The sequence below is a fragment of the Staurois parvus genome, unplaced genomic scaffold (assembly GCF_062004578.1).
Source record: "Staurois parvus isolate SC_StPar_1 unplaced genomic scaffold, SC_StPar_1.0 ptg001114l, whole genome shotgun sequence".
NCBI classification, from domain to species: domain Eukaryota; kingdom Metazoa; phylum Chordata; class Amphibia; order Anura; family Ranidae; genus Staurois; species Staurois parvus.
This window is the reverse complement of record NW_028318910.1, coordinates 1-72089: the sequence shown is the minus strand read 5'-3', so window position 1 is coordinate 72089 and position 72089 is coordinate 1. Positions and strand designations below refer to the sequence as shown.

Sequence of the window (72089 nt, the reverse complement as noted above, 5' to 3'; positions counted from 1 at the left end):
GGCAGCGTTGGCTGTAAATGGCCCCTCCGGTCTGCTTAGCTGGCATTGTCCGGGGCCAACACATTGCGAGCCATTGTCCGCCGCTCCCATTTTGTCTGCTCAGTAGACTGCAGTGTGATGAACGCAGCGAGGAGGAATCCGCCGGCCGGAGGAAAGGAGATCGCATCTTGGAGCAAGAAAGGAACTCATCCAAGAGTCTGGGCAGAGGAGGAGGAATGTGCATGGAAAGGTCTACCAAACCCCCCAGAGAGGCCGCATCCAACGAAGTGGGACAAATCGAACGTTTGCAGGCAGGGCCGGGACAAGGGGTGGGCAGGAGGGGCGGACGCCCTGGGCACTGTGGTATCGTGTAAGGTGGGGGCATCACAAGGAAATTGGGGGGGATTTTCGATGAGAAGGGGAATCTGGGGAGTCAGCAGGAGGTAAGAGTTGTACTAGGAGGTGTACCAGGAGGGGTGATTTGGGGGGGGTGAGGGAAGATTATTTGTACCAGGAGGGGTGATTTGGGGGGGTGAGGGAAGATTATTTGTACCAGGAGGGGTGATTTGGGGGGGTGAGGGAAGATTATTTGTACCAGGAGGGGTGATTTGGCCGGGTAAGGGAAGTTTATTTGTGCCAGGAGGGGTGATTTTGGGGGGGGGGGTGAGGGAAGATTATTTTTACTAGGAGGAGTGATTTGGGGGGGCATGAGGAGTGATTATTTGTACCAGGACGGGTGATTTTTTTTGGGAGGAAGATTATTTGTACCAAGAGGGGTGATTTGGGGGGGGTGAGGGAAGATTATTTGTACCAGGATGGGTGATTTTGGGGGGGGGAGATTAATTGTGCCAGGAGGGGTGATTTGGGGGGGAGATGAGGGAAGATTATTTGTGCCAGGAGGGGTGATTTTGGGGGGGTGAGGGAAGATTGTTTGTACCAGGAGGGGTGATTTGAGGGGGGGGGGGGGGTGAGGGAATATTATTTGTCCTAGGAGGGGTGATTTTGGGGGGGTGATTTTGGGGGGACGAGGGAAGATTGTTTGTACCAGGAGGGGTACATAAGTGTTCCCAGCCCCCCCCCCCAGGTACATAAGTATTCCTGCCCCCCCATGTACATAAGTATTCCCAGCCCCCCCCCCCCCCCAGGTACATAAGTATTCCCAGCCTTTGCTTAATATGCATGCGCTATTTTTATACTTTTCAATGCATTCCGGTGTTTTTTGCATGTGCGTTTTTGATACGTTTTTGACGCATTCCAGCGCGTTTTTTGTCCATTTCATTTCTTCCCCCTCTCTCTTTCTTCAGTTTAAATAGGGACAGTTTTTGATGCGTTGTACCGCGTTCCACTACAGTTCTGTGCAGGAAAAATGCCGCCTCTTCTACTTTTTTTTGCCGCATCCGGAACTTCAAGTGCTGATGTGACACTGAACACCAGATCACCTACTGGCAGGAAAAAAGCAGCTGAAACGCATGGAGTGTGAACCGGCCCTTTTACCACCCCCCTACCATTTAAAAAAAAATAAATAAAAAAATGAAAAATCAGTCATTCAATCGGCCGACGTTACCACCAATGGTAAAATCAGCCGATTTTCGTCCCGTCTACAGCCGGCAGTTTTACTTCTGTCCCTGCAGAGAGCTCCACTATTATATTTGACATGAAAAAGTCTTGCGGTTGCAACAATGTATCCATTTGTATCCATTTCGGATACAGACGTATTTATTCGGATACAAATGGCTACATTGTTGCAACTGCAAGACTTTCGTATAAAATATAATAGCGGGCTGGAATTCTTTTTCTTCTTCTTTTTCTTCTTCTTTTTCTTCCAGCTCATGGCTGATGTGCAGATTTTTTATCGGCAAAATCGGCCGATTTTCGTCCCGTCTATGGCCGGCAATAGAGGGGTTAATAGTCGTCGCCCGCCCGGCCAGCGACGGCCATTTGAATACGGCTTTCCTGGGCTCCGCCGTTAATGTGTTGGACTCCTTAAGCCGTTGATCCCGGAGGAGCTCAGACGTAAATTAGGCGTTCGGATTTGTGTAGAATTATCGGAACATTTCCCGTTCGGTAATCCTCGAGTCGCTACAACAGGTGGAGATCTTCCCGTATACAAATCGCCGCCGCCAGACGCGGGGAACGTATTGACGCGGCAGACGGCCCCCTGTGTGGACCTCTATTAATAGAAGGCGCTCTGGCGCTTCCACTTTCCTCGTATCGGCGCCATGGCAGGCGTATCGGCGTTGGATGGTGTCTTCGTTCTCCTGCTCCGCCTCGGCGTCACATCCGGCGTCCGAACCTCCGACTACAAATCCGAGTTCAGCCGGGATGGGGATTACGTCGTCGGGGGAATCTTCCCTCTTCACAAAGCCGCAGCCTCGCAGTTGTCACTGGGGAGGCTCGACTACTGTGACGGGTGAGAAGCCTGGAAGAGGGTCACGCCTATGCGTTTTTGGGGGGGGGGGCATAGATGGACTTTCTGTTTTTTAGCCCTGATGAAGGGGGGTGTTGAGCCCCTGAAATGTGTTGGATGACACAAAAGAAAAATCTTTTAAAGGACTAGAGGCTGCTCACCTGCAATTGAGGGGTCTTGCTGGACCCCCAGAGGAGTTTATTAAAGTTTTGACAGGATGGGGGCGCCACACCGGCTTCTATAGTCCTTTCATAGATTTTTATTTTTTGACAGGCAACACATTTCAGTATATATATATATATATACACACACACACATATATATATACATACACACACACATATATACACACACACACACATATATATATATATACACACACACACACATATATATACACACACACACATATATATACACACACACATACACACACACACACACATATATATATATATACACACACACACATATATATACACACACACATATATATATATACACACACACACATATATATATATACACACACACACACACCTATATATACACACACACACATATATATATATACACACACACACATATATATATATATACACACACACACATATATATATATATACACACACACACACACACACATATATATACACACACACATATATATACACACACACACATATATATACACACACACACACATATATATATACACACACATATACTGTATTGTTAAAAATATGTTTGTTTTTTTAAATATATTCTTCAGATTTTTTTTAACATATGTTTTTGCATATATTTGTAAATGTGCTCCAAAAATGTAGATTTGTATTTTTAAAGACATACAGTATATTTGAAATGTATATTTAAAAATATTTTTCAAATATTTTGTAATAAAAACGCATTTCAACATACTATATATACAGTTGCAAGAAAAAGTATGTGAACCCCTTGGGATTCCGTGGAGTTTTGCATGAATTGGGCATAAAATGTGCTCTGAACGTCATCTAAGTCACAACAATAGAAGAACACAGTCTGCTGAACATAATACTACACAGACATTAGATCTGGCCATGGTTTACTTGCACATAACATGTAAACATTCACAGTGCAGGGAGGAAAAAGTATGTGAGGCCCTACCTTCATGACTTCTCCCAGAGCTGATTGGAGCCAGGAGTGAGCCAACCTTGACTCCAATCAGTGTGATGATATTGGATGTCTTGCTGACACCTGTTTTGGGTTTACTGGTTTCAAGAAGCACTGTCTGATGTGAACCATGCCTCGCAGAAAAGAGCTCTCAGAAGACCTACCATCAAGAATTGTTGACTTGCATGAAGCTGGAAAGGGTTACAAAACTATCTCCAAAAGCCTTGATGTTCATGTGTCCACGGTAAGACAGACTGTCTACAAATGGAGAAAGTTTAGCACTGTTGCTACTCTCCCTAGGCGTGGCCGTCCTGTAAAAATGACTGCAAGAGCACAGCGCAGAATGCTGCATGAGGTAAAGAAGAATCCCAGAGTGTCAGCTAAAGACCTACAGAAATCTCTGGCACATGCTAACATTTTTGTTGACACATCTACAATAAGGAAAACATGAAACAAGAATGGAGTACATGGGAGGACACCACGGAGGAAGCCATTGCTGTCCAAAAAGAATATTGCAGCACGTTTGAAGTTTGCAAAAGAGCACCTGGATGTTCCACAGCACTACTGGCAGAATATACTGTGGACAGATGAAACCAAGATTGAGTTGTTTGGGAAGAACACACAATACTATGTGTGGAGAAAAAAAAGGCCCAGCGCACCAACATCAAAACCTCAGCCCCACTGTGAAACATGGCGGAGGGAGCATCATGGTTTGGGGCTGCTTTGCTGCCTCAGGGCCTGGACGGATTGTTGTCATTGATGGGAAAATGAATTCCAGAGTTTATCAAGACATTTTGCAGGAAAACGTACGACCATCTGTCCGCCAACTGAAGCTCCGCAGAGGATGGGTGATGCAACAGGACAATGACCCAAAGCATACAAGTAATTCAACAAAACAATGGCTGCAACAGCACAGAATACGCCTTCTGGAGTGGCCCAGTCAGAGTCCTGACCTCAACCCCATTGAAATGCTGTGGCATGACCTTAAGAGAGCGATTCACACCAGGCATCCCAAGAATATTGCTACACTGAAACAGTTTTGTGAAGAGGAGTGGTCCAAAATTACTCCAGATCGTTGTGCAGGTCTGATCTGCAACTACAGGAAACGTTTGGTTGAGGTTATTGCTGCCAAAGGAGGGTCATCCAGTTATTAAGTCCAAAGGTTCACATACTTTTTCCTCCCTGCACTGTGAATGTTTACATATTATGTGTAATTAAACCATGGCAACATCTAATGTTTGTGTAGTATTATGTTCAGCAGACTGTGTTCTTCTATTGTTAAGACTTAGATGACGTTCAGAGCACATTTTATGCCCAATTCATGCAAAACTCCACGTAATCCCAAGGGGTTCACATACTTTTTCTTGCAACTGTACATACTATACATATGTATATACATACTATATATAGTGACCAAAAAAAAAAGGCTCCAGAACAAATTTGTTGTTTTTTCTAATTTATTGAAATATTTTTTAAATATATTGAATACGGCCAGAATTGTATCATTTTAAATATACTAATAATAATAACAATAATATATTTATGCCTTTTTTTTTTTGTTAGGGTGTTAATTTATTTATTATTATTTTATTATTTTTTTTAATTGATTAGAAACATTTTTTTAGGGTTACGAGTTAAGGTTAGGGGTTAATTATTATTTATTTATTTATTCATTATTACAAATTATTGATTTATTCCATTTTTTTTTATTTGGATTATTTATTTAACATTTATTTGTTCATTTATTATTATTATTATTATTTTTTATTATTTTAATTTGAGCAGAAAATGCTACAAAACTCGTTGAAAATCTTTGGTTTAGATTCATTTCTATGGAATTAAAAATGCTCAAAAACATGCAAATCTGTCCAGTTCAAGTGACCAAAAAAAATAATTATTATTTATTTATTTATTCATTATTACAAATTATTTATTTTTTCCATTTTTTTATTTAGAATTATTTATTTAACATTTATTTGTTCATTTATTATTATTATTATTATTATTATTATTATTATTATTATTTTTTATTATTTTAATTTGAGCAGAAAAATGCTACAAAACTTGTCGAAACTCTTTGGTTTAGATTCATTTCTATGGAATTAAAAACGCTCAAAAACATGCAAATCTGTCCAGTTCAAGTGACCAAAGAAAAGGATCCAGAACTTGTTTGGGAACAAATGAGTTGTTTTTTTTAATTTATTGAAATATTTTTTGAAATATATTGAATACGCCCAGAATTGTATCATTTTAAATATACTAATAATAATAACAATAATATATTTATGCCTTTTTTTTTGTTAGGGTGTTAATTTATTTATTATTATTTTATAATTTTTTTTAATCGATTAAAAACATTTATTTAGGGTTACGAGTTAAGGTTAGGGGTTAATTATTATTTATTTATTTATTCATTATTACAAATTATTTATTTATTCCATTTTTTTATTTAGGATTATTTATTTAACATTTATTTGTTCATTTTTTATTATTATTATTTTATTATTTTTTTTTATTGATTAGAAACATTTTTTTAGGGTTACGAGTTAAGGTTACAAGTTAATTATTATTTATTTATTTATTCATTATTACAAATTATTTATTTATTCCATTTTTTTTTATTTAGGGTTATTTATTTAACGTTTATTTGTTCATTTATTATTATTAGTAATATTATTTTTTATTATTATTATTTTTTATTATTTAATTTGAGCAGAAAAATGCTACAAAACTTGTCGAAACTCTTTGGTTTAGATTCATTTCTATGGAATTAAAAACGCTCAAAAACATGCAAATCTGTCCAGTTCAAGTGACCAAAGAAAAGGCTCCAGAACTTGTTTGGGAACAAATTAGTTGTTTTTTTTAATTTATTGAAATATTTTTTGAAATATATTGAATACGCCCAGAATTGTATCATTTTAAATATACTAATAATAATAACAATAATATATTTATGCCTTTTTTTTTTGTTAGGGTGTTTATTTATTATTATTTTATTTAATTGATTAAAAACATTTATTTAGGGTTACGAGTTAAGGTTAGGGTTAATTATTATTTATTTATTTATTCATTATTACAAATTATTTATTTATTCCATTTTTTTTAATTTAGGATTATTTATTTAACATTTATTTGTTCATTTATTATTATTGTCATTATTTTTTTATTATTATTTTTTATTATTTTAATTTGAGCAGAAAAATGCTACAAAACTCATTGAAAATCTTTGGTTTAGATTCATTTCTATGGAATTAAAAACGCTCAAAAACATGCAAATCTGTCCAGTTCAAGTGACCAAAGAAAAGGCTCCAGAACTTGTTTTGGGAACAAATTAGTTGTTTTTTTTAATTTATTGAAATATTTTTTGAAATATATTGAATACGCCCAGAATTGTATCATTTTAAATATACTAATAATAATAACAATAATATATTTATGCCTTTTTTTTTTGTAAGGGTGTTTATTTATTATTATTTTATTATTTTATTTAATTGATTAAAAACATTTATTTAGCGTTATGAGTTAAGGTTAGGGGTTAATTATTTATTAATTATTACAAATTATTTATTTATTCCATTTTTTTTGTTTAGGATTATTTATTTAACATTTATTTGTTCATTTATTATTACTATTATTATTATTTTTTTTCTTATTATTTTTAATTATTTTTATTTGAGCAGAAAAATGCTACAAAACTCGTTGAAAATCTTTGGTTTAGATTCATTTCTATGGAATTAAAAACGCTCAAAAACATGCAAATCTGTCCAGTTCAAGTGACCAAAAAAAAAAGGCTCCAGAACTTGTTTGGGAACTAATTAGTTGTTTTTTTAAATTTATTTAAATATTATTTGAAATATATTGAATACGGCCAGAATTGTATCATTCAAATATACTAATAATAATAACAATAATATATTTATGCCTTTTTTTTTGTTAAGGTGTTAATTTATTTATTATTATTTATTTTTTTTTAATTGATTAAAAACATTTATTTAGGGTTACGAGTTAAGGTTAGGGATTAATTATTATTTATTTATTTATTCATTATTACAAATTATTTATTTTTTCCATTTTTTTTTTATTTAGGATTATTTATTTAACATTTATTTGTTCATTTATTATTATTATTATTATTATTTTTTATTATTTTAATTTGAGCAGAAAATGCTACAAAACTTGTTGAAAATCTTTGGTTTAGATTCATTTCTATGGAATTAAAAACGCTCAAAAACATGCAAATCTGTCCAGTTCAAGTGACCAAAGAAAAGGCTCCAGAACTTGTTTGGGAACAAATTAGTTGTTTTTTTTAATTTATTGAAATATTTTTTGAAATATATTGAATACGCCCAGAATTGTATCATTTTAAATATACTAATAATAATAACAATAATATATTTATGCCTTTTTTTTTTGTTAGGGTGTTTATTTATTATTATTTTATTATTTTATTTAATTGATTAAAAACATTTATTTAGGGTTACGAGTTAAGGTTAGGGGTTAATTATTATTTAATTATTTATTCATTATTACAAATTATTTATTTATTCCATTTTTTTTTATTTAGGATTATTTATTTAACATTTATTTGTTCATTTATTATTATTGTCATTATTTTTTTATTATTATTTTTTATTATTTTAATTTGAGCAGAAAAATGCTACAAAACTCATTGAAAATCTTTGGTTTAGATTCATTTCTATGGAATTAAAAACGCTCAAAAACGTGCAAATCTGCCCAGTTCGAGTGACCAAAAAAAAAAAAAAGGCTCCAGAACTTGTTTGGGAACAAATTAGTTGTTTTTTGTAATTTATTTAATATTCGCTGAACCCCGTACTATTGTGATTCGGAGATGCGGAGGTATGGTGGTGTAATTCGGATGTCCAGCTATGATTTTGGGTCTGAAGTTCCTGGTTAAGGAACATTTTCTCTGGTTGTTCTGGTCAGGTGACCACAAATGTTCATTACGGGGAACAGAAGAAGGGAAGCCTCCCCTCCTCCGACAACGCCTCGGGCAATGGACCTTGGCGGGTGATGTCACTGCTCTGCAGAATTCAGCTGCGTTGTCGGTCCTCCGCATTGCACAGAGGAAGCGGGGCTCTGTGGTCATGTGACCACTTAGGAAAATGAGGAAAAAAAAACATTTAAATTTGGATTGATACACCTCAAGGAGAATACTGTGTAATGGCCACTAGATGGGGCTGGTGATCATATCAAATAATAGCTCCACCTAGTGGCCATAATGCAGTATGTTACTGAAATACCTCAACCAGGAAAATACTGCGCAATGGCCACTAGATGGGGCTGGAGATCATATTAAATGATATCGCCATCAAGTGTCCATAATGCAGTACTTTACCGAAATACCTCAACCAGGAAAATACTGTGTACTGGCCACTAGAAGGAGCTGGTGATCATAATTTAATCATAGCTCCACCTAGTGGCCATAACACAGTATTTTCCTGGTTGAGGTATTTCAGTGAAATACTGCATTACGACCACTAGATGGGGCTGGTGGTCATACCAAATCATAGCTCCACTTAGTGGCCATAATGCAGTATTTTCATGAAGTACCTCAACCAGGAAAATACTGTGTTATGGCCACTAGATGGGGCTGGTGATCATAATTAATTCATAGCTCCACCTAGTGGCCATAATGCAGTATTTTACTGAACTACCTCAACTAGGAAAATACTGTATTGTGGCCACTAGGTGGAGCTATAATTTAAGATGATCACCAGCCCCATCTAGTGGCCATAATGCAGTATTTCACTGAAATACCTCAACCAGGAAAAAACTGTGTTATGGCCACTAGATGGGGCTGGTGATCATAATTTAATCATAGCTCCACCTAGTGGGCATAATGCAGTATTTCACCAAACTACCTCAACCAGGAAAATACTGTGTAATGGCCACTAGATGGGGCTGGTGATCATAATTTAATCATAGCTCCACCTAGTGGCCATAATGCAGTATTACACTGAACTACCTCAACCAGGAAAATACTGTGTTCTGGCCACTAGATGGGGCTGGTGATCATAATTAAATCATAGCTCCACCTAGTGGCCATAATGCAGTATTTTACTGAAATACCTCAACCAGGAAAATACTGTATTGTGGCCACTAGGTGATGCTATAATTTAATAGGATCACCAGCCCCATCTAGTGGCCTTAATGCAGTATTTCACTGAAATAACTCAACCAGGAAAATACCGTGTAATGGCCACTAGATGGGGATGGTGGTCATATCAAATCATAGCTCCACCTAGTGGCCATAATGCAGTACTTTACTGAAATACCTCAACCAGGAAAATACTGTGTAATGGCCACTAGAAGAAGCTGGTGATCATAATTTAATCATAGCTCCACCTAGTGGCCATAACACAGTATTTTCCTGGTTGAGGTATTTCAGTGAAATACTGCATTACGGCCACTAAATGGGGCTGGTGGTCATACCAAATCATAGCTCCATCAAGTGACCATAATGCAGTATTTTCATGAAGTACCTCAACCAGGAAAATACTGTGTTATGGCCACTAGATGGGGCTGGTGATCATAATTTAATCATAACTCCACCTAGTGGCCATAATGCAGTATTTTACTGAAATACCTCAACCAGGAAAATACTGTATTGTGGCCACTAGGTGGTGCTATAATTTAATAGGATCACCAGCCCCATCTAGTGGCCTTAATGCAGTATTTCACTGAAATACCTCAACCAGGAAAATACTGTGTAATGGCCACTAAATGGGGATGGTGATCATAATTTAATCATAGCTCCACCTAGTGGCTATGATGCAGTATTTTCCTGGTTGAGGTATTTCAGGAAAATACTGCATTATGGCCACTAGATGGGGCTGGTGATCATATTAAATCATAGCTCCACCTAGTGGCCACAATACCGTATTTTCCTGAAATACCTCAACCTGGAAAATACTGCATAAACAAACCCAATGCTGGATCCACTTCAAAATCTATTTTACATAATACAGCTTGAAAATACATTTTCTAGCCTTTCCACGTCTCTTTCTTGCATTTTCAGCACTTCCTTTAACACCCAGGGCTATCATTTACTCCAGACAGCAAGACTATCTATAGAGGAGATCAACAACTCCAGCACACTGCTCCCCAACGTCACTCTGGGGTACGAGCTGTATGACGTGTGCTCCGACCCCACCAACATATATGGGGTGCTGAGGAACCTCTACCAGCCCAGGGAGCCCAATATAAAGATGCAGAACAACTTCACCGACTACAAGACAAAAGCCATCGCTCTGGTTGGCCCTTCCAGCAGTAGTTTTGCCTTTGTGGCCGCCAGCATTTTAGGCAAGTTTCTTGTTCCCCAGGTAAGATCCCTTTATTATTATCGCCCCGCTGTACTTATATATTGATGATCAGAATCGTAGGGTCTCAAGTGCATGCCCCACCCAAAAGTTAGGAAGGGCTTAAGGTTGCTAACTCTGAGGTATTCATGGTTCTGCCCCTTTTTGGTGGCCCATAAACACGAGTGGAGGTAACCTTTGTGGTGGGTGGTTGATCTCTGGGGCCTTGGGTCTTTGCTTCCACATGGGAAGGAGCCAGGAGAGCACTGCACTGACCTGAACTCTACTTAGGGGAAGGGGCGTTTGCCTTGGGCGGCATTTTTTTCAGGGGTCGGCACTGTCCCCCTAGAAGAAGGGTCGCTGCTTCTGGTTGTCCTGTGCCAGTTCCTGTGTGGTGATGTTGCACCGAGGAGGCTTCAATGGGCACCAGGGCTGGGCGGCAGGCAGAGGAGCGGAGTGAAGGGAGCCAGGGGAGCTGCCGGGTGACTCCAGGAAGGGAGCTGGGATTTCAAAGAGTTGTGATGGTGAGTCTCTCTCCCAGGAGGTGGGCAGCCGGGGGGGGTGCATTTGGGGCAGGGGGGGTGGAAGATTTTTTTTGTTGCTTAGGGCAGCACAGAAACCTAAATACACCACTGACTTAGGGTTGTCTTCCTCTTGAAAGGGTACCCAGTCGACCTACTGAAGAGAATGAAGGACTTTATGGCCTTAGCACTACTCTGAGGTATGAGATGGTTGCCTGGTTGGAAAACAGCCTGAATTGGAGATAAGAGTTAGAGCAGAGTTTCTCAACCAGGGATCCGTGGAACCCTAGGGGTTCCTCCAGAGGTTGCTAGGGGTTCCTTGAGAAATGAGACATTTCTGACTCTCAGATACATTTCTACTGACACCATTGATCTTTTTAGCTATCCATAAGGGGGTAATTCTTCCCAATAGCACAAGTGTGAGGAGCATTCTTCCCACCGACCACAAGTGTGAGGAGCATTCTTCCCAATGGCCACAAGCGTGAGGAGCATTCTTCCCAAAGGCCACAAGCGTGAGGAGCATTCTTCCCAATGGCCACAAGCGTGAGGAGCATTCTTCCCAATGGCCACAAGCGTGAGGAGCATTCTTCCCAATGGCCACAAGCGTGAGGAGCATTCTTCCCAATGGCTACAAGCGTGAGGAGCATTCTTCCCAATGACCACAAGCGTGAGGAGCATTCTTCCCAATGGCCACAAGCGTGAGGAGCATTCTTCCCACTGAACACAAGCGTGAGGAGCATTCTTCCCAATGGCCACAAGCGTGAGGAGCATTCTTCCCAATGGCCACAAGCGTGAGGAGCATTCTTCCCAATGGCCACAAGCGTGAGGAGCATTCTTCCCAATGGCCACAAGCGTGAGGAGCATTCTTCCCACTGACCACAAGCGTGAGGAGCATTCTTCCCACTGACCACAAGTGTGAGGAGCATTCTTTTCACCGACCAAAAGTGTGAGGAGCATTCTTCCCAAAGACCACAAGTGTGAGGAGCATTCTTCCCACTGACCACCAGTGTGAGGAGCATTCTTCCCACTGACCACCAGTGTGAGGAGCATTCTTCCCACTGACCACCAGTGTGAGGAGCATTCTTCCCAATGACCACCAGTGTGAGGAGCATTCTTCCCAATGACCACCAGTGTGAGGAGCATTCTTCCCACCAACCATCACACTAATGTATCAGGAGTTTTAGATATAGTAATTTTTTGCAAGGGTTCCCTGACACCAGAAAGATATTTCTGGGGTTCCTCTGTGTTGAAAAGGTCAAGAACGGCTGAGTTAGAGTAAGGAAGAGTTATCTGTACAGAGCGTGTGGTAGGTCAACTTATCAATAAAGGTTCCAAGCTAACTAAAAGGTGCTTGGTCTGAAGTTCTTACAAATGCCTGACTGTTCCATATGACACACCGACAACGGCAGCAATGTTGTGGATTGGTCTCCCATGATCACCATGCACAAGTTGCTGAACGGTTTCAACATTTTCGGGGGTTGAGCTCGTTGAAGGTCTTCCAGATCTCTCGTGATCTTCATCTCTTCCAATGATGTTCTTCTGTTCTTGCCACTCAAAACACCTCGAACGACTCATTGCAGCATCGCCGTAAATTGCCAAAACATGTCAGATGTCTCTGTGGCAGATTTGCCCAGTTTCACGGAGATGAAGATCCGGCTCAAAGGTCGCCGTCTTGACAACATTGTGGAGATCCAGCAATTTTCCCAATTTCACGCAGAATTTCACGTTTTCTTTTCATTCTAACTTGTCGTCCGTGATGAAATAGCAGGCGTGGAATCGCACGTGGCCAGAACAGTACCGATTGCACAGCTCCCGATGTACACAAGACGATGTCTTTTGGAACACTGAGTTATGAAGATTGGGGCTCCCTGTGACTGTGTGTGCTGCCATCTGTTGGCACGTTACAAAACTAGTCTCAAAACTTTTTGATACCACCTCTTATGTAACATCCCTTGTGATAGCATCGTAACAGGTCCCCTTTATGGAGAGATCCGGTACTGACGTGGTTACGATGGTCCCTGTAGGCTGGGTCACGGAGGGCCCAATGGCCCCAAGGATTACATCTCCTACTTTACCGTACACATGAAGCCGAAGTATCGATCAAAGCTCAATGCAGGTTACGTTCGAGCTGCCAATACCTAAGTATGTCACATTCGCCTATAGAAATGTTTCACAAAAGATCGCAGTCAGAAAGGCAAGGGGGACGTCTGCCTACACATAGCTGCACACGAGGCAACATTCAGCAAGCTGAAAAGTGGATCGCTCTTCTGTACATGTAGACTTTTATTAAGAGAAACACTGCCCCCTGCTGTTTGAAGTCCTGAATTACAGATTGTCAGTCCTATGGCAAATCTTTTATAAAAGTTGGCTCCCGTTTCTAGTACCACGTCCTTCCGAGCAACAGAAAAAGTCCCCCGAAGGGAAGAAACCTTGTGGTTTTGGAGGCCGCACTTTTTAAAATTTTATATACATTTGAATAAATTTCGACCAATCTAAAATAATTTTGTATAATGGTTGATACCATCAACACCTATGGGATAGCAATCTTCTGAGAGCTGAAAAGTACTGTGAGCCCGGGTTTACATGTGTGCGGCTTGGTACATTGCATGTGATTCACACAGGAACCGCATTCCTCTGCCAATCACATGCGGTTTGTGTGCGGTGTTATTGGAGCCATACATTTTGGGGTCCTCCTGGGTCTCCTACCATATTTCTATGTCAGCAGTGGGGTCCTCCTGGGTCTCCTACCATATTTCTATGTCAGCAGTGGGGTCCTCCTGGGTCTCCTACCATATTTCTGTGTCAGCAGTGGGGTCCTCCTGGGTCTCCCACCATATTTCTGTGTCAGCAGTGGGGTCCTCCTGGGTCTCCCACCATATTTCTGTGTCAGCAGTGGGGTCCTCCTGGGTCTCCTTCCATATTTCTGTGTCAGCAGTGGGGTCCTCCTGGGTCTCCTACCATATTTCTGTGTCAGCGGTGGGGTCCTCCTGGGTCTCTTCCCATATTTCTGTGTCAGTGGTGGGGTCCTCCTGGGTCTCCTTCCATATTTCTGTGTCAGCGGTCGGGTCCTCCTGGGTCTCCCACCATATTTCTGTGTCAGCAGTGGGGTCCTCCTGGGTCTCCTTCCATATTTCTGTGTCAGCGGTGGGGTCCTCCTGGGTCTCCCACCATATTTCTGTGTCAGCGGTGGGGTCCTCCTGGGTCTCCCACCATATTTCTGTGTCAGCGGTGGGGTCCTCCTGGGTCTCCCACCATATTTCTGTGTCAGCAGTGGGGTCCTCCTGGGTCTCCCACCATATTTCTGTGTCAGCAGTGGGGTCCTCCTGGGTCTCCCACCATATTTCTGTGTCAGCGGTGGGGTCCTCCTGGGTCTCTTACCATATTTCTGTGTCAGCAGTGGGGTCCTCCTGGGTCTCCCACCATATTTCTGTGTCAGCGGTGGGGTCCTCCTGGGTCTCCCACCATATTTCTGTGTCAGCAGTGGGGTCCTCCTGGGTCTCTTACCATATTTCTGTGTCAGCGGTGGGGTCCTCCTGGGTCTCCCACCATATTTCTGTGTCAGCAGTGGGGTCCTCCTGGGTCTCCTCCCATATTTCTGTGTCAGCAGTGGGGTCCTCCTGGGTCTCCTACCTTATTTCTGTGTCAGCAGTGGGCTCCTCCTGGGTCTCCCACCATATTTCTGTGTCGGCAGTGGGGTCCTCCTGGGTCTCCTACCATATTTGTGTCGGCAGTGGGGTCCTCCTGGGTCTCCTACCATGTTTCTGTGTCGGCAGTGGGGTCCTCCTGGGTCTCTTACCATATTTCTGTGTCAGCGGTGGGGTCCTCCTGGGTCTCTTACCATATTTCTGTGTCGGCGGTGGGGTCCTCCTGGGTCTCTTACCATATTTCTGTGTCAGCAGTGGGGTCCTCCTGGGTCTCTTACCATATTTCTGTGTCAGCGGTGGGGTTCTCCTGGGTCACCTACCATATTTCTGTGTCAGCGGTGGGGTCCTCCTGGGTCTCCCACCATATTTCTGTGTCAGCAGTGGGGTCCTCCTGGGTCTCCTCCCATATTTCTGTGTCAGCAGTGGGGTCCTCCTGGGTCTCTTACCATATTTCTGTGTCAGCAGTGGGGTCCTCCTGGGTCTCTTACCATATTTCTGTGTCAGCGGTGGGGTTCTCCTGGGTCACCTACCATATTTCTGTGTCAGCGGTGGGGTCCTCCTGGGTCTCCCACCATATTTCTGTGTCAGCAGTGGGGTCCTCCTGGGTCTCCTCCCATATTTCTGTGTCAGCAGTGGGGTCCTCCTGGGTCTCTTACCATATTTCTGTGTCAGCAGTGGGGTCCTCCTGGGTCTCTTACCATATTTCTGTGTCAGCAGTGGGGTCCTCCTGGGTCTCTTACCATATTTCTGTGTCAGCAGTTGGGTCCTCCTGGGTCTCCTACCATATTTCTGTGTCAGCAGTGGGGTCCTCCTGGGTCTCTTACCATATTTCTGTGTCAGCAGTGGGGTCTGCTGACACAGAAATATGGTGGAAGCCAGATTGGAGTTTGCCAAAACTTTTCTGAGGAAACCAAAATCCTTTCGGGAGAATGTGCTGGGGACAGACAAAACAAAATGGCAGCTATTTGGTAACGTCCATCATTCTGCTGTTTTCAGACAAAGCAATGAGGCCTTTAAAGAAAAGAATCCAGTCCCTCCAGTCACACATGGTGGGGGGGTCACTGATGTTTTAGGGTTGCTGCTTCAGGCACTGGATGTCTTGACCGTGTGAATGGCATTATGAAACCTGAACACTACCCAAAAATTCTGGGGTGCAATGTTGTTTGTGTGAAGTTTGAATACCTGTGTGTCTCTTGTTAGTAAATGTAGATTGCCCCGCCCTGTGTCATTATGCAGGGAGGGGGGATTGTTCCCCTGAGTGTATATATCTTGTATCTGTGTTCAAATAAACTAGTCTACTTCCTGGTTTACTTCAAGACTGGTGTCGTCTAGTCTTGTATGGTCGGCTGTGGTGTCTGTGGTCGATGTTCGGACGGGGAAGCGGTGTTCTAACCAGGGGCGGACTGACCATTCGAGCACTTGAGTACTGCCCTAGGGTCCAGGCTCAGTAGGGGCCCCATGAAATGCCCCTGGTACCTTTTATAGGCTTTTTTGGGTGTGCTTTGAGTGTGGGCAAGGACACAGGGGACCCATGATCCCCTATTGCCCGGGGGCCCCATGAGTTGTCAGTCTGCCCCTGGTTCTAACGGAAGTACTCAAGCGCAGACTGAGTCGGTTCCGTTACTCAAGTCTTGCCTAGACAGCTGTTAATCTTTTCAGGAATAACCTTTAGTAAGCACTTGCTGGAGGTGAATACTGTATCATTTACAGAATATCTGCTTTATTTCAGATCAGTTACTCGGCCACTCATGAGCAGCTCAGCAATAAGAAGATCTATCCATCCTTCCTTCGCACCATCCCCAGCGACAAGCTCCAAGTAGAAGTCATCCTAAACCTGCTGCAGAGGTTCCGGTGGACGTGGGTGGCGATAGTCGGCAGTGACGATGTCTATGGCCGTCAGGGTTTACAAGACTTGAATACCTTGGCGAGTAAAAATGGCATCTGCATAGCGTACCAGGGCCTGATCCCGTACAGCACAGACACAACCGTGGTCAAGAAGATGGTGGCCAACATTGTCCAGACCAGAGTCAAGGCGACCGTGGTCTTCTCAGTCTATTTAAACGCAAGGATATTTTTTCAAGAAGTCATAAATGCCAACATCACTGACTTTGTCTGGATCGGGAGTGAAAGCTGGTCAATGGACACTCAAATCGCAGCATTCACCAATACCAAAAGGATCGGCTCGGTATTAGGAGTTTCGGTGGGCCAGGTCTATTTCCCAAAGATCGTCCAATTTGAAACGGACTATGTCACATCTCTGAAGATGGAAACAATGGACCAGAATGGCTGCAACCAAGTCTGCCTGGACTGCCATGCCTTCACACTGCAGACCATGCCCATCCCCACTCTGTTTGCCATGTCAGCTTCTTTCAATGTCTATTCTGCAGTGTACACCATCGCAAATGCCCTACATGATCTACTCGACTGTCAATCTGGACAGTGCAGTAACAACACATTCTACCCATGGCAAGTAAGTCATATTATTCAACCATTTCCTATGCCAGAGCCGCGTTTGCATTTTTTTTGCACATGCAGTAAAATGTATGATTTAGCCTAAACTAAATTAAAGCTAATTCTAGTGTACATAAGCACAATTTATTACCTATTTTTTGGTAAAGTATAAAAGATGGCGTTACCCCGAGTAAATAGATACCAAACATGTCAAGCCTTAAATCCCAGAAATATAGAATTGTCTCCTGCGCCACTACGTATAATGGTACTATTCAGCAGCCAGCACTGACGATGTCACAATCACAACACCAACATTAGTCAAGAGAAATGATAGAAAAATAGTGCAGCGCTCAAACCGGGATAAAATATATTATATCAGGTGACATATATATGATTGAAAGTGACTCACACAGCCGTACCTCTTATATACATAAATGGGCTGGTGATGACATATTCTCAAGCAACTAAATCATGCATTTAAGTGACTATATGCATATTGCAATAAATGGTGTCCATGTGCATAAATTTCCATGCAGGTGAAGACTGTAAGTGTCAATCCTCAAATAGGTGAAGTGCCCCCTCACCTTCCTGCCCAGGCCCCTAGGGACCAATGAGCCTTTTGATATATGGTGGGTCTTGGATAGATCCTTCAGATGATGGATCCCTCGAGAAGTAATGGTGGGACTCTCCTCCTCTAATCTCCTATACCAGAGCGTTGGTGGTATCGAAGGTGCCCTTCCCACAGGGTCATCAATAAGGAGAGAGAACTTATATAGTGTAAAACCGCTTTATTATAAGAGTGATAAAATCACAAAACTACTCACACATTCACATGTAAAAACGAGCCTTCACACCACTCAAAGGGTGTACTGTATTCAGGGACTGAGAGCACCAAGATGGCGCCCGCGCCGGATATGACGTCAGAACGTTCGTGTAAGCTCCTCCCACTGGCGTATCTACGCGTTACGTCACTTCAACCACGTGACTTCATCATTGAGTGGTGTGAAGGCTCGTTTTTACATGTGAATGTGTGAGTAGTTTTGTGATTTTATCACTCTTATAATAAAGCGGTTTTACACTATATAAGTTCTCTCTCCTTATTGATGACCCTGTGGGAAGGGCACCTTCGATACCACCAACGCTCTGGTATAGGAGATTAGAGGAGGAGAGTCCCACCATTACTTCTCGAGGGATCCATCATCTGAAGGATCTATCCAAGACCCACCATATATCAAAAGGCTCATTGGTCCCTAGGGGCCTGGGCAGGAAGGTGAGGGGGCACTTCACCTATTTGAGGATTGACACTTACAGTCTTCACCTGCATGGAAATTTATGCACATGGACACCATTTATTGCAATATGCATATAGTCACTTAAATGCATGATTTAGTTGCTTGAGAATATGTCATCACCAGCCCATTTATGTATATAAGAGGTACGGCTGTGTGAGTCACTTTCAATCATATATATGTCACCTGATATAATATATTTCAAGCCTTAAATCCCAACTCCTGTAAATTTGAGAATTGGAGCAGCGCACACATTGCAAGGGTTAATTGCTCAATTAAGTGTAGGCGACTTGGCATGGTACACTATATTGCCAAACGTATTGGGCCCGCCCTCCAAATCATGTGATTCAGGTGTTCCAATCCCCTCCCAATCATGTGATTCAGGTGTTCCAATCCCCTCCCAATCATGTGATTCAGGTGTTCCAACCCCCTCCTAATCATGCGATTCAGGTGTTCCAATCCCCTCCCAATCATGTGATTCAGGTGTTCCAATCCCTTCCATATCATGTGATTCAGGTGTTCCAATCCCCTCCATATCATGTGATTCAGGTGTTCCAATCCCCTCCAAATCATGTGATTCAGGTGTTCCAATCCCCTCCCAATCATGTGATTCAGGTGTTCCAATCCCCTCCATATCATGTGATTCAGGTGTTCCAATCCCCTCCCAATCATGTGATTCAGGTGTTCCAATCCCCTCCCAATCATGGGATTCAGGTGCTCCAATCCCCTCCCAATCATGTGATTCAGGTGCTCCAATCCCCTTCATGGACACAGGTGTATACAATCAAGCCCCTACGCATGCAGACTGCTTCTACAAACATTGGTGAAAGAATGGGTCGCTCTCAGGAGCTCAGTGACTCCAAGCGTGGTCCCGTGATAGGTGGTCACCTGTGCAATAAGTCCATCCGTGACATTTCCTGGCTACTAAATATTTCACGCTCAACTGTTAGTGGGATTATAACAAAGTGGAAGCCACTGGGAACAACAGCCACTCAGCCACCAAGTGGTAGGCCACGTCACATGACAGAGCGGGGTCAGCGCATGCTGAAGCGCACAGTGCGCAGAAGTCACCAACTGTCTGCAGAGTCAATAGATAAAGACCTCCAAACTTGGTGTGACCTTCAGATGAGCCCAACAACAGTGTGTAGAGAGTTTCATGGAATGGGTTTCCATGGCCGAGCAGCTGCATCCAAGCCTTCCATCACCAAGTGCAATGCAAAGCGTCGGATGCTGTGGTGTAAAGCACGCTGCAAATTTTTTTATTGCTCTCACTCCCATATTCATGGTTTAAGGTCTTCCAAAGGTGGCTTCCCTGAAGGGATGTTGTCTCAGCCAGTACGGTGTTCAGTTTTGCGCCACATTTGAAAGCTGGAAAGGCTTAAGCCGATCTTCCTCAGACACAGAGATGTCCATGAGTGTCCCTTTGCTGTCCCTACTTGACAGGAACCTATCCCTAATGCAAGACCAACCTCTCATTCACATTTAGGTCTCTGTTTGAAACTTCACCACCCAGCAGGGGGTATAATTAACCCCTTATGAGTCCAAGATAGCCACCGAAATATTGAGAGAGCTCTGTGCCCAATGAAATTCAGGCTCTCCCAAGATGGCGCCTGGAAAGGTTTCTTCACGGTAAGAGCTGTGAGAATGTGGAATAGACTCCCTCAAGAGTTGGTTGGGGCTAGCTCAGTGGATTGCTCTAGGAAAGTCCTGGATTCTTTCTTGGATACACAGAATATAACTGGATATAACATTTATAGGGAAAGTTGATCCAGGGAATATCTGATTGCCTCTCGGGGGATCAGAAAGGAATTTTTTTCCATGCAGGAGGAAATTGGATCGTGCTTTGCTGGGCTTTTTTTCCTTCCTCTGGATCAACTGTGGGTGTAGGATTATAACTTTTTTTTTTTCTATGGTTGAACTGGATGGACTTTTGTCTTTTTTCAGCCAGACTAACTATGTAAGACCATCCTCTCATTCACATTTACGTTGTCTGAAACTTCACCACCCAGCAGGGGGTATAATTAACCCCTTCTGAGTCAAAGATGGCCACCGAAATCTTGAGAGAGCTCTGTGCCCAATGAAATTCAGGCTCTCCCAAGATGGCGCCTGGAGTCCAAGGCTGAGGACACATTGGCCTTCTCTAGCACCCAGGAGTAAATAACATTGGCTACATGACTGCTTTGTTGACCACAAAAGTAGGAAGTGATTTAGTGACCCTGCAATTGCTGTACCACCTCGTAGGCCTTGATAAGCTGACAAATCACAAGTTCCTGCTCCTCAAATTACCATCAGCTATACTTACACCTGCCTACACCCTGTCTTGATGACCACGGTCTTTGGGACAAGAAGCAAAGGAGCATCTTCTTACTGGGGTCATCCCCGACTTCTACAAAGTTAAGAATTAATCTTGAATTTTGTATTGCTCTCACTCCCATGTTCACGGTTTAAGGTCTTCCAAAGGTGGCTTCCCTGAAGGGATGTTGTCTCAGCCAGTACGGTGTTCAGTTTTGCGTCACATTTGAAAGCTGGAAAGGCTTAAGCCGATCTTCCTCAGACACAGAGGTGTCCATGAGTGTCCCTATGCTGTCCCTACTTGACAGGAACCTATCCTTAATGCAAGACCAACCTCTCATTCACATTTAGGTCTCTGTCTGAAACTTCACCACCCAGCAGGGGGTATAAATAACCCCTTATGAGTCCAAGATGGCCACCGAAATATTGAGAGAGCTCTGTGTCCAATGAAATTCAGGCTCTCCCAAGATGGCGCCTGGAGTCCAAGGCTGAGGACACATTGGCCTTCTCCAGCACCCAGGAGTAAATAACATTGGCTACATGACTGCTTTGTTGACCACAAAAGTAGGAAGTGATTTAGTGACCGTGCAACTGCTGCACCACCTCGTAGGCCTTGCCAATTTGACAAAGCACAGAAGTTCCCGCTCCTCAAACTACCATCAGCTATACTTACACTTGCCTACATCCTGTCTTGAGGACCACGGTCTTTGGGACAAGAAGCAAAGGAGCATCTTCCTACTGGGGTCTTCCCCGATTTCTACAAAGCAGGGTGGTGTACTTTTGAGGTTTTACCGTTCACTGGCTAAATTCTTGTATTTTTGTCCGTAGCTTCTGCAAAAGGTGAAGAACGTGAATTTCACTCTCTACAATCAGACCATTAATTTCGACAGTAATGGAAACCCGGCCACTGGCTATGACATAGTCATGTGGTCCTGGAGCGGTGACACCCCAACCGCCACCGTCGTCGGCTCCTACAGTAAAACTTCACAGAGGTTGCAGTTGAATGATAAACTCCAGTGGCACACCAAGGACAATACGGTGAGTTGGCCCAAGAAGTTATTTTCTAGCCTTGCTTCCAATATCTGGCAGCCTGTATTGTTCCCTTCCAAAGCTGGTTGGGTCAACTCCATATTGTATTCTCTTTATCGTTGATTGCCATTTTCCATGTGGCACAGAGCCAGGGGAGGACTGATAACTCATGGGGCCCCCGGGCAATAGGGGATCATGGGGCCCCTGTGTCCTTGACCACACTGAAAGCACACCCATAAAAGCCTATAAAAGGTACCAAGGGCATTTCATGGGGCCCCCTACTGACCCCGGGCCCTCGGGCAGTGCCCGAACGCTCGAATGGTCAGTCCACCCCTGCACAGAGCACTCTTAAAGTGGAAGTCCAGGCTATTGGATAACTAAGCTTCTCCTATCCCACCTGTCTAACTACCCTGTGAAAAGAAGATGTGTATACTTACCTATTCTGAGGGTGTTTTGATCTGGTCACGTGATCTCCCCAGCGGCTTCAGGGAGAGGAGAGATCTGCAACAATTGAAATGCCTGGGTGGTGATGTCACCCATAGGCTTGCTATGGAGAATCTGTTGTTGGCTGTCCTCCTCTCCCCTGAAGCCGCTGCTGGGAACCAATCACATGACTGGACTGGAGGGCCTCAGAGGTATCTTCCTTTCATGGGGTAGTTAGAATATGATTTAGAAGTGGGTGGGAGCTTGCTTAAGCATACTTAGGCAATAGCCTGGAATTCTACATTAATAGGTGGGTCCAGGACACCTCCTGGGCTCTAGTAATGATTGGGAGCTGGTGGGACTGGTTCCCGATCATGCGACCACTGTGACAGCAATCGCGGTGTTCACATGATCACGCAGAAACTCCTACCCCCTGGGCATAGTAGCCCAGTTATAGGGAAGCCCAGGCTGGGCAGGAGGGGGTTACTAGGTTGATGTAAAGTCTACAGTCATTTTCAACACTTAACTCTGCAGCTTTAATACAAATGATGAATGGCAATCCCGATATGAAGGTGCTTCTTAATGCTTCCTATTATGAGGTGACAACGCTCTGCCCGGTCTCCCGACTGTTTTGCTGTGTTGCCACCTGGTCCACACCAAGTTGATAGGATTGGCAAATTAAACCCACGTATTTAATTGATGCCACCAGCAGGAAACCCATGTGGCTGTAGAGACTGAACCAAATGGCATTCCCTTAGAATTTACATCTTCTTTAGGATCATGTTCTCTGTGGCCTTAAATTGTGAGGTCACTTCGATTCTAAGGAGCCTACCATCTGTGCCATTTAGGTGGTGTAATTCCTTTGGCCCTAACACTATTACTGTGAAATATCTGTGTCATATAACTGCAAATAGGAGGGAAATGAAGGCAGACAGAGATATCAGATAGACAGTATACTACGGACCCCCAATATAATGAGGTTTGTTTGATGCCCTATTCAGAAAAAGGTTTGTGAATACCTAACCATCACACGTGAATGCGCTTGCTGGGCATCTCACTCCAAAACCTTGGTCATTAATATGCAGTTGACCCTCCTTTGTGGCTACAACTCTTCTGGGAAGGCTTTGCATAAGATTTTGGAAGGTGTCTGTGGGAATTTATGCCCATTTGTGAGGTCAGGTATTGATGTTGGATGAGAAGACCTGGCTCACCATTGGGGTTCCAATTTATCCCAAAGGTGATGAGTAGGGTTGAGGTCAGGGCTCTGTGCTAGACACTCAGGTTCCTCCACATCAAACCATGTCTTTATGGGGCTGATTTTGTGCACAGTCATGCTGGAACAGATAACGATCTATCAAAGACTGTTGCCGTGAGACTGGAAGTACACGGGAAGACTAGAACTCCTGTCTTTCAAAAGAACGTTGGTAAGGTCAGGTACTGATGTAGGATGAGAAGACCTGGCTCACCATAGAGATTCCGATTTATCCCAAAGGTGTTGAGTAGGGTTGAGGTCAGGGCTCTGTGCTAGACACTCAGGTTCTTCCACATCAAACCATGTCTTTATGGGGCTGGCTTTGTGCACAGTCATGCTGGAACAGATAAGGATCTATAGAAGACTGTTGCCATGAGACTGGAAGCACACGGGAAGGCTAGAACTCCATTGGTGAGGTCAGGTACTGATGTTGGTTGAGAAGACCTGGTTCACAATAGCCATTCCATGTGATCCCAAAGGTGTTCAGTAGGGTTGAGTTCAAGGCTCTGTGCAGGACACCCGGGTTCCTCCACTCCAAGCTGGTTAAACCATGTCTTTATGGAGCTGGTATTCTACACAGAGCACCGTCACGGTAGAACAGAAAAGGGTCTTCACCATACTATTACACACTATTGTGAAACATTCCTTTGTATGCATGTAGCATTAATAGCACCCTTCAAACACCTGAGCTCATTCGTTTTGAAGGATGTTCAATGGTATACTTTGGTTTTGAGTTCCAGGAGCCCAACGCTTTTGGTTCTGAAAACACGTCTAAAGAACAAATTTCTAACAAGAGGCTGAATAGGGACCATATCATAAAGTAAACCGACCATTTATTGTTCTCTTTGCACACAGGTACCAGAATCGGTTTGTTCTAAAGAATGTGGAAGGGGAGAAAGAAGGGTCCAGACTGGGTCCCACATCTGCTGCTTTGAGTGTATCCCATGCCCAAAAATGAGTTTTCTCAATACAAGCAGTGAGTTACTAATAACTGTGTTTACATATATGACCATTTAAAAAAAAAAACCAGTTCTCATAATTCTATATTAGGAGGTCTTTCTGATACACATCTTGAGTTGTTTTAGGACATTTTCTTAAAGGCTCCGTTGGACGTTTTTAGTGGACTGTGGCCCAGCAGACAGCCCTGGGCCACTCACCAAACATCCATGGCAATCACATGAGAGAAAGGGAAGTAGAACGTCACATAAGAGAAAGGGAACTGAACAACATGTATCTCCATATCTTGAAATACAGGGTGTTCTGTACTTTGTCCCTCATGGTTGAAAGAGGAGTATGTGCTGCTAAGATGGAGGAAGTCATACTTGTTGCTTTGCCCTATGATGTATGTATTTTAGAGTACATGTGTCGAACACAAGGCCCGTGGGCCGAATCCGGCCCGCCAGGCCATTTTATGTGCCCCCACCCCACATCAGATCCTTCTCTAAGCGCTTCTCTAAGCAGCTGTAAAGAGAGTTGTCTCTATTTCCCCTCCCCCAGGTCCTCACCTCAGCAGTCAGCAGCAGAGGAGGAGAGAACTTCTACACCAGATCCTGAGCTTGTAGTGTGGAGAAGCTCGTCTCTGCCCTCTGTCCCTATCAGGAATGGACTCAGCACTGGTGGTGGGACTCACCTGCCGTGTGGGCTGCAGTACCAGGGCTGACCAGCGGGTGCTCTCAGCAGCCAGAAGCTCACTCCTGCAATCAGCCATCACCTGGGGCTGATTGCAGGAGGTATATTTAAGGAATGGCCAGACCTGCAGTCAGTGCCTTGGTGTATGTTTCCCATGAGCCCCTTTACCTGGTATTCTGTGTTCCTGCCTATCTGCCTAGTTGCTGACCCTGCTTTGATCCTGACCTCTGCTGACCGTCTCCTGTTGAACCCCTGGCTTGCCTGACCATCCTTCTGCCTGATCCTCTGTACCGCGCTGCCCGTGAGTTACTGAACCCGGCTTGTTACCCTGACTATTCTCTGCCTGCTCCTCCGGTACCTCACTGCCCGCACGTTGCTGACCTGGCCTGCCTGACTACGCCTGACGCTACCCAGATGATCCATCCATCCCGCACGGATCCAGTCACTACTGTCCAAACCTGCCAGCCCCTTCACATCAGGTTTTCCCCCGGTACATACCCTCGGCGGAACCCTCTACCACAGTTGGGTGCACTCAGGGGCCGCAACCTGGTCTCAGTCCTGCGCCAAGTCCATCCCCACCATCAGGGGCTCTGGTGAAAAGGCAGACTGGGGCTAAGGCTGGCCATACATTATAGGATTATCTGGAGATTTTTGGTTTAGATTTACCAAAAACCATATAATAGGAGGACAAACCTAAACAACACTTTCAGTTGTATCCAATTAGGCAGGCCCTTGCACTACACAGTTGAAGGTAAATCTAAAGGAAATTGGGCAGAAAATTGGAAGATAATTGTATAATGTATGGCCAGCCTTAGACTCCGTGCCCTGGGGAATCCTGTTCTGTGGGTCACTAGAGATCCCGCCGGCCGGTGCCTGACAGTACCTTACGGCCCGCCTGACCATTCCACCTCTCCAGCCCTGACTACGCCTGTGTTCCTGAAGCCTGCTACTTCCCTGTGTCAGTCCACACATTTCTGGTCACACCCGGATCCCTGACAGTCCCCATGTCAGCAGTATGGAGGAGGACATAACTCTTCCTACACATCCTGCCTCTCTCTGTGCACTGCCCCTGGTCTCAGCATTCAGCAGACTCCAGCAGCTAACTCTAAGCTCTTCTCTGGTCCTCCTCCAGACTCTGTATCTTATGCTTCCCAGCTCCGTCCCCAGGTTCTTCCTGGCAGCAGCACAAGGTAAAGGGGGTGCCCTGTAATGCAAGGATGGGGGGGTTAGGACATCTAGTCTTACAGACACAACGGGCCCTTTGAGGGCTGCCATAATGCCGGTGTGATGAAATCCGCATGAAGTGCCTGCGAAATCGAGTTTGACACCCCTGCTTTATAGTGAACATGTCTGTAAGAGAAGAGAAAGCACCCTCTCCCTCTAAAGCAGGGGTGTCAAACTGGTGGCCCTCCAGCTGTTGCGAAACTACAAGTCCCATCATGCCTCTACCCTTGGGAGTCATGCTTGTAACTGTCTATCTTGCAATGCCTCATGGGACTTGTAGTTTGGCAACAACTGGAGGGCCGCCAGTTTGACACCCGTGCTCTAAAGAATCTTCAGAACTTCTGGAAATGCTAGATTTCTAGTTTCCCCTGTTCAAAATGGTTACTCCCGCCAGCTGCTATGTTACTAGAGGACACAGTAGTGATGAAGGCCACAAGAAAAGAACTAACCATGCTCAACCAGGTGGATCTAGTGGTGTGTGGGCAACGTTGCTGAGGCTAACTCTCCCATAAACCTTTCCAACAAACTGCATGCAAAAGCTGGCACTCGTCTATGGGCTGTACTAAGGTAGCATCACAATTCCCTAGTACTCACAGTCCGATGGGACCCCTGGGTCCTGTGATGATAGAGGCTGAAATAACGATGGGACCTCCAAGTCCTGCAAAGAATCTGCCTGCACTTCAAACCAACGACCCCAACGCCGACAGGTGGAAGTGCTAACCATTTAGCCACTGTGCTGCCCATTGCCATGGCTATGACCTTGGTTTAGACGGAATCATTGGCTCATCCCTAATCACGAACAATATATGAAGATGGAAATAAATGTTCGAGTTGCAAAACGACATAAAAATGTAAAAATCTCCCGACAGATAAAACAGTAGAAAAAAAAGGAGATTCCATAGGAATCCAAAGAAATATTCTGTAGGAAGAAACAACTGCTACGAGACGCCACTAGATCAGTAGCTGTTCTGGTGGAGGGCAGGGTTGGGAAAACTAGACAAGAGGAAAGTCATATGGAAGGAACTGGACATATCAAGATCAAGAGAGTGTACATTTTCAGGTGTCTGAATGAGTTTTGGGTGGACTTGGGGCTTTTTCTCTCTTTACAATATAACTTTATTTATGTAAACGAAATGACAAAATCAATATTTATGTTCTCTAGATGTATATTCGTGTCAGCCTTGTGGAACTGATCAGTGGTCACCAATGAAAAGTGACGTCTGTTACAACCGAACCTTGGAATACCTACCTTGGACTGACCCATTGTCCCTCGTTCTTCTGACTCTGGTTACATTGTTGCTCTTAGTGACCATAGCAATAGCCGTTGTATTCGTTATCAATCTGAACACTCCGGTAGTGAAATCGGCGGGAGGGAAGATGTGCCTGGGGATGTTAACGTCTTTAGCGCTCTCTCTTTGTACCTTATACTGCTATTTTGGCAAGCCTGGAATCATCAAGTGTATGGTGAGGCAACCCATCTTTGCCGTGAGTTTCACCGTCTGCTTCGCTTGCATCGTGGTCCATGCGTTTCAGATTGTGTGCATTTTCAAGATGGCCACCCATATGCCAAGAGTATACGACATCTGGGTGAAGAAGAATGGCTCGGACGTCTTCATTGCCGTCAGTTCCACCATTCAGGTCCTGATCTCCGTCGTGTGGATCGTGGTGAAGCCTCCAAGGCCTGTAGCCGATTATTCCATCTTTCCGGATCAGATCATACTGAAATGTTCCGAGGCCGTATCTGTCGGCTCCATCGCTGAAATTATTTTCATTGCTTTCCTCAGCATGATATGTTTTATCTTCTGCTACATGGGGAAAGATTTACCGGCAAACTACAATGAGGCCAAGTGCATCTCATTCAGTTTGCTGGTCTACTTTATCTCCTGGATCTCGTTCTTCACCACGTACATCGTCTATCAAGGGAAGTACCTTGCAGCGGCTAACGTGGGCGCCGTGCTCCTCAGCGTTTTTGGGATTCTAGCTGGATATTTTACTCCAAAATGTTACATCATCCTGTTCAGACCAGAAATGAACACTACGGAACATTTCCAGAGCGCCATCCAAGATTACACCAAGAAACAGTCGGCCCACGAGTAATGATCATACGAGCGTTTCTAAGTCAATTGGGTTGATGATTCTGGAACAATATTTAGACTGAAAAGTGTCTTGGAAATTCGCTTTAACGAATTTCTCCTTATGAGTGAGTACTCGCAGTTGGATGCGCAGAAATCCCCCATAAAGCTGTGCGAATCTCGCTTACCACGACTGCAGCTAAACTACACGATTCCTGCCCATCCAAATGGGTTAGCTCTGTTGAAATGTGGGGAATGGAGCTCCGTTACCCAAGAATGATCAGGCAACACTCTCCGGATGATGTTTGAATTCACATAGAGGAAATTTTCATTCTCCCCTCTGGTTTTATTACAAATACACACACGCCCCCCCACATGAATAAGGTCAATCCCCTCCCACAGAACAATGCAATGGGGAGTGCCTATACACAGGATGTACATTCCGATTGGAGCATAGCCTTTCCTATTATCTATCACTGGTCCTCCCCCATGAGCCTTCTGAGGTCAGCAGACTTCCTCCCCTTCCCCCCATGAGCCTTCTGAGGTCAGCAGACTTCCTCCCCTTCCCCCTATGAGCCCTCTGAGGTCAGCAGACTTCCTCTCCTTCCACCCATGAGCCCTCTGTGGAGAGCATATCTCCTCCCCTTCCCCCCATGAGCCCTCTATGGAGAGCATACTTCCTGTCCTACTAGCTCCTATTGGTATGCAAATTCCTTGTACAAGCATTCCCTAGAAACACCAGTCTGTACCTGGATGGGCCCGATACGATCTTTATTAAAACACATCCATCCAGATACAGTTCAGGTCGGTAATGGGTTGTAAGATATGCATAAGCCTACACGTGGAGTTCGTACCGCTTGGCGCCTTGCGTTACGAAGTCCATGTGGTACTATGCTGCTGATATGTGGATACAGGCCTGCGGCCTGCCGCCGGCGGCATTCGCATCGAATGCCGTGGTGGCATACACGCCGGTCTATAAGCGCAGATCTGCCATCTCATCCATTACCGAGCTGAGTACTGTAATACATACATTGTACATGCGCATGGCCCAATTGCAGCCTTCAGAGCTTTAATTAAGCCACACGAGAGACATATGAATAACACTCATATATGACACATTTAGAGTTCAACCAACAATACAAAATTTCCATGACAAAAGGTAGAGAAACTACTCACAAAAACATGGTTTGTCAAATGAAAAGAAAATCTGAAACCAGAGGCTGGAGGGAAGTGAGCATAGAGCAACCAATCACATTCCAGCTGTAGTGCTTTGAGCTTTATTGATTATTGAATAGCCCAGTATTACATACAAGGAGGTTGGCATCAAGTGTAATTGTATATTTTTATTATCCACTTCCCAGTCAGAGCAATTTTTTTAAAGTAGCAAATCCTTTGTGTTTTTTTTTTTGTTTGTTTAAAACATTGAGCACAATAAAATAAAAATTTGGTAAAATTCTTTCCTCGGCCCTTGCAGTTTACAACAAATCTTTACAACAAATAAAATTCTCTCTCTAGCACTTGCAGATGACAGCTTCCATTAATGAAGGCTCCCACACTCCCTGAACCACCCATCACAGGTAAGTAGACAGTTTCCAGCCAGTTTCTTGGCCCGGAGAAGGAGAGAGGGGAGGGAGGAACAAGAGAATGCCTTGCCATTAGGTGGGGTATGTATAATACATACGGGGGGATATGATCTCCATGTATAATACATACGGGGGGATATGATCTCCATGTATAATACATAAGGGGGGGATATGATCTCCATGTATAATACATAAGGGGGATATGATCTCCATGTATAATACATAAGGGGGGATATGATCTCCATGTATAATACATACGGGGGGGGATATGATCTCCATGTATAATACATAAGGGGGGATATGATCTCCATGTATAATACATAAGGGGGATATGATCACCATGTATAATACATAAGGGGGGGATATGATCTCCATGTATAATACATAAGGGGGGATATGATCTCCATGTATAATACATAAGGGGGGATATGATCTCCATGTATAATACATAAGGGAGGATATGATCTCCATGTATAATACATAAGGGGGGATATGATCTCCATGTATAATACATAAGGGGGGGGGGATATGATCTCCATGTATAATACATAAGGGAGATATGATCTCCATGTATAATACATAAGGGGGGATATGATCTCCATGTATAATACATAAGGGGGGATATGATCTCCATGTATAATACATAAGAGGGATATGATCTCCATGTATAATACATAAGGGGGGATATGATCTCCATGTATAATACATACGGGGGGGGGGGGGATATGATCTCCATGTATAATACATACGGGGGGGGGGTATGATCTCCATGTATAATACATAAGGGGGGATATGATCTCCATGTATAATACATAAGGGGGGGATATGATCTCCATGTATAATACATAAGGGGGGGGGGATATGATGTCCATGTATAATACATAAGGGGGGTATGATCTCCATGTATAATACATAAGGGGGGATATGATCTCCATGTATAATACATAAGGGGGGATATGATCTCCATGTATAATACATAAGGGGGATATGATCTCCATGTATAATACATAAGGGGGATATGATCTCCATGTATAATACATAAGGGGGGATATGATCTCCATGTATAATACATAAGGGGGGGATATGATCTCCATGTATATTACATAAGGGGGGGGGATATGATCTCCACGTATAATACATAAGGAGGGATATGATCTCCATGTATAATACATAAGGGGGGATATGATCACCACGTATAATACATAAGGGGGGATATGATCTCCATGTATAATACATAAGGGGGGATATGATCTCCATGTATAATACATAAGGGGGATATGATCTCCATGTATAATACATAAGGGGGATATGATCTCCATGTATAATACATAAGGGGGGTATGATCTCCATGTATAATACATAAGGGGGGGATATGATCTCCATGTATAATACATAAGGGGGGGGGATATGATCTCCATGTATAATACATAAGGGGGGGGGGGGATATGATCTCCATGTATAATACATAAGGGGGGATATGATCTCCATGTATAATACATAAGGGGGGATATGATCTCCATGTATAATACATAAGGGGGGATATGATCTCCATGTATAATACATAAGGGGGGATATGATCACCATGTATAATACATAAGGGGGGATATGATCTCCATGTATAATACATAAGGGGGGATATGATCTCCATGTATAATACATAAGGGGGGATATGATCTCCATGTATAATACATAAGGGGGGGATATGATCTCCATGTATAATACATAAGGGGGGATATGATCTCCATGTATAATACATAAGGGGGGGATATGATCTCCATGTATATTACATAAGGGGGATATGATCTCCATGTATAATACATAAGGGGGGGATATGATCTCCATGTATATTACATAAGGGGGGGGGATATGATCTCCACGTATAATACATAAGGGGGGGGGATATGATCTCCACGTATAATACATAAGGGGGGGGATATGATCTCCACGTATAATACATAAGGGGGGGATATGATCTCCACGTATAATACATAAGGAGGGATATGATCTCCACGTATAATACATAAGGGGGGGATATGATCTCCATGTATAATACATAAGGGGGGGGGGATATGATCTCCATGTATAATACATAAGGGGGGATATGATCTCCATGTATAATACATAAGGGGGGATATGATCTCCATGTATAATACATAAGGGGGGATATGATCTCCATGTATAATACATAAGGGGGGATATGATCTCCATGTATAATACATAAGGGGGGATATGATCTCCACGTATAATAAGGGGGGGAAGGTGCCATCCTGAAACAGGGGCAGTGGTAATGGCGACAGCCGAAACTAAAGCATTGGCAAAGAATAGGATACAGGAGCTACATACTCAGTACGTAGAAAAATCAGCTGCTGCAAGTGCCTAAAAACTGGGGGTGTAAACCTGAAACCTGATGATTGGATATTTTTGCATACTTAAAGTACATTGGTGCGGTTTGGCACAATGTAAGTATACATGTGATACCCAGTTGGCCTCCGTGGAAGCTGTAAATCACTGTAGTAGCCCGAGCTACTACACGGATGACCAACACCTTCTGGGTGCCATGCTGAGCGGCTGTAAATGTTACTTATCAATGGGAAACCTGAGCCTGGGACGATGCATACAACCACATTGATAAAGTTCACTTCACATCAGAGGTCTCCCCATCAGATCAGAGTTCACATCAGAAGTCCCCCCATCTTATCAGAGCCCCCCCATCATGTCAGAGGTCTTCCTATCAGGGGTCCTGCCTTCACATCAGAGGTCCCCGAATCATGTCAGAGGTCTTCCCGTCTTAGCAGAGGTTCCACTTTCACATCGGAAGTCCTCTCATCTTATCAGAGCCCCACCATCATGTCAGAGATCTTCCTATCTTATCAGAGGTGCCACCTTCACATCAGAACACCCCCATCATATCAGAGCCCACCCCCATAATGCAGAGATCTTCCTATCTTATCAGAGGTGCCACCTTCACATCAGAACACCCCCATCATATCAGAGCCCACCCCCATCATGTCAGAGGTTTTCCTGTCTTAACAGAGGTTCCACTTTCACATCGGAAGTCCTCCCATCTTATCAGAGCCCCACCATCATTCAGAGATCTTCCTATCTTATCAGAGGTACCACCTTCACATCAGAACACCCCCATCTTATCAGAGCCCCCCATCATTTCAGAGGTCTTCCTATCTTAGCAGAGGTGCCACCTTCACATCGGAAGTCTCCCCATCTTATCAGAGCCCCCCATCATGCCAGAGGTCTTCCTATCTTAGCAGAGGTGCCACCTTCACATCAGAAGTCTCCCCATCTTATCAGAGCCCCCCATCATGCCAGAGGTCTTCCTATCTTAGCAGAGGTGCCACCTTCACATCGGAAGTCTCCCCATCTTATCAGAGCCCCCCATCATGCCAGAGGTCTTCCTATCTTAGCAGAGGTGCCACCTTCACATCAGAAGTCTCCCCATCTTATCAGAGCCCCCCATCATGCCAGAGGTCTTCCTATCTTAGAAGAGGTGCCACCTTAACACCAGAAGTCCCAACCCCCAATAACATCACTAACCCAGTCTCAAAATACCAACCAAATCACTCTTTGTTCCTCCCAAGACCTCCTACTCTCTAGGTCGCTTGTCACCTCCTCCCACACTCGCCTCCAGGACTTTTCCCAAGTCTCTCCCATCCTATGGAATTCCCTACCCCAATCTATCCAACTATCTCCTAATCTGTCCACTTTTAGGTGATCCCTGAAAACTTCTCTTTTCAGAGGCCTATCCCGTCTCCACCTAAAAACTGTACATGTATTTCCTCCACCAGCGCATCCACCAGTTATTACCTTTTGTATCACTTGACCCTTCCTTAGATTGTAAGCTCTAACCTCTGATCCCTCCTGTATTGTATTGGTACAGTTTGCCCTCACGTTGCAAAGCGTTGCGCAAATATATAAATCCTGAACAATAATGAAAAAATATGTTCAGTTCTAAAACATATCCAATTAAAAAAAAAAAATCTAATTTCTTCATACATTTAGGTCAAAATGTATTCTGCTACGTCTTTGGGGAAAAAATCCCAATAAGTATAGAAGATTTGGTTTGTGTGAAAGTTATAATATCTACAAACGATGGTATTTAGATTTGAAAATTGATTAATCCTGATGTATGGACAGCCAATCTCATTAAGACCCTTAAATTGCCAGGACAGTACAATTACCGCCCCCCCAAATGCCCCCTTATTGGAAAGTACAAGCTGAGGCATGTAAGAGGCATGGTGAATTTTTTTAAGTTGTCCTTTTTTTCGCCAACTTTTTTGAAAATTAAGAACAGTACAGCGTCATCATATAACTTGTCAGTATGGTAAAACAACAAAAAAAAGGTTTTACTCAATTTTAATTGTTTTAACCTTTTTTTCCCCCCACATACTGCCAGCAAGTAGTGTCACCATAGTAACACTATACTATTTCGGGGGGGTTGATCAGCGATTTTTTTTTAATTTGCTGATACAGTGATGATCATTGTACCAGCAATGCTTTGAACGGTCATGAAAGTTTAATTCATGACAGCTGTGATTACTAGTGATCTGTGATTGGCTACAGCTAATCATATGGTACAGGGTGCTGTGATTGGCCCAGTTACCATGTGATAGCTGTGGACCAATCACAGCTCACTAGTACAAGCAGAGCTGTTATGAATGAGATTTATTTCAGGTACTTATATAGCACCGCCAATTTACACAGCGCTTTACATATATATATTGTTCATTCACATCAGTCCCTAACCCTCAAGGGGTGCACAATCTAAGGCCCCTAACCCTCAAGGGGCGCACAATCTAAGGCCCCTAACCCTCAAGGGGCGCACAATCTAAGGTCCCTAACTCTAAAGGGGCGTACAATCTAAGGTCCCTAACTCTCAAGGGGCGTACAATCTAAGGTCCCTAACTCTCAAGGGGCGTACAATCTAAGGTCCCTAACCCTCAAGGGGCGTACAATCTAAGGTCCCTAACCCTCAAGGGGCGTACAATCTAAGGTCCCTAACCCTCAAGGGGCGTACAATCTAAGGTCCCTAACCCTCAAGGGGCGTACAATCTAAGGTCCCTAACTCTCAAGGGGCGTACAATCTAAGGTCCCTAACTCTCAAGGGGCGTACAATCTAAGGTCCCTAACCCTCAAGGGGCGTACAATCTAAGGTCCCTAACCCTCAAGGGGCGTACAATCTAAGGTCCCTAACTCTCAAGGGGCGTACAATCTAAGGTCCCTAATTCTCAAGGGGCGTACAATCTAAGGTCCCTAACTCTCAAGGGGCGTACAATCTAAGGTCCCTAACCCTCAAGGGGCGTACAATCTAAGGTCCCTAACCCTCAAGGGGCGCACAATCTAAGGTCCCTAACTCACATTCATACACATACTAGGGCCAATTTAGACAGGATCCAATTATCCTACCAGCATGTCTTTGGAGGGTGGGAGGAAACTGGAGTACCTGGAGGAAACCCACGCAGGCACAGGGAGAACATGCAAACTCCAAGCAGGTGGTGCCATGGTTGGGACTTAAACCAACGACCCTAGTACGACCAGGCGGAAGCGCTAACCATTTAGCCACTGTGCTGCCCACATGATGAATTCATAACATGATCCCCAGGCCGCTGGAAGCAGGCCGGTACTGTGAGCCACAAGCCGCTGTGTCCCCTAGCCCATGCAAGGACAATGGCGTACACATATACGATTGTGCCTTAGGTATGATCGAACTTATTTCACCTGGAGATTTTGTCCTCTGAGGTTTAGTCGCTGTCCACGAAGCAGACGTCGAAGATGTCAAAGGGTCGAACATTTTCACTTGAAAGCTTTTGTTTGTACTTTTATAGCTGCGTTTGGGGGGGTGTTGTTCGGTTTACCTCGACACCCACAGCAGATCGCACCGATAACGCATGAAACACAGGTTTCCCACAATGTGTTCTGCTGTGAAAGGGCCCTTACTGCTTAGACAAGGGTCACCACAATGGGGAAATAAATACACGTACCATTACTCTTCCATTTTGTCCATATTTATTGACTCTCAAAACTACATTGTAGAAAACAGACCGTTATTATTGTGGTCTTTTCTTTATTACAAGAAACATTTTATAACATACACTGTACACAACAGAAAAAACCTGGAAGGCAATTGTGGCATTTACGGTTTTGAGGACGGTGAGTTAGATGAACATTTTACAGGGACACTGCATAATCCATGACTGCTTGCTCTTCTATGTAACTATTACAATGTACAAAAAGTCTGGAACACATCGGCTGACTGTGCCCTCTGTGACCCTATTAGAGTCTGGAACACGTTGCTTGAGTGCACCTCCTTGACTCTGTGCCACATTGGTTGAGCGCACCTCCTTGACTGTACTAGAGTCTGGATCACATTAGTTGAGGGCAGCCTCCTTGACTGTGGACCACATTGGTTGAGTGCAGACTCCTTGACTGTGGACCACATTGGTTGAGGGCACCTCCTTGACTGTGGACCAGATTGGTTGAGGGCAGACTCCTTAACTGTGGACCATATTGGTTGAGGGCATCTCCTTGACTGTGGACCATATTGGTTGAGGGCATCTCCTTGACTGTGGACCACATTGGTTGAGGGCAGCCTCCTTGACTGTGGACCACTTTGGTTTAGTGCGCCTCCTTGACGATGGACCACATTGGTTTAGGGACCTGCTTGACAGTGGACCACATTGGTTGAGGGCAGCCTCCTTGACCATAATAGCCTGGAACACATTGGTTGAGTGTCTTTAACCATAATAGCGTCTGGAACATACAGGTTGAGTGCATCTTCCTTGACCGTAGGAGTCTGGGACACATTGGTTTAGTATGTCTCCTTGGCTGTATTAGTCTGGAACACATTGGTTGAGTGAGCCTCCTTGAGGCTGGACCACATCCGTTAGGTGCACTTTCTTTAACAGTATTTAAGTCTAGAACACACTGGGGTAGATTTGCAAAAACTGGAGCAGCTGTGCATGGTAGCCAGTAAGCTTCTAAAGTCAGTTTGTTCAATTAAGCTTTAGAAAGGAAAAAAAAAAAAAAAAAAAAAAAACCTGGAAGCCGATTGGATTCCATGCAGAGTTGCACCAGATTTTGCATATTCCAGTTTTAGTAATTAAGGCCCATTGGTTGAGTGCGCTTCCTTGACTGTGGACCACATGGGTTTAGTGCACCTCCTTGACTGTGGACATTGGTTGAGGGCACCTGCTTGACTGTGGACATTGGTTGAGGGCACCTGCTTGACTGTGGACCACATTAGTTGAGGGCACCAGCTTGACTGTGGACCACATTAGTTGAGGGCACCAGCTTGACTGTGGACCACATTAGTTGAGGGCACCAGCTTGACTGTGGACCACATTAGTTGAGGGCACCAGCTTGACTGTGGACCACATTAGTTGAGGGCACCAGCTTGACTGTGGACCACATTAGTTGAGGGCACCAGCTTGACTGTGGACCACATTAGTTGAGGGCACCAGCTTGACTGTGGACCACATTAGTTGAGGGCACCAGCTTGACTGTGGACCACATTAGTCGAGGGCAGCCTCCTTGACCGTAATAGTATGGAACACATTGGTTCAGTGTATCTTCTTTAACGATAATAGCGTCTGGAACATACTGGTTGAGTGCGTCTTCCTTGACCGTAGGAGTATGGGACATATTGGTTGAGTGCACCTCCTTGGCTGTATTAGTCTGGGACACATTGGTTGAATGCGCCTTTCATGACCATATTAGCGTATGGAACACATGGTTGAGTGCACCTCCTTGGTTATATTAGTCTGGAACACATTGGTTGAGTGCACCTCCTTGGTTGTATTAGTCTGGAACACACTAGTTGAGTGCCCCTTCCTGGACTGTATTAGAATTTGGAACATAATGGTTGAGTGTGTCTCCTTGACTCTGGAGCACATTGGTTGAGTGAACCTTCCATGACCAGAATACAGTGTGGAACACATATTTGTAACACTGATGCGATTTGTACTCCTGAATTTATTATGAAAGTTTCTTATGGTACAAGCCCGCTGTTTGGGCTTACTTGTTTTGTTTTAAAAACATTTTCAAAAACTGAATTGTAAAAAAATAATTTAACAATAAAACAACAGAATAGCAAAACAAAAAGGGAAATAGCAAAAAACTTAGAGATGTTCACGCCTCTTGAGGTGTTTTTTTCTCTTCATCTTCCCTGAGCCGTAGATTGTGAAGTCATAGTCTGAGGTGACGTAGGGAACCTCCCCAATAATTCCAGGCTGGGAAACGAGAGAGAAGAGAAATGCTTAGATATGATATTTAAAACTGGCCACTGAGCATCATGAGGGAGGTAATAGAACAGGTCACATCTCCAGGAAAAAAAAGACAATTACAGAGGATCTGTCAAAACACCTCAGGGTGAAGCTGGCATTCTTTAAATCCTGAGCAGTTCACTAATCTGACCTCTGGGTTTTGCTGAAGGTTCCCCGCCCTGGAACTAACACAGGGAGGCAGATTGTCCAAAATGCACTTGAGCATTCTCCTATGGAATCCGAAAAACATCACCAACACTCAACACCAACAGAGCCTCCTACTTCCTAAACCTCACTGCTCTGGGACTTTACATACTCATCTGGGGTGGTCATAGAACTCATCGAGTATGACTTTACTCGGTCACGCCTACGTTTTTTTTTTTTTTTAGAACATTTTGAGACCCCTGGTCTGGTATACCAGGACGACACAAAAAAAAAAAAAAAAAAAAAGGACCTGCCTACTGTCCTTCAGACAGAGCAGGTTGACCCCAGAAGAGGAGGATTGGGGTTGCTCTGTGCAGTACCATTGCAAAGAGCAGGAAAGTATGAAGTTTATTTTTTTTTTAAATTCCTTTAGAATCACTTTACATTTTTTTTTTAATTTTATTTAAATTAATTTTTTACATCGTTTCTGTATATATTTTTTTTATTCAACTTTCTTGCCATGACAAGGAATGAACAACATCCCTAACTGACTGCAGGGGCAGTAATAAGACCTCTTTATGGAAAGATCTTGGGTCTATTAGACCCCTGACCCCTCCTGTTCTCCAAAGCAGCCAGAAACCAGATTACTGGCCGTTACCGGCCAAAAAAAGCAACCAAAGAATTAAAACCAGAAGTGACAAAATCCCCGTTACTTCTGACTTCAATTGTCAGGGGGAAAGGGGGAGTGTGGATGTGCCTCCACCTCTGTCAGCAGCTGGCCCCGACAGGCTGTAGCAGACTCGGGCTTCCTAGAGGAACAGGAGAGATTGGGAACTGCGGCTGTAGAGGCGCTCTGATCACTTTTACATGAATCCCCAAGGCCGGCTGAAAATGTTAATAGGATCATAGCGGCAGCCAAGATCCTGGTGTAACCATTACAGGCAAGTCCTAAGGGCTGGAAGTGGTTAGGCCGGTGCCATGAGCATTGTCCCAGGTTTCCCATTTCACCCTCGATTGAAAGAGACAATACCTGGTTCTTGAAGATGCTGTGGGGTATAGATATGTTTCCAATTTGAAGGCAATTCACCAATCGCAGAGTTGCTGGAGGGATGGGTGTAAGGATGTGATAAACCTTTCTCTCCATGTTAATTCCCCGAATAATACCTAGAGAGACAAGAGCAACTCAATGTAACTGTATGACAATGAAAATACTGCGCTTATGGGGAAAAAAAAATGCCAAAAAAATATATAAAGTGAAAAAACAAAGATCAGCAACAGTACTGAGATTATCACTGCTCGAAAAAAATTTAAAGGAAGACTTTGTAAACAGTGTCTAGCATTAAGTCAATGACACTCCTGGGATATGGATCTGGTCAGGTAAGTCGCAGAGGGGGGCGGTAATCAGTTTCAGCTGCTTTGGTGTTAATGAAATTAACAACAGGTGCACTAGACGGGCAACAATGAGACGACCCCCAAAACAGGAATAATTTTACAGGTGGAGGCCACTGACATATTTTTCCCCACTGATCTTTTCAGTTTTTCACTAGTTTTGCATTTGGCTCGGGTCAGTGTCACTACTGGTAGCATGAGGCCATACCTGGACCCTACAGAGGTTGTACAGGCAGCCCGACTCCTCCAGGATGGCACATCAATACGTGCCATTGCCAGAAGGTTTGCTGTGTCTTCCAGCACAGTCTCAAGAGCATGGAGGAGATTCCAGGAGACAGGCAGTTTCTCTAGGAGGGCTGGACAGGGCCGTAGAAGGTCCCTAACCCATCAGCAGGACCGGTATCTGCTCCTTTGTGCAAGGAGGAATAAGATGAGCACTGCCAGAGCCCTACAAAATGACCTCCAGCAGGCCACTGGTGTGAATGTCTCTGACCAATCAGAAACAGACTTCATGAGGGTGGCCTGAGGGCCCAATGTCCTCTAGTGGGCCCTGTGCTCACTGCCCGCCACCATAGAGCTGGATTGGCATTTGCCATTGAACCCCAGAATTGGCAGGTCCACCACTGGCGCCCTGTGCTTTTCACAGATGAGAGCAGGTTCACCCTGAGCACATGTGACAGACGTGAAAGGGTCTGGAGAAGCCGTGGAGAACGTTCTGCTGCCTGTAACATGGTTCAGCATGACCGTATTGGTGGTGGGTCAGTGATAGTCTGGGGAGGCATATCCATGGAGGGACGCACAGACCTCTACAGGCTAGAAAATGGCACCCTGACTGCCATTAGGTATGGGGATGAAATCCTTGGACCCATTGTCAGACCCTGCGCTGGTGCAGTGGGTCCTGGGTTCCTCCTGGTGCAGTGGGCCCTGGGTTCCTCCTGGTGCAGTGGGCCCTGGGTTCCTCCTGGTGCAGTGGGCCCTGGGTTCCTCCTGGTGCAGGACAATGCCCGGCCTTGTGTGGTGAGAGTATGCAGGCAGTTCCTGGAGGATGAAGGAATTGATACCATTGAATGGCCCCCACCCTCTCCTAACCTAAATCCAATAGAACCCCTCTGGGATGTCATGTTTCGGTCCATATGACGCTGCCAGGTTGCACCTCATACTCTTCAGGAGCTCAGTGATGCCCTGGTCCAGATCTGGAAGGAAATCCCCCAGGACACCATCTGTGGTCTCTTTAGGACCCTCCACCTGATGTTGTCAGGCATGCATACAAGTACGTGGGGGCCACACAGACTACTGAGGACCATTCTGAGTTGCTGCAATGAAATTTCACAAAAATGGACTCTCCTGCTGCATCATTTCTTCACTTTGATTTTCGGGGTGTTTTTGAATTCGGTCCTCTGTAGGTCCATCATTTTAATTTCCATCAAACAATGGGACATCCTTACGTTCCTCACCCATCACCCCGTCCATGTCAGTAAAGAGATCCAGCAGGAGATTCCTCCCCATTGAGATCTGATGGGTTTTCAAAGTCTTCCTTTCATTTTTTTGAGCAGTGTACTCCACAGTTCTAAATGATATATAGAAATCTGCACCAATAACCAACTTGTGCCAAAATTCTAAATGGAGTATATATAAAGTTATCAATATACAAACAAACATAAAAGAATGGAATAAAGTCCAAATGTGAAACACCATGAAAAAGTCCTATAGGACTAAAACAAACTCCATGAAACGAAGTGCTGAGACACCAACAACTCCCAGGGGTGATCCCATCACCAAGGGTAATTATGTGCTTACCAAAATGATCTGACCCTCTAGCCAGATGAGGCTAAACAAGCATGTACATCATGGAGTCCACCGAGCCTCCTTCCACGTCAAGCCTCATACATGGACCAACCACATATGGAAAGGTGCCAGCAATGGATTATTCCATTCAATCTCTTCCCTTCCATGTCACCCAGCTGCCCCTGTACACAGCATGGCAGGTCCTATGAATGTGTGCATCATGGGCTCAGGAAACGGTCATGGAAGGAAAGAACTCTAATAGAATAATCCATTGTGGGGGTCCTTTCCTTATGTGGTTGGTCCATGTATGAGGCTTGACATGGAAGGAGGATTGGTGGAGTCCATGATATATATGTGCTTGTTTTGACTTCTCTGGCTAGAGGGTTATAGCGGAGCTCCAGGGGAAGTTCCGCTTTCATGCATTGTCCCCCGCTCCCCATTAAGGATTGGCACCTTTGGTGATCGGTTACCTGAATTTGACAGGTACCCGCTCCCACTTCTGCTGCGATCGCCTAGGTCAGGGGTAGGCAACATGAGAACCGCAAGACTACAAGTTCCATCATGCCTCTGCAAGTCATAGCTGTAACTGTCAGTTTTGAAATCTTTGCAATGCCTCATGGGAAATGTAGTTCCATAACAGCTAGAGAGCCGCAGGTTGCCTACCCCTGGCCAGGGGTGGACTGACCATTTGGAAACTCGGTCCGGGGTCCGTAGGAGGCCCCCATGAGATGCCCCTGGTACCTTTTTCATAGGCTTTTTTGAGTTTGGACAGAGGCCCTATGATCCCCTATTGCCTGGGGGCCCCATGAGTTGTTAGTCCACCCCTGCCCCTGGCCTAGGTGATCGGAAGTTGTCCTCCCCCCCTCCCTTCCTGTAGTCTTCTGGGACACATGCCAGGTCCCAAAATCTATGGGGCCATTCACAAAGTGCAGCGCTTCTTGCGCATGTGCAGTAGGCACCCGGCTGTAAAGCCGCAAGCTGTCACAGCTGGGTGGCCACACTATAGATACCAGCACCAGGGACAGAAGACGGCCGGTGAAACCAGCCGTGGTGAGGACGCCTCTGGACCGGGGGACAGGTAAGTGGCTGTATTTTAAAAGTCAGCAGCTAGTTTTTGTAGCTGCTGACTTTTTTCTTTTTCTCAGGTGGAACTCCGCTTTCAATCCTAATGACCCTTGGCGGTGGGATCACCCCTTGGAGTTATTGGTGTCATAGCACTTCATTTCACGGAGTTTGGTTTGGTCCTAAAGTTCACATTTGGGCTTACGTTCGTTTGGACTTTATTCGATCCTTTTAGGTTTATTGATAATGTTATGTACACTTAATTTAGAATTTCGGCCCAAGTTGGTTATTGGAGCAACAGATATACATTATATATATATATATATATATATATATATATAAAAATGTAACAAAAAAAAAAAAATTACTTGTCGCCCACATTAGTCAGTCAATTAAGTTTTCTCTCTTAATAAAAGATTAAAAAAATAAAAGGGAGCCCAAAGGGGCACATTATTCTTTTATTATTATTATACAGGATTTATTATTATTATACAGGATTTATTATTATTATACAGGATTTATTATTATTATTATACAGGATTTATTATTATTATACAGGATTTATTATTATTATTATTATTATACTACAGGATTTATTATTATTATACAGGATTTATTATTATTATTATACAGGATTTATATTATTATTATTATACAGGATTTATTCTTATTATTATTATACAGGATTTATTATTATTATACAGGATTTATTATTATTATACAGGATTTATATTATTATTATTCAGGATTTATTCTTATTATTATTATACAGGATTTATTATTATTATACAGGATTATTATTATTATACAGGATTTATTCTTTTATTATTATTATACAGGATTTATTATTATACAGGATTTATTATTATTATTATTATTATACAGGATTTATTATTATTATTATACAGGATTTATTATTATTATTATTATTATTATACAGGATTTATGGCACCAACAGTTTGCTCAGCGCTTTACATTACAATGGGAGACAATACAAGTGGGTTAGGAGGGCCCTGATCCTGGGAGCTTACAATCTAAGATGACTAGCCATGTATTGAATTTCCCCTCTGTCCCAACTCACCAAACCCCAGGCAGTCACAGATTGGTGTCTGCGTGAGGATGACCGGGCCGCTGCTCTGGCTGCCGACATCATCCAAAATGTGGCACAGGCTGACCCAGCTAGCGTTTGCGGTGTACAAGATGTGCGACGGTGCGACGTCTGCGTGGATGACTCGAAGTGCCACGGCGTTAAAAGGCACCTAGAAGACACAAGGGCACAACGCTCTCAGTTCTACGGGGTTATTTGCCATATAAATACATTCACAGACAGATTTCAGGTTTCCAGATCTCCATGTACTGTATTGTATGTCAGCTAAAGCAATAGGCAAGGATTAAGATGAGATGAATGACATGTCGCCCAGAGACGCCATTGCTTGCAGGTAAACCAATGTGTGATCTCATCGCCAGATCTGCTATGACTGTAGTACAGTAGGTGAGCTCGTGCCATAATGTGAAGTACGCATAGCTCATTATGGCACACACTCCTCCACGAATGTACAAATCGCCTGATGCCTGGGACATGGAGTTCCGGGCACCGAGAAGGTTTTTTTTTTTTTTTAACCTCCCTAGCGCTCTGATTATGTCCATATTTCTGTGCTCAAAGCGGTACTTTTTTTGCATGGAAATATGACGTTATTTTATTGTAGGCCTGTAATTTTTAGGAATAACTCACTGAAATCTGTCTGAACAAGAGTCTAGTAAACATCCCGGGTCTGATAAAACTTGAAACACAAAATCATAAATTATAATTTAATAAATAATCATAAAAAAAAAAATATAATAATAATAAATTTAATTAAATAATATTATCAAACCAAAAACACTGAAATGTGAAATAGAGCGCCAAGTTCGCCCATCGCTGAGCTCCGTCGCAGAATCGTTTTCAGTGCCTGATGAGGAATTTCCCCCACCAATCATTATCACTCAATTCTGCAAGTGGTTCTGATTTACTATCGCTGTTCTCTAGCCGGTCTAAAACCGCGTCTGACCTAAAGGGACGCTTTTTGGACGCCATGGACGTGTCTCAGTTTCCAGGCAGAAAGGGCGGTAAAAATGCAGGCAGGGTGCCGGACAAAGCACTCGGGACACAATGTATGTGAAATGGTTTGATACAGGAATGTTATACTATGTGATTTTAGTGTATTTAGTGAATGTCACTTTTTGACATTTTTAAATTTCCCGCCAGTTCCGTCCCCCGTACGTCCCGACGTCGCAGGGAACGGAACCCGGAAGACAGATGCCGGCATCGGCTGGAAGACATTACAGGGGACACTGCAGGGGGGACATCGCGGGAGCGCAGGACAAGGTAAGTGAAGAAGAGATCCCGGAGCCACGCCGCAGTGTATTCCCGAGTGTAGCTCGGGGGGGGTTACCGCTTGTGGTGCTGAAACTTTACCCCGAGCTACACTCGGGAATACCACCAGGGGGGTTAAGGCTCGGTTCACACTGCCACAACTTGGGATCTGACTTGTGAGACCCCCAAGTCGCATGACATGTGAAATCCCATGTTAGTCAATGAGAGCCGTCTTAATTCCCACTACTGAAGTCGCTCCGACTTTAGAAAGGGTTCCTGTAATACTTCAAGGCGACTTCTATAGACTTTAATAGAAGTTGCCACCAAGTCGGATCCTCATCTATATTGATGTGATTTGGATCCGACCATGCAGGAAGATTACCCAGCATTCCCTGAAAGTTGCTTCAAAGTGGTACTCAAGTTGCCTGGCAAAGTCGCACTGTAAGTCGCGCAACTTTCAGGTCGCAGTAGCGTGAGCCGAGACTTTATGCGGTGCAATTTTCATGTCAGTTTACAGTGCGATTTTCAACAGGTAGTTGTTCAGTGGTTCATGTGCGATTCAGATATGATTCAGGCATGCGATTGTGGAGACCCTTTTGGTCAACGCGAATTTAGTACTGCTGCGGTTTTCAATCAGCCTTCCAATGTTAGAAATGCAATCTATCCTCTTCTCTACAAAACGGCCTTCCATCCACCGGCTAGGAGTTGTGAACAGGCCTCAGAATGCCACCATACTCTATGCTGTGCGAGTTTGGAAAGCATTGCTCCAGATTGCAGCGCTAAAATAACAAATAAAAACAGCATAATATAGCATAAACTAAAGTGCATAATATCAAATCACACTGGAGGTGAACTTGAGTGAATAAAAAGTCCCAAGAGAAATGCAGGCCCAACGTGGGGATCTGGTAGATCCTAATGAGTGCGTGGGGCAGGGTTCCAGTGTACCACACGGTGAATCTAGGGTAAAAAATGCGCACTCACCAGAAGTGCGTCAAAAATACGCATGTGAAATTATCCTGTTACATCAGGTAGCGGTCATCTATTGCCAAGGTAAGGTCAGAGTCATACACCTTCCAATCGCAACTCAGGGTAGGTACTCCAAGAGTCTCAAACGTGTCACCATCTGGGGTACCTTTGAACAGGTTCTGCAAGTGGGGACTCTTCCCGACTGTACACAGATGAGCCGGTTGGTGACCGTCTCCGCCACCGAGAAGAGCTCCGAGGTGTCCAGCCCCTCCAGCAGCCGGCTGCAGCCTTCCTTCTCCTGAGCGCTGAGCCCCGTGCACAGTCGGGAAGAGTCCCCGCTTGCAGAACCTGTTCAAAGGGACCCCAGATGGTGACACGTTTGAGACTCTTGGAGTACCTACCCTGAGTTGCGATTGGAAGGTGTATGACCCTGACCTTACCTTGGCAGTAGATTACAGCTACCTGATGTAACAGGATAATTTCACATGCGTATTTTTGACGCAGTTCTGGTGAGTGCGCATTTTTTTACCCTAGATTCACCGTGTGGTACACTGGAACCCTGCCCCACACACTCATTAGGATCTACCAGATCCCCACGTTGGGCCTGCATTTATCTTGGGACTTTTTATTCACTCAAGTTCACCTCCAGTGTGATTTGATACTATGCACTTTAGTTTATGCTATATTATGCTGTTTTATTTATGTTATTTTAGCGCTGCACCTTTATATGTATGTACTCAGTTGGAAGGTTCATTCTTGGTTACCTTTTTGGTGTTGTAGCAGCTATCTTTTATAGAGTTTTGGATAGCGCTCGCATATTACCTCTTTATTATTATTGCTCCAGACTGGCACAGGAACCTTCTATACACCCAATCAAAATCGCAGCGCTGGACATCCTTAATCTAAAACAATGTATTTTCAGATGCCACGCGAATCTAGGCCTTTCGGATCGCATCTTATCCACGTGTGGACTGGGACTCAGCCCTGGTTCACACCAGTGCGACTTGAGTTCAAAGTCGTATGACAAGTCGCACCCCATTAGCGGCACTGGAACGGCTCAAATCAGTGCGACTCAAGTCACAGCGACTTTGAAAAAGGTTCCTGCGCTATTTTTGTACAACTTCATTGCAACATGCATTGACATCTGTTAAATGAAGTCACAGCAAGAGTGCCAGCAAGCCGCAATGCAAAGAAAGTCGCACTGAATAGTCATAGTTACATAGTGTGGCTGAAGAAAAAAAAAAAAAAAAAGCAGGCCATTTTTTTTCCTTTCATCCGAAAGACTAAATCGGACGATTTTCGCACTGTTAGTGGGGCAATGGCACCGGCCGATGTTCGCACTGTTAGTGGGGCATTGGCACCGGCCGATTTTCGCACTGTTAGTGGGGCATTGGCCGATTTTCGTGGTTCCTCCTCATTTCTTTTATCAGTCATGACGGTAAATTTGTGAAACGCGGCCGATTTCCGCAATCATTGGTTGGTTCATTTATCGGCCGATTTTTCGTCCGAAAAACGAACCGTCTATGGCCTGCATTAGAAAGATTGTGGAAAAGAGCAAAAAGAGTGGCGAAGGGAAGAGCGGAGAGAGAAAGCGAAGTGTCGTTTCCCCGGATCTCTCTATACTGACCTCGTAAGGCACTAAGCTGTTGAGAGGAATGATCTGCTCAAACTGCTGCAACTTGCCAATGTAGCCCAACATGGCGAGATCTCTCAGGATCCAACCGTGACACCGTCTGAAAGGGAAAAAATAAAGCGGAGAAGAAGCCTGTTAGACAGCAAATACTTGGCAGTGACCCGTCAGCATTGGTATCTGTTGACGTAATCAGCAACCCCAACATTGGTGTCAGTGGAAGTAATAAGCCCTGGCATTGGTGTCAGTGGAAGTAATAAGCCCTGGCATTGGTGTCAGTGGAAGTAATAAGCCCTGGCATTGGTGTCAGTGGAAGTAATAAGCCCTGGCATTGGTGTCAGTGGACACAATAGGCAGCCCCAGCACTGGTGTAAGAAATGGCAACAACCCATCCCCCCCCAACCCCCAATGGGTGCAGCAATAACCCCCAGCATTGTCTCAATGGGTGCAGCAATAACCCCCCAGCATTGTTGTCAATGGGTGCAGCAATAACCCCCCAGCATTGTTGTCAATAGGTGCAGCAATAACCCCCCCGCATTGTCTCAATGGGTGCAATAATAACCCCCCCGCATGGTCTCAATGGGTGCAATAATAACCCCCCCAGCATGGTCTCAATGGGTGCAATAATAACCCCCCCCAGCATTGTCTCAATGGGTGCAATAATAACCCCCCCCAGCATTGTCTCAATGGGTGCAATAATAACCCCCCAGCATTGTCTCAATGGGTGCAATAATAACCCCCCCCCCAGCATTGTCTCAATGGGTGCAATAATAACCCCCCAGCATTGTCTCAATGGGTGCAATAATAACCCCCCGCATTGTCTCAATGGGTGCAATAATAACCCCCCGCATTGTCTCAATGGGTGCAATAATAACCCCCCCGCATTGTCTCAATGGGTGCAATAACCCCCCCGCATTGTCTCAATGGGTGCAATAATAACCCCCCCGCATTGTCTCAATGGGTGCAATAATATCCCCCCAGCATTGTCTCAATGGGTGCAATAATAACCCCCCAGCATTGTCTCAATGGGTGCAATAATAACCCCCCAGCATTGTCTCAATGGGTGCAATAACAATCCCCCAGCATTGTCTCAATGGGTGCAATAATGCCCAGCATTGTCTCAATGGGTGCAATAGTAACCCCCCCGCATTGTCTCAATGGGTGCAATAATAACCCCCCAGCATTGTCTCAATGGGTGCAATAATAACCCCCCGCATTGTCTCAATGGGTGCAATAATAACCCCCCAGCATTGTCTCAATGGGTGCAATAACGCCCAGCATTGTCTCAATGGGTGCAATAAAAAAAACCCTGCATTGTCTCAATGGATGCAATAATAACCCCCCAGCATTGTCTCAATGGGTGCAATACCCCCCCGCATTGTCTCAATGGGTGTAATAATAACCCCCCAGCATTGTCTCAATGGGTGCAATAATAAACCCCAGCATTGTCTCAATGGGTGCAATAATAAACCCCCAGCATTGTCTCAATGGGTGCAATACTAACCCCCCGCATTTTCTCAATGGGTGCAATAATAACCCCCAGCATTGTCTCAATGGGTGCAATAATAACCCCCCGCATTGTCTCAATGGGTGCAATAATAACCCCAACAATAGCGTCAATTGACACAATAAGCAGCCACAACTTTGGTGTCGTTGGATACAGTAATAAGCATCACCCAGGACATGAGTGAATGCAATAACAGCCAACACTGGTGTCACTGACTGAAATATTAACCCCCAGCACTGTTGTCAGTACTATTACCCCTCCATATTGGTGGCAGTTATTCCACACCCTTCCCCCCTGCACTGGTGGTTAGTGGCAGTAAAGTCTAACCCCCCAAGCCCACCCCTGCATTGGTGGTCATGACAGGTGGAGAGGACGGAGATGACTCCACTGACAGCACAGTCCCTCTCTCTAGAACACACACTGCTTCAGCGACCGGCACCATGCTGCTGATCATCCCGCGTGTTGGGCACCAGGGGGTCTAGTACATGGACTACATTTAAGTTGCTCATTTCAGACACCAAACCCTTCCAAGAGTCACTTACACGGTCTCTGTCCCACCAGCCCCACTGAAACGGTTTTCTATCTGAAGCAGCTCATGTCCCGAGGAAGGCTTGAAGTGAGGATCCGTGTCTTCTTCTTCATCGGAGGAGTCCAGCCCTTTGTGTTTGTATTTGGTGCCGGAAGAGGCCTTCGTCATGTATCCAGCCGCACTCTTCACATACTCCGGGGTGAGCGGCTCCATGCGTTCCCCTCCCTCACCAACAATCTGTACGACATGGTTGGGGGACAGCAGGCGGATCAGGTCTATCAGGAGTAGCAAGCCAAACCCTGAGGGGGAGAACAAAAAGACATGGCAAGGATGTAAATATTAAAGGGCAACTCCAAATGGATGTAGCAGGGGTGTGGAAATTTAAAAAAAAACTACTTGTCCAAGGACTAAAATCAGTGCCTCAATCTAGTTGAGCCTCGAGGACCATCTACTGGTCCCTCGGGGGGCCATCTACTGGTCCCTCGGGGGGCCATCTACTGGACCCTCGGGGGGCCATCTACTGGACCCTCGGGGGGCCATCTACTGGACCCTCGGGGGGCCATCTACTGGACCCTCGGGGGGCCATCTACTGGACCCTCGGGGGGCCATCTACTTGACCCTCGGGGGCCATCTACTTGACCCTCAAAAAAAAAAAAATAATAACCAAAACCGAATTTAGATCTGAGGTGCTTTAACCACTTCCCGTCCGGCCTGTGTACATAAACAGCCGGACGGGAGCAGTGCAGCAACTTCTGCATTCACTGCCTGTGCAGAGATCGGCACCGCGATCCGGTGCCCGCTGTGTCCTCCACCGATCGCTGTATGGGACCTCTGTGCGAGGTCCCGATCATGTGATCACTGATTGGCCAATCAGCGATCACATGCAGAGTAGTAAGCAAGATGCGACTTCCCGACATCATTGCTTACTACTGGTGATCTCTGTGAACATTCACAGATTTCACAAGGTACAGGGCTATTCAAAACATCTTTGTACCATGTGACAAGCTGTGACCAATCACAGCTAAACAGTATTTCTCAATGGCTGCAGGAATGTCACTTCTGACTGTCGCCTTAAGAGTTCCCTTCACTGGAACTAGGGGGCCAAGCCCAACCCCTGAAAAACAACCCCACACCATAATCCCCCCTCCACCAAACTTTACACTTGGCACAATGCAGTCAGGCAAGTACCGTTCTCCTGGCTGCCAAAGCCAGACACGTCCATCGGATTACCAGACAGAGAAGTGTGATTGGTCACTCCAGAGAACACGCCTCCCTTGCTCTAGAGTCCAGTGGCGGCGTGCTTTACACCATGGCATCCGACGCTTTGCATTGCACTTGGTGATGGAAGGCTTGGATGCAGCTGCTCGGCCATGGAAACCCATTCCATGAAGCTCTCTACACACTGTTGTTGGGCTCATCTGAAGGCCACACCAAGTTTGGAGGTCTTTAACTATTGACTCTGCAGACAGTTGGCGACTTCTGTGCGCTTCAGCATGCGCTGACCCCGCTCTGTCATGTGACGTGGCCTACCACTTGGTGGCTGAGTGGCTGTTGTTCCCACTTTGTTATAATCCCACTAACAGTTGAGCGTGGAATATTTAGTAGCCAGGAAATGTCACGGATGGACTTATTGCCCAGGTGGCCACCTATCACGGGACCACGCTTGGAGTCACTGAGCTCCTGAGAGCGACCCATTCTTTCACCAATGTTTGTAGAAGCCGTCTGCATGCCTAGGGGCTTGATTGTATACACCTGTGTCCATGGAGGGGATTGGAACACCTGAATCACATGATATGGAGGGGATTGGAACACCTGAATCACATGATATGGAGGGGATTGGAACACCTGAATCACATGATATGGAGGGGATTGGAACACCTGAATCACATGATATGGAGGGGATTGGAACACCTGAATCACATATGGAGGGGATTGGAACACCTGAATCCAATTGGTGGCGGAGACACTTTTTATTTTTTTTAAATTGTTTTTTATTTTTACATTGTCAGTTCATTTTTTTTTTTTTTTTAACCACTTTTATTGCTGTCACAAGGAATGTAAACATCCCCTGCCCCTGTGACAGCAATAGGCACGTGACAGGTATTTTTTTTGGAGGAATCTGGGGTCCATGAGACCCCAAATTCCCCCTCTGCACTTCAGATATTTTTAATGTCAGGTCATCGCTTCCGGATTACAATGAAGGAGAGTCGATCAAAGCCGATTCTGGCTGCTTGTACAAGAGAGCTGGCCACCGGCTCTAAAAAAACAACCCCCCCCCCAAAAAAAAACCCCACAACAGTATCACTCCGGTATAATCCCCCCCCCCCCCATGTACGGGTACGTCGCTGGTCCGGAGGTGGTTAAGGACTGAACATATCCAGTAGCTCACCTTTAATCCATCCCATGGTGTTGACAATGAGCGGCTGCTCCCTCTTGTAAGACGTGATGACATATTTCACAGATTCGAGGAACCGTTCAATCTCCTGTTCACACGACGTCTCTCCGAAGAAGACCATCTTCTGGACGTCGCTCTGATGCGTAAATGGAGGACCTGCAAAAAAAAAATAAAATACTGTAAAAGCTCCTCACAAGACCTCCTTCTCTCTAGTTCCCTGGTCTCCTCCTCCCATGCCCGACTCCAGGACTTCTCCAGGGTGTCACCCATCCTCTGGAACTCCCTGCCCCAACCCATCAGATTATCACCTACTCTCCTCTCCTTTAGGCGCACCCTGAAAACCCATCTCTTCAGGGAAGCCTACCCCACCCCCCGCTAACTTGCCGACCTCCTCCATTCTTCCTACCACCCCATCCCCCACAGCTATCTCCTCCTGTGCCACCATCCCCTCCCTCCTAGATTGTAAGCTCCAAGGAGCAGGGCCCTCAATCCCCTCATGCTTTGCATTGTATTGGTATTGTTCTGTCACATGTTCTGTCCCCCTTTGTAATGTACAGCGCTGAGCGAACCATTGGCGCTTTATAAATACTGTATAATAATAGTAAAAAAAAAAAAATATAAAAAAAAAAAAACAAAAACAAACAAAAAAAAAAAAAAAATAGACACGTGACTGCCAGTGACTTATGAACTAGAATACTGAAAACAGCTAAACAGATGGAATATAAATATGGAGCGGGTTTACCTGCCCAAGGATTTGTATATACTTAGTAGCTAGAGAATGTCTAGCACCATCTATCCCAGGGGAGGGCAACTGTGGCCCTCCAGCTGTTGTAGAACTACAAGTCCCAGGAGGCATTGCAAGACTGACAGTTACAAGCATGACGCAGAGGCATGATGGGACTTGTAGTTCACCAACAGCTGGAGGGCCACAGTTGCCTACCCCTGATCTAGCCTTTTCCTCCCTAGCCCGACTGACCCTGGCCCACCCCTTATTCGATTTAAACTCTTAACCACTTCATGTCCGGACACTCACCCCCCCCCCTTCCAGTCCGGACACTTTCCCCTCCTCCCAGGCCGGACACTTTCCCCCCCCCCCTTCCAGTCCGGACACTTTCCCCCCCCCCCTTCCAGTCCGGACACTTTCCCCCCCCCCCTTCCAGTCCGGACACTTTCCCCCCCCCCCTTCCAGTCCGGACACTTTCCCCCCCCCCCTTCCAGTCCGGACACTTTCCCCCCCCCCCTTCCAGTCCGGACACTTCCCCCCCCCCCTTCCAGTCCGGACACTCCCCCCCCCCCCCCCCTTCCAGTCCGGACACTCCCCCCCCCCCCCCCCCCTTCCAGTCCGGACACTTCCCCCCCCCCCCCCCCTTCCAGTCCGGACACTTCCCCCCCCCCCCCCCCCTTCCAGTCCGGACACTTTCCCCCCCTTCCAGTCCAGGCCAGTTTTCAGCTTTCAGCGCTATCACACTTTGAATGACAATTGCGCGGTCATGCAACACTGTACCCACATGACATTTTTAGCATTTTTTTGAGACAGATAATACTTTATTTTGGTGGTATTTATTCACCGCTGGGATTTTTATTTTTTTTGCTATGTAAATGAAAAAAATCCAAAAATTAAAAAAAAAAAAATTTTTTTTGTTTGTTATAAAATTTTGCAAATAACCTTTCTTCATAAATCTTGGGCAAAATTTATTCAGTTATCTTTAAAGTGGTTAAAAAAAAAAAAAAAAAAAAAAAAAATTTTCTTTACATTTTTCTTTTCTTTTTTTATATTACTATTTATGTTTTTTTTTAACATACTGTCACCCTAGCAGTAGAAGGCTGTTGTGAATGGCCCTGTACCGTGTGACCTCTGTGATCAATCACAGATTTCACATGTAGTAAGCAATGATGTCAGAAGTGACATCTGGCTTACTACTCTGCATGTGATCACTGATTGGCCCCGTACGATGATCGGAGGACACAGCGGGCACTGGATCGCGGTGCTGCGCGCTCCCAGGGAGCTTATAAACTCCCCGTTTATAAATGGCCACCCGACCCTGCAGTGCCACCGTCCGGCCGTTTATATACAACGGCCAGACAGGAAGTGGTTAAAGCCCCATTACCTTTTTTTGGTTAGGGCTATCTCTTCATGTTACATGTTCCACCCATTTTTAGGGTGAAACATGTAACATGCTCCTCATAGCTGCCCCCGCCCGCCCGCGGACAGATAGTACGGGAGACGTCAATGCTTGTAGTTTTCAGTGAACTACCACGGCGCTGTGGAGCTCTGTGGTAGTTCATTGAAGCTTCCTGTCAGAATATCTGCTTCATCGTACATCCCGTACACCCCCCATACATCCCGTACACCCCCATACATCCCGTACACCCCCCATACATCCCGTACACCCCCCATACATCCCGTACACCCCCCCATACATCCCGTACACCCCCCCATACATCCCGTACACCCCCCCATACATCCCGTACACCCCCCCATACATCCCGTACACCCCCCCATACATCCCGTACACCCCCCATACATCCCGTACACCCCCCCATACATCCCGTACACCCCCCATACATCCCGTACACCCCCCCATACATCCCGTACACCCCCCATATGATAGGCAGATATTCTGACAGGTCTGCAGGAGACCTGCATGGCACCAGCTATCTATTGATCACTGATGCAATGCTTTCCAGGCTCCCGTAGACAAAAATAACAAATGCACATTTTTTCCTGCAAAAAGAAAAAAAAAAAAAAAAAAAAAATGTGCATTTATTATTTATGTCTAAAAAGGTGAAGTTATCCTTTAACTAATTGCCGACCGCAGATAGCCGAATGACGGCTGCACTGCGGCCGGCCAGTTCTTGCCTACGGACATAGCTGATCACGTGACGTGGTAAAAGGCCAATCACAGCGGCCTTTTAACACGTGATCAGCCGTGACCAATGACACGCTGATCACCGGGAAAATGCAAATGCCGGTTCTCGGCTGCACTTTCCTCACGCTGTCAGATCGTGAGGAAAGTACTGCTGAAAACCGGCAGTTGTCAGAGCGGGGATCGGCACCGATCATCAGGGTCACTGATCACCAGTCATACGTCAGATACGTCACTTCCGGTCATGCGCACTAGGTGGAACGCACGCTGACCCATAAGGAGGAAGCCATCTTCACATGCCATGAGGCAAGCCTAAGCAGCACAAGCGCCGAGAAGGGGCTGGAACCCGCGGTATATCGGCGGATGTCAGCGGTGGTTCCTTGGCCGCCTTGGCCCTGTATGGCAGTACCTATGAAGGATTTCTCTTTCATTCCCGTTATCCATAGCACAGGTGGTGAGTGGACTGTTACAGGACATTAGATATATGGTCCTCTGTGATCTATATGACCTATATATCTTCTATAGAGTGTGAGCTCTGTCAGTGACTTCCCACATATTGTTTGTTTCACTACAGGATGGGGACATCATGGTGCTTTGTATAGGAAACAAGATATACCATCATATATATTTCAACAGGCAGAAGAGTCTTTGGGATGTGTCTTGTTTTTTCCTACAAAAGTGGTGTATAGTCCACATGTAGTGGTGAAGAAACCATTTCAAGCAGAGTGCTGCTTTGTGCATCTTTTCTTCCATCCTGGAAATAAATGGGGCATATTCCCATCCAAGAGCTCTAGGAAACAGCTATCTATATTACAGATGAATGGGCCCCAACCACTTGTGCCGGCACAGGAATGTATTGTACCATATATTTGACATTTATGTCTTCCTTCATACAGGCCTGAGGCCTGCTATTCTCCTTTTTGACGCATATTGTGCTTGCTCCATTGCATACATGTGAGATATATATCTACAGCATAATTTTTTGGATTTCTTGATAGGGATTTGCCATTATGGTTACTGTTTAATCCCTTATATCCTCTATTATGGTATGCCCATGGCATAATTTTTGGATACACCTCCCTAGGGAAGTGTTCACCTGTGTGTTTGTGTTGCAGGGACACTAGACTCATGTAGCCATTTTCCCTGCTACACATACATTTAGACCGGTTTTTGTGTCATTTTAAATGGTTTTAGGTCTGTGTGTATTGTCTCATACTGAGGTGATGGTAAACCAGGGCAAATGCCCATATGTCATATTCATTTGTGTGTAATAAAGCATAATTTTTGGAAATTATTCCCTTAGTGTCACGTTCTGTTCATTATGTAGCCGCTTTTCTGTGAATCTCTTTTCACAACCCTCCTGTTTTGTATCACTGATCACCAGTGCCCTGATGATCGGTGCCCAGCAGTGCCACACACAAGTTCCGCCCACCTGTGCCCAGCAGTGCCACCCACCTGTGCCCAGCAGTGCAGCCAGTCAGTGCTGCCTATCCGTGCCGCCTATCCGTGACACCTCATTAGTGCCGCCTATCAGTGCCCTTCAGTGCTGCCTATCAGTGTCATCAGTGCCGCCTATCAGTGTCCATCAGTACCGCCTCATCAACGCACATCAGTGGAGAAAAATTACCTGTTTGAAAAATTTTATAATAGAAACAAAAAATTTTTTTCTTTTTTCAAAATTTTTTGCAATTTTTTTGTTTATAGCACAAAAAGTAAAGTGCCCAGCAGTGATTAAATACCACCAAAAGAAAGCTCTATTTGTGAGAAAAAAATGATAAAAATGTCATATGGGTACAATCTTGCATGACCGCGCAATTGTCAAAGTGCGGCAGCGCTGAAAGCTGAAAATTGGCCTGGTAAATAAGGGGGTATAAGTGCCCGGCCGGCGAGGGGTTAAAAAAGGTAAAAGATACATTTTAAATCGGACCATTGAAACTTAAGCAAGATGAAGCCCACCTTTAAAAACTCTTACCTAGCACAGGCTTGGTTACGTTCAGCAGTGATATAGCTCCGGGAGGTGTAAACTCTGACTGTCCCAAGTCACACTCCAAGTAGCCAACGCATGGGATGCTGGGAAAATAAAAAAAAAAAAACACCTTAGCCACTTTTAAAATGTTTTCGTCATCAGGTTCAATGAAGAAATATTTCATAGAGACATTGCATGTCTTTCCTGCAATAATGGACTCTGTTCACAGTCTGTTGTAAGCCCTCACGCACACGAGAGGTTTTGAGAACTCTGGTAACATTAGCTGTGTAAATTCACGTTAAAAAAAAAAACTTTACATTTCAAACTTTCGTTTTTCAGCTTTTTTCACGTTTTACTGTTCAGCGCCATTTTAGAGAGTTTGTGTTTTTTAGCGTTTTTTTTTTTTCTTTTTGAACGGGTCTGGAGGAGGACCAGAGGAGGAGTGGAGTCAGTTACCAGAGTCTTCTGAATGGGTCTGGAGGAGGACCAGAGGAGGAGTGGAGTCAGTTACCAGAGTCTTCTGAATGGGTCTGGAGGAGGACCAGAGGAGGAGTGGAGTCAGTTACCAGAGTCTTCTGAATGGGTCTGGAGGAGGACCAGAGGAGGAGTGGAGTCAGTTACCAGAGTCTTCTGAATGGGTCTGGAGGAGGACCAGAGGAGGAGTGGAGTCAGTTACCAGAGTCTTCTGAATGGGTCTGGAGGAGGACCAGAGGAGGAGTGGAGTCAGTTACCAGAGTCTTCTGAATGGGTCTGGAGGAGGACCAGAGGAGGAGTGGAGTCAGTTACCAGAGTCTTCTGAATGGGTCTGGAGGAGGACCAGAGGAGGAGTGGAGTCAGTTACCAGAGTCTTCTGAATGGGTCTGGAGGAGGACCAGAGGAGGAGTGGAGTCAGTTACCAGAGTCTTCTGAATGGGTCTGGAGGAGGACCAAAGGAGGAGTGGAGTCAGTTACCAGAGTCTTCTGAATGGGTCTGGAGGAGGACCAGAGGAGGAGTGGAGTCAATTACCAGAGTCTGCTGAACGCTGAGACCAGGGGAGCTAGAGATGAGGGGGTGCTACAGCTGCACTGAAAGGTGCAGGATTTGGCAGAGGAGTTCTATTTTCCTCTCTGCTGCCGACTGCTGAGACAAGGGGGTACCTGCAGGAGAGGTGCAAGGGCCACATGAAATGGCCTAGAGGGCCGGATTCGGCCTGCGGGCCTTGTGTTTGACACCTGTGTTTTAAAGGATGAGTTCACCTTTTGGAGCATGTAACACCCATAGTTAGGATATAATGTGTAACACGCTCCAAACTTGCCCACCGCACCCCGATCCCTCCCCTTTTCCCTGTGAAAGATGGTGGGGGATCCCGCCCACAGAGCCGCATCAATCATTCACAGGAATGTGAATGAGAAAAATACAAGTCCCATCTACCACCGCGGCAGACGGCTTGGAACGGTCAATGGACCATGAGTGAGTAGTCCATTCACTGCCTACAGCTCTAACAGAAATCCCAAACAGAGCTGCAGGCAGTGTGTGCAGGAGCCTGACATTGCACCCGGGATCCACTGATCGCAGGTGCCATGCTGTGCATGTTCCTGTGGGAAAAAAAAAAAAAAAAATGCACTTTTGTTTCCCCTGCAAAAATACGTGGAGGACAACTTCCGCCTCTGATTGCCTAGGGGGCCACAGCCGAAGTGGGAGAGGGTACCTGTCAAAAATCTGGTACCTGCTCTCCAATGGTGCCAATCCTTAACAGGGAGCGGGGGGGGGGGGGGGACCCCTTTTGGGTGGAGCTCCGCTTTAAGAATAATGAAACAGGAGAGCAGGGGAGGAAAAAAAAAAACAAAAAACCACACAACACACTAAAACAGCAACTTACTGATTTAATAACTGGTTAATGAGATATCGGTTGAATGTTGATTTTCCAACATTTTGTGGGCCACAGACAAGAATGACTGGACAGCCATCATGTTCCTCTGCAAAAAAAAAAAAAAATAAGATCATCACAGATGAGAAAACAAATCATTTCAGAATTTTTCCCGTCTTGCACATGACCTATACTCTGCGCAATTCAATTAAAAACAAAAAATTGTTAAATAAGGAAAAAAATATATTAAAAAAAATACAATAACATGGTTGCATAAATATGCACACCCCTAAACACTTGAAGCACCTTTAGATTTTTTTTTTTTTTTTTTTTTAACAGCATTCAGTCCTTTGGGGTTGGGGGTCTATCATCGGGAATCTTTGCCCACTCTTGCTTGCAAAAGTGCTCCAAAGCTGTCAAGACTGAGGGGCATCTCCTGTGCGCAGCCCTCTGCAGGTCACCCCACAGATTCAGTTGGATTCAGGGCTCTAGCTGGATCTTCTTCTGGTGAAGCGGTTATTGTTTGTTGATTTGGGAGGTAGGTTTGTGTTGGTCTCCTGCTGAAAGGTGATCCATCTTGGATCTAAAAATCCTGGCATGTTTACAGCGGCGTGGGGACTTTTTACATCCACAGTAAATGTGAGACCACAACCACAAAAATAATTTACATGCCAAAAAAAACTACCGTATTTTTCACTCCATAAGATGCACTTTTTTCCTCCAAAAAAAGGGGGGAAATGTCAGTGCGTCTTATGGAGCGAATATAAAGCGGCCGGTCCGGTGTTTCTGCCGCCACCGTGTCAGAATACCGGGCCGGCCGCTCAGCTGTTCTCTCTTGCAGGGCCTTACCTGTTCCTCGCTCCAGCGCTGCACAGTCTTCCCGCGCTGGCTTCTGTGACACCCGGCGCGGGAAGAAGAGAGAAGGACAACTCCGCGGAAGTGGGGGCGGGTATCTGTCAAATTCAGGTACCCGCTCCCCCTCCCTCCCCAAAGGTTAGCAGTCTCTGATCATCTCCTGTACTGTGTCCGCAGTCTCTGGTCATCTCCTGCACTGTGTCCGCAGTCTCCGGTCATCTCCTGTACTATGTCTGCAGTCTCTGGTCATCTCCTGTACCGTGTCCGCAGTCTCCGGTCATCTCCTGTACCGTGTCCGCAGTCTCCGGTCATCTCCTGTACCGTGTCCGCAGTCTCCGGTCATCTCCTGTACCGTGTCCGCAGTCTCCGGTCATCTCCTGTACCGTGTCCGCAGTCTCCGGTCATCTCCTGTACCGTGTCCGCAGTCTCCGGTCATCTCCTGTACTATGTCCGCAGTCTCCGGTCATCTCCTGTACTGTGTCCGCAGTCTCTGGTCATCTCCTGTACTGTGTCCGCAGTCTCTGGTCATCCCCTGTACTATGTCCGCAGTCTCTGGTCATCTCCTGTACTGTGTCTGCAGTCTCTGGTCATCTCCTGTACTATGTCTGCAGTCCATTGGTTCAGAATTCTTTTTTTCCCTGTCTTTCCCTGTCTCCCTAGGTGCGTCTTATGGAGCGAAAAATACGGTAAATATACATTTTTATATATATGTATGTGTGTGTGTGTGTAATATATATATATACACACACATACACACATACATATACATATATACACACACAGTGAGGAACAGAAGTATTTGAACCCCCTGCGATTCTGCAAGTTCTTCCACTTCTCCATCATGGAGGGTCTGACATTCACATTGGAGGGACATTCCCACTCTGAGGACAGAATTCAGGAGATCCCATTGTATGATTTGTAAAGAATGTATTTGTCTCGCACTGCTGAACAGAAGTATTTGAACACCTGAGAAACGGCAAGAATTTTGGCTCTCAAAGACCTGTTACTGCGCCTTTAAAAAGTCCACCTCTACTCCACTCATTCAGCTCACTTAGTAGCACCTGTCTGAACTCTTTAAAGACACCTGTCCACCCCACAGTCAGTCACACGCCAACTACTACCATGGGCAAGACCAAAGTCAAAAAGGCACCAGACACAATTGTGGACCTCTACAAGGCTGGAAAGGGCTACAGGGCAATTGCCAAGCAGCTTGGTGAAAATAGATCAACTGTTGGAGCAATTGTTAGAAAATGGAAGAGACTAAAGACGACTGTCAGTCTCCCTCGGACTGGGGCTCCATGCAAGATGTCACCTCGTGGGGTATCACTGATGATAAGAAAGGTGAGGAATCAGCCCAGAACTACAAGGGAGGAGCTGGTCAATGACATGAAGAGAGCTGGGACCACAGTTTCACAGGTCACTGTCGGTAGAACACTACGTCGTCATGGTTTCCAATCATGCATTGCACGGAAGGTTCCCCTGCTCAAGTCATCACATGTCCCAGCCCGTCTGAAGGTTCCCCTGCTCCAGTCATCACATGTCCAGGCCCGTCTGAAGGTTGCCAATGACCATCTGGATGATGCAGAGGAGGCATGGGAGAAAGTCATGTGGTCAGATGAGACCAAAGGAGAACTTTTTGGTCTAAACTTCACTCGTCGTGTTTGGAGGAAAAAGAGGGATGAGTTGCATCCCAAGAACACCATCCCTACTGTGAAGCATGGGGGTGGTAACATCATGCTTTGGGGGTGCTTTTCTGCGAAGGGGACAGGACGACTGCACTGTATTAAGGAGAGGATGAATGGGGCCATTTATTGTGAGATTTTCAGCAACAACCTCCTTCCCTCAGTCAGAGCATTGAAGACGGGTCGTGGCTGGGTCTTCCAACATGACAACGACCCGAAGCACACAGCCAGGAGAACCAAGGAGTGGCTCCGTAAGAAGCATATCAAGGTTCTGGAGTGGCCTAGCCAGTCTCCAGACCTAAATCCAATAGAACATCTTTGGAGGGAGCTGAAACTCCGTGTTGCTCAGCGACCGCCCCGAAACCTGACAGATCTAGAGGAGATCGGTGTGGAGGAGTCGGCCAAAATCCATGCTGCAGTGCAAACCTGGCCAAGAACTACAGGAAACGTCTGACCTCTGTAATTGCAGACAAAGGCTTCTGTACCAAATATTAACACGGATCTTCTCAGGGGTTCAAATACTTCTGTTCAGCCGTGCGAGACAAATACATTCTTTACAAATCATACAATGTGATCTCCTGAATTCTGTCCTCAGAGTGGGAATCCCCTGCAATGTGAATGTCAGACCCTCCATGATGGAGAAGTGGGAGATCTTGCAAAATCGCAGGGGGTTCAAATACTTCTGTTCCTCACTGTATATACATACACACACACAGTAATACCTCGGTTAACGAATTGAATTCGTTCTGCAAGACTTTTCGTATAGCGAACAATTCGCCTGTTCCCATAGGAATGCATTGAAAACCAATTAATCCATTCCCGAGGTCAGAAAAAAGTAAATGCTACTAAAATACCGCACGAGTCATTTTATTAAGTCATGCGGTATGTTAGTAGTGACAACCATGTGTTAATGTTTCAGCTGTCAGCGGGATTCCACACTGACAGCTGAATGTAAAAGAATTGCCGGCAATTACAAAAATTTAAAAAAAGGCATGGGGTCCCCCCTCCCATCCATACCAAGCCCTTATGCTTTTTTAAAAAAAAAAAAAAAAAAGCCTTCAGCCTCTAGAACCACCTCAATAGTAATTTTCAATATAGAGGGATCAGAGCACACACCTCCAGCTGTACTGTGTCTGCCACAGATACAGCACAGAACAGGGAGCAACAGGGTTTGCCACTCTGTTACATTTCCTCTATATATTCAGATGAAGCCAACATGTTTCAAGTGAAATGCCTCCCCCCCCCCCCCTTCCTCAGGGCTGAGCCCATGGATGTAATTGGGACTCTCAATGAGATTAACCCCTTCGCCTCCCAGCCCTTTAAGGGTTTCAGAAGCGGGGAGGCGGGGTTTAGGGTCATGTTACCGCCATGACGCGTCGTCACACAATTGGGAAAGGTCCTGATCGAAAGAGATCGGGACCTTTCCGTGAGTACCGGACACGTGTGCTGGGAGCGGGCAGGTCGCGCACTCTCAGCACGTATGTTCTTTTTTAATAGAACCCAAATGTGTGGCCGTTTGGTGTCTAGGCCCAGACGCCGGGAGGCGGCACATTTGCGTTCGGCCGGCGTGAAGAGGTTAAAAGAGACCTATGTTATGGCTTGGTCTAAATCAGTGGTTCTCAACCTTCCTAATGCCGCGACCCTTTAATACAGTTCCTCATGTTGTGGTGACCCCCAACCATAAAATTATTTTCGTTGCTACTTCATAACTGTAATTTTGCAGTTGGAGGAATAGTGCCCCATCGTTGGTGTCAGTGGGGGGAGGAATAGTGCCCCATCGTTGGTGTCAGTGGGGGGAGGAATAGTGCCCCATCGTTGGTGTCAGTGGGGGGAGGAATAGTGCCCCATCGTTGGTATTAGTGACACCAATGATGGGGCACTATTCCTCCCACTGACACCAATGATGGGGCACTATTCCTCCCACTGACACCAATGATGGGGCACTATTCCTCCCACTGACACCAATGATGGGGCACTATTCCTCCCACTGACACCAATGATGGGGCACTATTCCTCCCACTGACACCAATGATGGGGCACTATTCCTCCCACTGACACCAATGATGGGGCACTATTCCTCCCACTGATACCAATGATGGGGCACTATTCCTCCCACTGACACCAATGATACTTACCTTGCTGACCCCTGCTCCAGCCTGGGCTTGCTCGCTCGCTCGCTCCCTCCCTCTCCCATGGTACAGACACTTACCGGTCAGCTGTCTTCCTTCTCCGGCCGCTCTCCTCTTCACTCGCTCGATCTTCGCGGTGCCGCTCGGCTCCTCCTCTCCAAGCTCCACCTCCTCGCCGGTGATTGGCCGCCTGTGTGCCTCTCCTGAGCCTACAGTTCCGGGGCCAATCACTGGCGAGGATTGATCCCGGGGGTGTGTCCAGATGGCAGGGGCGGCATGTCATCCCGCCCACACCTGGAGACGTATAGAGGAGCGGTGTCTCGATTCCCAAGACCATTGGAAATATGTGTTTTCCGATGGTCTTAGGCGACCCCTGGGAAATGGTCGTTCGACCCCCAAAGGGGCCGCGACCCACAGGTTGAGAACCGCTGGTCTAAACAATCAGCATAGTCTTACCCCCGGTTCACATCTATGCGGGTGGTGCCGCTGCGGATCCGCACAAAAATCCACCCGCACAGAGAATTGCGGAGCCGCGGGCGGGTGCCATTAGTTCTAACGGCACGCCGCCCGCACTGGGAAACGCAACCGTACTGGGAACCTCGGCTGCGTTTTCCAAAGAAGTGCCGGGACTTCTTCCCTGCGTGTCAAATGAATGGGCTCTGGAGCCCATGCAAAACGCGGCCCGCACGGGTTTGAACCGGGGGGGGGGGGGGGGGGGGTCCAAAATTTTCCCCTCCTCTTGAAAAGGAATTAAAAGGCGGCTGCTTACCAAGGCAAGCGTCCACCAACGTCTGCGCTGCCGACACGGCACTCTCCGGTATGGCAATCGCCGAATCAGGATCACGATTCTCGATTCCAATAGACTGCAGGACGGAGTCATCCAATGTGGAGGAGAAGATTTCACTCTGAAGAGACACGAGATTAGATCACAGACATGTTTTTACCATTGTTGCCTCGGCTGCACGAACTAGACCCCACCCACACAGAAACGAGATTGTACGCACTCGCAGGACATCTCTACATGTATGGAATGATTTTACATAGGATCCAGTTTGTCTGCATTTAGAAAAAAATAGGAAATGTGTGTTCAGGGGGCAGATCAGCTATTCTGGGGGCATCTAAAGAGGAGAAATCGATGTGCAATAAATCTCTTATTTCAGGTGAAGAGTTCGTTCATCTTTCCAAAAAAAAAAAGAAAAAGTGACCTACCCACCCAGGAGCGTCCCTAGGGTTGGTGTCACCCGGTACGATAACACTTGGTGACAACCCCTCCGACGATCCCCGCAGGATAGATCGGATCTGCGGATTGAGCATAATGGATCGGAGTCCGATCCATTATGTTCCCCAATCGGCAGATCCCATCCATCCTGCGGGGATCGTCGGCATGCAACCTATACGGGGTGACACCGGAAACTGCTGGAAAAAAAAAAAAAAAAAAAAGGGGGCAGAAACTGACGAAATAAAAAAAAAGGGACAAACTGACGGAATAATAAAAAAAAGAGACAGAAACTGACGGAATAAAAAAAAAAAAAAGAGACAGAAACTGATGGAATAAAAAAAAAAAAGACAGAAACTTACGGAATAAAAAAAAAAAGAGACAGAAACTGACGGAATAAAAAAAAGAGACAGAAACTGACGGAATAAAAAAAAAAAAAAAGAGACAGAAACTGACGGAATAAAAAAAAAAAGAGACAGAAACTGATGGAATAAAAAAAAAAAAAGACAGAAACTTACGGAATAAAAAAAAAAAAAGAGAGACAGAAACTTACGGAATAAAAAAAAAAAAAGAGACAGAAACTTACGGAATAAAAAAAAAAGAGAGACAGAAACTGACGGAATAAAAAAAAGAGACAGAAACTGACGGAATAAAATAAAAAAAGAGACAGAAACTGACGGAATAAAAAAAAAAAAAAAAGAGACAGAAACTGACGGAATAAAAAAAAAAAAAAAAGAGACAGAAACTGACGGAATAAAAAAAAAAGAGACAGAAACTGACGGAATAAAAAAAAAAAAAAAGACAGAAACTGACGGAATAAAATAAAAAAAGAGACAGAAACTGACGGAATAAAAAAAAAAAAAAAAGAGACAGAAACTGACGGAATAAAAAAAAAAAAAAAGAGACAGAAACTGACGGAATAAAAAAAAAAAAAAAGAGACAGAAACTGACGGAATAAAATAAAAAAAGAGACAGAAACTGACGGAATAAAAAAAAAAAAAAAAAGACAGAAACTGACGGAATAAAAAAAAAAAAAAAAGAGACAGAAACTGACGGAATAAAAAAAAAAAGAGCCAGAAACTGACGGAATAAAAAAAAAAGAGACAGAAACTGACGGAATAAAAAAAAAAGAGACAGAAACTGACGGAATAAAAAAAAAAGACAGAAACTGACGGAATAAAAAAAAAAAGAGACAGAAACTGACGGAATAAAAAAAAAAGAGAGACAGAAACTGACGGAATAAAAAAAAAAAAGGGACAGAAACTGACGAAATAAAAAAAAAAGAGACAGAAACTGACGGAATAAAAAAAAAAAAAAAAGACAGAAACTGACGGAATAAAAAAAAAAGAGACAGAAACTGACGGAATAAAAAAAAAAAAGAGACAGAAACTGACGGAATAAAAAAAAAAAAAAGAGAGACAGAAACTGACGGAATAAAAAAAAAAAAAGAGACAGAAACTGACGGAATAAAAAAAAAAAAGGGACAAAAACTGACGGAATAAAAAAAAAAGAGACAGAAACTGACGGAATAAAAAAAAAAGAGACAGAAACTGACGGAATAAAAAAAAAAAAAAGACAGAAACTGACGGAATAAAAAAAAAAAAGGGACGGAAACTGATGGAATTAAAAAAAATGGATGTAAACGGATCTGTTTTTTCTTTGAAAAAATGAGACTGAACTGATGAGATAAAAAAAAAAAAAAAAAATGCTTGAGTCAAAGGACCCTAAATTGGCTAGTCCATTTAACACTCCCATCCCCCTAGACTGACAATGCTGCAGTCCAAAGGTGCCCCCTATGCTCCTTCACTCAGAGCGGGGGTGCTCCAATACAGGAGGAGTGTTACTGGCCAGATCACCAGATCAAGGAGGAAAAAAAAAAAAAAAAAAGACTAAAAAAGAAAACTAATGCAGCCACCACATCTACCTGTTAAGCTGCAATATGTGACATTTTTGGTTTGGGGCTGACCACTCTAGGCGCCTGTGCTCTGTATACAGACCCTCGTCTGCTCTCACGTACCGGTTTGGCAAAAAAGACGTTGGCGTACTCTGGATGTGTCATAATGTAGCTGGTGGTCGGCTCTTCTAAACGTTCCATCAGTAAAACAGAACACGAAGTTTTAAAGTTCGCCATCACCGTGCGTCTGCGTTCTGGAAGGAAAAAAAAAACAAAAAAACAAACAAAAAAAAAAAAAAACCACAAGGAAAGATGGTGAAAATACTAAAAACACTACCAGGCCACAATATTTCCACAGCTCTGAAAACAAACATCACCGCCTTCCCATGGATCCTATTCACTCATCTTGTGACGCATGAGGTGGGGGGTGCCTGAGATATAAAACATATAAAATCAGGGGTGTGGAAATTGTTTGAAAAAACTACTTATCATCCGGGGACTACATCAGGGCCCCAATCTACTTGTCCCGATATGAAAAAAAATAAAAAATAATATTTATCCAAAACCGTATTTAAATCTGAGGTGCTTTAACCACCTCCCATCCAGCTGTTGTATATAAACGGCCAGACGGTGGCAGTGCAGGGTCAGGTGGGTGTTTATAAACGGCCTCCCCGCCCCCTGCTTGTGCGCGCTCCCTGGGAGCGCGCAGCACCGCGATCCGGTGCCCGCTCTGTCCTCCGGACACAGAGGAACACCGATTGCTGTACGGGACCTCTGTGTGAGGTCCCGATCATGTGATCACTGATTGGCCAATCAGTGATCACATGCAGAGTAGTAAGCAAGATGTCACTTCTGACATCATTGCTTACTACGCGTGAAATCTGTGAATGATCACAGAGGTCACATGGTACAGGGCCATTCACAACAGCCTTGTACCATGTGACAAGCTGTGACCAATCACAGCGCACACAGTAGTTCTCAATGGCTTTATTTTGGTGGTATTTATTCACCGCTGGGATTTTTATTTTTTTTTGCTATGTAAATGAAAAGTCCAAAAATTTTGGAAAAAATAAAAAAAAAATAAAAAAAAGTGTTTTTCTTATAAAATTTTGCAAATAAATAATATTTCATCATAAATCTCGGCCACAATTTATTCCGTTATCTTTTAAGTAAAAAAAATATAACCCAAATTAGTTTATAACCAAAAATTATAATTTTTAAACAATTTTTTTTACATTTTTTATATTATATATAATTTTTTTTTTTTTTTTAGATACGGTCACCCTAGCAGTAGTGTCACCATGGTTACACTGTACTACTTGTGGGGGGCGAAGATTTTTTTTTTTTTTTAACATCTATTGCTTTTACACCCATAAAGGCTGTAAAATCATTTCTCCTTCTCTCTGGCTGCATTATTGCAGCCATTGAAAAATACTGTGTGAGCTGTGATTGGTCACAGCTTGTCACACGGTATAAGTCTGTTGTGAATAGCCCTGTACCATGTGATCTCTGTGATCATTCACAGATTTCACACGTAGTAAGCAATGATGTCAGAAGTGACATCTTGCTTACTACTCTGCATGTGATCACTGATTGGCCAATCGGTGATCACATGATCGGGACCTCGTACAGAGGTCCCGTCCGACGATCGGTGTTCCACTGTCTGGAGGACACAGCGGGCACCGGATCGCGGTGCTGCGCACTCCCGGGGAGCGCACAGCTAGAAAATCTGGGTGCCGTTTATGAACAGCAGGCGGACAGCAAGTGGTTACATTTGTGGGCTCATTAAATGGCAACGAACTTTCATACCCCATATGTTCTATACGTGACGCTTTTAAAGCCCCTTATACGGTACAGAGGGGGTCCGATGTTAGGATTATCGCTCTTTCTGGCGTTTGCGGTGATATGTGACATCATACTTAGGCGCCCTAGTGCATGCTTTGACGTTTGTACGTGCGTATATATGCGGGGGGTGGTGGTCTCGGAAAAAAGGGGGGGGGGGGTTATATGTTTGGATGTAACTCACTTTTTATTTTTCTACTTGCCTTTTTTTTTTTTTCCCACACCCCTGCATCACAATGAGTACCCTGTTTGTGTGCTACAGTGCCCTGTCAGCATCTAAAGCCATGATCTGCCTGCATTGCATAGAGAAGCACAGAGACCCAGTGATGTCATTGGGTCTAAAAGAAGGTATGAAATTAAACCGGGATTTATTTAAACATTTCATTAGCACGATGAAGGGAAAATGAGGAACCAGTGGGGGGGTTTACGTTGCTATCTTCTAGGTCAGGGGTCTCCATACTTTCTAAACAAAGGGCCAGTTTACGGTCCTTCAGGGGGGCCGGAATGTGATCAGCAGCAGAATATATCCTGGTGGCTGTGGGAGCAAACAATGCCCCGTGTTTGATATTAAAAAGGGAGCAATAGCGCCCCACCCTTGGAGTCAGTGGGAGGAATAGCGCCCCATCATTGGTGTCAGTGGGAGGAATAGCGCCCCATCATTGGTGTCAGTGGGAGGAATAGTGCCCCATCATTGGTGTCAGTGGGAGGAATAGTGCCCCATCATTGGTATCAGTGGGAGGAATAGTGCCCCATCATTGGTATCAGTGGGAGGAATAGTGCCCCATCATTGGTGTCAGTGGGAGGAATAGTGCCCCATCATTGGTATCATTGGGAGGAATAATGCCCCATCATTGGTGTCAGTGGGAGGAGTAGTGCCCCATCATTGGTGTCAGTGGGAGGAATAGTGCCCCATCATTGGTCAGTGGGAGGAGTAGTGCCCCATCATTGGTGTCAGTGGGAGGAGTAGTGCCCCATCATTGGTGTCAGTGGGAGGAGTAGTGCCCCATCATTGGTGTCAGTGGGAGGAATAGTGCCCCATCATTGGTGTCAGTGGGGGGGAATAGTGCCCCATCATTGGTGTCAGTAAGAGGAATAGCGCCCCATCATTGGTGTCAGTGGGAGGAATAGTGCCCCATCATTGGTGTCAGTAAGAGGAATAGCGCCCCATCATTGGTATCAGTGGGAGGAATAGTGCCCCATCATTGGTGTCAGTGGGAGGAATAGTGCCCTATCATTGGTGTCAGTGGGAGGAATAGTGCCCCATCATTGGTGTCAGTGGGAGGAATAGTGCCCCATCGTTGGTGTCAGTGGGAGGAATAGTGCCCCATCATTGGTATCAGTGGGAGGAATAGTGCCCCATCATTGGTGTCAGTGGGAGGAATAGCGCCCCATCATTGGTGTCAGTGGGAGGAATAGTGCCCCATCGTTGGTGTCGGACGACGTAAACAATGTCCCATGTTTGATATTAAAGTGGGAACAGCGGCCCCCACCCTTGGCGGCAGCGGGAGGCACAGCGGCCCCACCCTTGGCGGCGGTGGAACTATGCCCCAAGGGCAGTATAAAAGCAAGCGCAGGGCCACAGTTTGGAGACCCCCTTGCTGTAGGCTGTCAAAAAATAAATAAGGACCAGAGGAGGTTTGCCCTCATCCATTCACAGAAAGCCTTGTACTCTGTGAATAGAAGACATTCAGCAAACACCCGAAGGGGGAGGAGGGAATGAACTATTCTTCAATGTATGAGCACCAGTAGATTTTGCTAGCATACCCAGCAGCCACCTGGAGGACAAGCAGCTATACTGACAGGTCAGCAGGAGGCCTGCATGACACCACAGATCTGCTGATGGCGGGTGCAATGCTTTCCAGGCTCCTGCAACAAAAAATTATTTTTTTTTACCTGCAATTTAATATTTTTGGTCACAAGGTGAACTCATCCTTTACATTTCCCAACGTTTTGGTTACTTTGATGAGAATAACATTCAGATGTCCTGCCGGGTGTTCAGGTCCAACCAGGGCCCTGCGGCATACGCATGTGTGAAGACCCAACCCCCACCATGTCTACAAGGGGCCCTTCCCCCCACCCGTTCAGTGTGTTTGCCTCCAATGGTTCCTCATTTTCCCCTTCATCACGCTAACAAAATGTTTAACTAAAACCCAGTTCAAGGCCCAATGCCATCACTGGGTCTCTGTGCTTTTCTATGCAAGGCAGGCAGATCTTGGCTGGTGGGAGGGTCATAAAGGGTGCTGCATTTCTGGTGGCTAAAAATATTACCAAGGGAGAGATATCCCCGCAGCGCCACGATGGCCTCCCTGCGGATTTCTTTCCGGGTCTTGGCGGTCTTCTTTTGCCTCAGCGCCTCGATGGTGAGGGGGGCGTGGGTATTCGGGGAGAACAATTCATACGGAGTTTCATTGGACGTCATCGTCAGGCCGAGGACCTGGACACTCCCATACAGACACGTCACCAAGCATTTCCCTGTGAAGGTCAGCTTCTGAGGAAGGAAAGGAGAATTGTAAGAGCTTTGCTCCCGGACCCTCGGGGGCCATTCACACCAGATGGGACCTGCTGCTCGGGGGAGGGGTTAGGTTCCAGGACCTGCAGGGGGTGGGGAGCCACGCTGGTACCTGGGGGGGGGGGGGTGGGGAGGAGCTACAATGGGAACTGCAGGGGGAATGCTGGGACCTGTAGTGAGGAGAGGGGCCACGCCGCGACCTGCAGTCAGCGTGAGGAGAGGGGCCACGCTGGCATTTGTTGTGGGGGGAGGGGCCATGGTGGGACCTGTAGTCATGGTGGGGGAATGCTGGGCCTTGTAGTGGTGGAGGGACCATGTTGGGCCAAGCAGTGGGGGGGAGGGGCCATGCTGGGCCAAGTAGAGGGGGGAGGGGCCATGCTGAACCAAGTAGTGGCGGGGAGGGGCCATGCTGGGCCAAGTAGTGGCGGGGAGGGGCCATGCTGGGCCAAGTAGTGGCGGGGAGGGGCCATGCTGGGCCAAGTAGTGGCGGGGAGGGGCCATGCTGGGCCAAGTAGTGGCGGGGAGGGGCCATGCTGGGCCAAGTAGTGGCGGGGAGGGGCCATGCTGGGCCAAGTAGTGGGGGGAGGGGCCATGCTGGGCCAATTAGTGAGGGGGAGGGGCCATGCTGGGCCAAGTAGTGGTGGGGAGGGGCCATGCTGGGCCAATTAGAGGGGGAGGGGCCATGCTGGGCCAAGTAGTGGCGGGGAGGGGCCATGCTGGGCCAAGTAGTGGCGGGGAGGGGCCATGCTGGGCCAAGTAGTGAGGGGCCATGCTGGGCCAAGTAGTGAGGGGGAGGGACCATGCTGGGCCAATTAGAGGGGGAGGGGCCATGCTGGGCCAAGAAGTGGCGGGGAGGGGCCATGCTGGGCCAAGTAGTGGCGGGGAGGGGCCATGCTGGGCCAAGTAGTGGCGGGGAGGGGCCATGCTGGGCCAAGTAGTGGCGGGGAGGGGCCATGCTGGGCCAAGTAGTGGCGGGGAGGGGCCAT

General features: G+C 45.4%; 2 protein-coding genes across 2 annotated transcripts; one reads left to right on the top strand and one right to left on the bottom strand.

The window, feature by feature from the left end:
* The first annotated feature begins 16902 nt into the window (after positions 1 to 16902).
* LOC149440084 (taste receptor type 1 member 1-like) lies at positions 16903 to 30133 on the top strand. The gene is made up of 4 exons (XM_089658957.1): positions 16903 to 17489; positions 21880 to 22089; positions 24611 to 24731; positions 27771 to 30133. The coding sequence occupies exons 1-4, from the start codon at positions 17019 to 17021 to the stop codon at positions 28703 to 28705; spliced, it is 1737 nt and encodes a 578-aa protein (XP_089515083.1). The 5' UTR covers positions 16903 to 17018; the 3' UTR covers positions 28706 to 30133.
* A 6131-nt stretch (positions 30134 to 36264) lies between these two features.
* On the bottom strand, positions 36265 to 71080 carry NOL9 (nucleolar protein 9). Its single transcript, XM_089658956.1, has 11 exons — positions 70863 to 71080; positions 66876 to 67006; positions 64412 to 64547; positions 58989 to 59085; positions 57136 to 57233; positions 52291 to 52452; positions 49915 to 50200; positions 47863 to 47968; positions 43998 to 44175; positions 39711 to 39844; positions 36265 to 38503 (listed from the first exon to the last, which is right to left on the bottom strand). Exons 1-11 carry the CDS (start codon positions 71011 to 71013, stop codon positions 38393 to 38395), a joined length of 1590 nt encoding a protein of 529 aa, XP_089515082.1. The 5' UTR covers positions 71014 to 71080; the 3' UTR covers positions 36265 to 38392.
* Positions 71081 to 72089: the final 1009 nt, after the last annotated feature.

Excerpts from the sequence above, each read along its gene's own strand:
- NOL9 (XM_089658956.1), bottom strand. The coding sequence starts at position 71,013 with ATGACGTCCAATGAAACTCCGTATGAATTGTTCTCCCCGAATACCCAC. Across the intron at positions 57,234-58,988 it reads ATTAACCAGTTATTAAATCA|CATCCCATGCGTTGGCTACT; the intron begins GTAAGTTGCTGT and ends TTATTTTCCCAG. Across the intron at positions 47,969-49,914 it reads GCTGGTGGGACAGAGACCGT|ACGGTGTCACGGTTGGATCC; the intron begins GTAAGTGACTCT and ends TTTCCCTTTCAG.
- LOC149440084 (XM_089658957.1), top strand. The coding sequence starts at position 17,019 with ATGGTGGCCAACATTGTCCAGACCAGAGTCAAGGCGACCGTGGTCTTC. Across the intron at positions 17,490-21,879 it reads ACACATTCTACCCATGGCAA|CTTCTGCAAAAGGTGAAGAA; the intron begins GTAAGTCATATT and ends TTTTGTCCGTAG. Across the intron at positions 22,090-24,610 it reads GGCACACCAAGGACAATACG|GTACCAGAATCGGTTTGTTC; the intron begins GTGAGTTGGCCC and ends CTTTGCACACAG.